The 72,089-nt window shown below is 44.8% G+C and overlaps 2 protein-coding genes across 2 annotated transcripts in view; both read left to right on the plus strand.

The window, feature by feature from the left end:
- Positions 1 to 6,577: 6,577 nt before the first annotated feature.
- On the plus strand, positions 6,578 to 39,873 carry LOC148504753 (nicotinamide N-methyltransferase-like). The gene is made up of 3 exons (XM_088448531.1): positions 6,578 to 6,782; positions 33,198 to 33,405; positions 37,829 to 39,873. The coding sequence occupies exons 1-3, from the start codon at positions 6,632 to 6,634 to the stop codon at positions 38,262 to 38,264; spliced, it is 795 nt and encodes a 264-aa protein (XP_088304657.1). The 5' UTR covers positions 6,578 to 6,631; the 3' UTR covers positions 38,265 to 39,873.
- A 28,245-nt stretch (positions 39,874 to 68,118) lies between these two features.
- Positions 68,119 to 72,089, plus strand: part of LOC148504754 (nicotinamide N-methyltransferase-like) — a 14,357-nt gene continuing 10,386 nt past the window's right edge. Inside the window, exon 1 of the mRNA XM_088448516.1 lies at positions 68,119 to 68,293. Within this exon, the coding sequence (XP_088304642.1) occupies positions 68,143 to 68,293 (151 nt within the window). The 5' untranslated portion in view covers positions 68,119 to 68,142. The remainder of the gene's footprint in view (positions 68,294 to 72,089) is intronic.

A 72,089-nucleotide genomic window follows, 5' to 3' on the forward strand; every position in this document is an offset into this window, starting at 1 on the left:
TGATTCAGAGCCGCTCGTAAGAGGCCGCTCGTTCGCTCCGAGCGATGTTTGCCCAACTGCGCATGCGTACGGATCGTAATACGCATGTGCGAACCAGTCAGTGCGACCGAAAATCGTTTGTTCGCTAAATAGCGAATGCCTGCTATTTGGAGTGACAGAATGAGGCGTATGTGGGTGGTAACAGGGGAAGGTGCTTGAAAACGGGGAGTGGAGATCCGAACGCAGGCGTGCTTAAAGGTCAAAACGGGCGTTTTAAGGAAGTGCATAATTAATACAGCAGCGTCATTGAACACGTTACTGGGTTATTTTATAGCCAGAACTGCTCGCAAGATTGTGGTAGTAATAACCAACCACAAGAATAGCGAGCAGTTCATACGCTGGTCGATGTACTCGATTAATCTAATAAATAGCGGACATGACGTAGGATGCGAGCGGCCAGGGGGCGTATTTTTTCAAAAAACGACCGCAAGTTTTGTTCGCTTGTTCAGACATAGAGGCGTGAACAGACCGCAAAGAGCGAACGGTTCATTTGAATAGCCACCCCTATTTTCTGGCTGAACGACCGCAAATAGCGTCCGGCTCTGAATCAGGCACACTAACGGATAGGATGAATGGATTTTGCAAAGAAGGATTATGGTTTATGACAAAGTATAGACAGATATAATAACCAGAGTTATAATAATGGCTTTGCATAGTTAGACACCTCAACTGCAAGAATTAGTGGCATATCTATAATGTGTGCAGGGTGTGGGGTGCACATGAGTCCATGAGTCAACAGGGCCCCTTGTCTCAACATTTGCCCAGAGAGCAGACACACTGTGCCACCCAGACCCACCACTCCCATGTCACTATTACTGCTACCTAGTCACTGCTACCTTGTGACCATGTCCCATCTTTCCAGTGAAAGATGGCGCTCGGGGATGAAGGTATGGGGGGGACAAGTGCTGCTTGGCCTAACTGCTTCTAACAAAAATCTAGAGCAAGCAACCATAACTATTTGGCCTAGGGCCAAAACTTGAAAAGTGTAATCAAGCTGGTGTCAATGCAAACAGTGAAATGTAAACATAACAGACCAGAGACACTGCAAAATGTATCAGACATACTGAGGCAGGATTGGTTAGAATGTGTACCTGACACTTGACACCAAAGCCGTTACAGGAGAGTTGAATTTCCAGTGCTCTTGGGATTACAGCAGCTGGTTTTGTCCTTGAGACTAGCATACAAGTGTGCCTCTAGGACATGAATAAGACATGGACAGTACAAATAACTTTAGAATTACAGCTGTGATGACAGAACCAAAGCAGAGATGAAAAGTAAGGTAGCAACAATAAGAAAATAAGGCGGCCACTGGCTAAACAATGAGGCATGACAAATAAGATACACAAGAAACAGACTAATACAAAATGGATGGCACAAGGGCATGGGCTGTGACAATAACACAGCAAGTTCATATCAAAAGATACAAAGGGGTATATTTACTAAAGGTCAATTTTAATCGATTTTAAGTCGATGAAAATCGATGTTGTGCTTCTGGGTCTAAATCACACATTTGTTTTTTTAAGTATTAGTAAATGGTATACATTTAAGATGCCGGCGGTCACTATGCCGACTGCCGGCATCTAGACTACAGAATCACGGTGTGGGTTAACTAACATACGCCGGGAGACCGGAGCCCGGCATCCCGATTGAAGGGATGACGGGCGCCGAGCGCGGACAGCAACGGGGGGGGGAGGGTTAGGTTTACAGTTCCCGGGGGGGACTTAGGGTTAGGCACCCCCCCGGAAGGTTAGGGTTAGGCTAGGGGGAGGGAAGGTTAGGGTTAGGCACCCCCGGGGGAAGGTTAGGGTTAGGCCCCCGCCGGTGGATTTAGGTTTAGGCAGCGGGGAAAGGGGGGGTTAGTTTTAGGCACCTAGAGGGGGGATTAGGGTTAGGCACAGGGGGGGTTAGGGTTAGGCACCCGAAAGGAGGGTTAGGGTTAGGGGGCACAGTTAGGTTAGTTCATACTTACCTTTCAGACAATCGGGATTTCCTTCCACGTCGGGCTGGCGCTGCTGGGATTTGAACCGCCAGCCATGTGGCCAGCAGTATTTCATACAGAATGCTTAGTAAATGTGTGATTTAGGGGTCTATTTACTAAGCAGTGTTAGGAGACAGAGTGAAAAGTGATAAGGTGCCAGCCAATCAGCTCCTAACTGCCATCTCACAGGCTGTGTTTGAAAAATAAGAGAAAGGATACCTATTGGCGCTATAGAGATATAGGTCAATCAATGGAGTGTATACAGATTTCACTGGCTACCACTTGGAGGAGCTGACCCTCCTGAATGAAATACGCAATTGCTAAAAAAGAAATATAGTGGAGCGCTGACTGTGACTGGCCCAGTGTGTATAGTGAGAAAGATTAATAGTATTTAAACATACAATTTATTTTCAAAACATATTAAAAACTGTAATTTGGTTATAAATTACATTATTCTCAGTCACAGAAATATACACATAAACATAAAATAATAAAAATATAAAAAGAATTCACAACATGTACAAGTGCAAAGGAAAATGCAGTTAGGTCAACCAGGATTAGTAGATTTAGGACTATAAAAATCTGTTAAATACTATCTAATTGTGTTGGCGGTCAGAAACAAGCAAGTCCAGCAGCCATAGGGTTAATAAGCCTTCAGTAAGTGGCAGAATAGCATAAGCAGTGTCAATATAAGTTTAAAAGTTCAGCAGCCATGAGGTTAATAAGCCTTCAGTAAGTGGCAGAACAGAATAAGCAGTGTCAATATGAAGTTTTCAAGTCTTGCATAAGGTTTCCTAGTGTTGATCAGACACTGGAAATTGACTTAAGATATGTCATGCATGCATTAATACCCAGATAAACTTAGGGCACAGCTTGACAAGCTGTAAGCCACGACCTACAAAGCTACCAGAGCCGCAAACAGCCAAACTAAGGGCCTCATTCAGAGGCGGTCGTAGGATGCAAGCGGTCGTTCTGAAACAGGGCGGCCGCTTGCATCATGAACGGCCGCCTCCATGACGGTTGTTAGGCTGTGGGTTAACACCCACAGCTCTAACGACCGACAACGGTATTAGTCGCGATGTTCAAGACCATCGCGACCATCGGGGCTTACGACGAGACCCTAAGGTAGGGTCTCATCAAACTTAAGCCCCAGGGAGCTTCCTGCTCTGATCGAGCAGGAAGCTCCCCACTGACATCACTGATGATGTCAGTGGGGCCACCCCCAAACGGCAAGCATTCCTACTGGAACGCCTCAGTTTGGCCAGGCACGCCCCCGGCCCGCCCAGAAAACGGGGCGAGCTGTCACTCAACATCGACAGCTCGCCCCGTCTATGACGAGACCCCTGACAACGGATCACCCGTCGATGGAGCCGGCTACGTCATGTACATGCGCTGTGGGGCAACATTGAGTCGGTCGTGGGCGCTCAGCGCTCACGACCAACTCTGAATGAGCTCCTAAGACCCGAGGATCATATACAGCACAAAGACGCGGCTTACCATCATCAGCCACCGACACCACACCTATCGGGGCACTGTGCACAGTGAGTAACTGCCTCCCATTAGTGGAGTCAGTCAAATCCCACATCAGTGCTGTCTATCAGTGGCGTAACTAGGGCACGGCGAGCAGGGTGCATGCCCTGGGCGCCGTGGGACCGGTGGCGCAGGGGGGTGCCGCCGGCCACGGTATCGCCCCGCCCTAGTTAGCCAGTGTTGTGCCGACCGCAGTGAGTGCGGTCAGCACTACACATTTACACAGGACCAGCTCTAGGCTTCCAGTGCTGGCCCTGTGCTGCACAGCCGAGCCCCTTCCCTCCCCCTGAGCGCTTGCCCAATAGCACCAGGAGGAGGGTGGCAGGCGGGCTCATGCTGTACATAACACACACACACATCGCCGCCAGCACTGGCGGTGATGTGTGTGTTAACCAGCAGCCAATGAGAGTCAGACGACTCTCATTGGCTGCTGCTACTGCACACACATCACCGCCGAGCGGCAGCGATGTGTGTGTGAATCAGCAGCCAATGAGAGTCTATCTGACTCCCATTGGCTGCTGCTGCTGCACACACATCACCGCCAGCGCTGGAGGCGATGTGTGTGTTAAACAGCAGCCAATGAGAGTCAGATAGACTCTCATTGACTGCTGTAAGCTGCAGTGCCCACTGCAAGAGCTGGGTCCCTTTGGCCCCTGCAGTGGGTAATGGGAGATACGTCATGACGTCTCTCCCATAATGCAGAGCGCGCCAACCCGGGAGGACTGACATGCGGACGGCGGCGACGGGAGCGTGGATTCAGGTAAGAATTTTTCTTTTATTTATTGTTTCATTTCTGTGTGTATTTATCAGAAGCGGGAAGAGGGGGACCAGTACTGGTTACTGGGGGCACTGCATTGGGGGGGACCACTACTGGGGACTACTACAGGGGAGGATACAGCTGGGGGCACTGCATTGGGGGGACCACTACTGGAGACTACTATAGGGGGGGATACTGTTGGGGGCACTGCATTGGGGGGTTTACTACTGGGGACTACTACAGGGGGGGATACTGCTGGGGGCACTGCATTGGGGGGACCACTACTGTGGACTACTACAGGGGGGGATACTGCTGGGGTCACTGCATTGGGGGGCACTACTGGGGACTACTACTGGGGGGGATACTACTGGGGGCACTGAATTGGGGGAGACCACTACTGGGGACTACTACAGGGGGCACTGCATCAAGGGGGACTCCTACTGGGGCACTCTATAAGAGGCTTACTACTGGGGGCACTGCACAGGGGGGACCACTACTGGGGGCACTGAAAAGGGAGAACCACTACAGGGGGCACTGAAAAGGGAGATCCACTACAGGGGGCACTGCATAAGGGGGATAACTACTGGGGGCCTGCATAAGGGGCACTACTGGGGGCCTGCATAAGGGGGATCACTCCTGGGGGCACTGTATAAAGGGCACTGTATATGGGGGATCACCACTGGGGGGGCTGCATATGGGGGATCACTACTGGGGGCACTGTATAAGGTGAACTAATGGCGGGCTGAATAAAGGGGACTACTAGAGGGGGAACTGTGTAAGGGGCACTGTATATGGGGGATCATTACTGGGGGCCTGTATAAGGGGAACTAATTGGGTTCTGCACAAGGGGGACCACTACTAGGGGTACTGTATAAGGGGCACTACTGGGGGCCTGCATAAGAGGTACTACTGGGGGCCTGCATAAGAGGGACCACTACTGGGTGCATTGTATACTGGGGGTACTGTATAAGGGGTACTACTGGGGGCCTGCATAAGGGGGGGCACTGCATAAGGGGGACTGTATAAGGGGCACTGCATTAAGAAGCAAATGGAAAGAAATGTTCCCAGTGACAAGAGAGGGGTGTGTCATGCTGACACGCCCATTTTCAGTGGCCACGCTCCTTGTGACCATGCCCATTTTTCATCGCGCCCGCCTGCGGCGCGCGCACATAGGGAGGGGTAGGGCACCTTTTTCAAATTCGCCCTGGGCTCCAAATACCCTAGTTACGCCACTGCTGTCTATGTAGGGGACTTACCATCTCCCACGTTGTAAGAGCTGAACATACAGCCCTAAGTTCATCTGGGTACTTATGCAATGCATGACATATCTTAAGTCAATTTCCAGTGTCTGAGCAAAACTAGGAAACCTTATGCAAGACTTGTAAACTTCATATTGACACTGCTTATGCTGTTCTGCCACTTACTGAAGGCTTATTAACCTCATGGCTACTGGACTTGTTTGCTTCCGACTGCCAACACAATTAGATAGTACTTAACAGATTTTTATAGTACTAAATCTACTAATCCTGGTTGACCTAACTGCATTTTCCTTTGCACCTGTACATGTTGTGAATTCTTTTTATATTTTTATTTTTTTATGTTTATGTGTATATTTCTGTGACTGAGTATAATGTAATATATAACCAAATTACAGTTTTTAATATGTTTTGAAAATAAATATATGTTTAAATACCATTAATCTTTCTCACTATACACACTGGGCCAGTCACAGTCAGCGCTCCACTATATTTCTTTTTTAGCAATTGTGTTTGAAAAATGACAGTTGGGAGCTGATTGGCTGGCACCTTATCACTTTTCACTCTGTCTCCTAACACTGCTTAGTAACTAGACCCCTTAGTCCCAGAAACACATCAATGTTGATCGATTTTAAATCAATAAAAAATCTATTAAAATTGACTTTTAGTAAATGTTCCCCAAAGAGCGGCCGGGCACAGGGATACACTAAAATACACTTCAGAACTGTCCAATGTACCAACAGCCCTTTTACTGTATACTTGTCAGAGGTTGGAAAACACGCATAGGATGGAGAGATAATATACAGAAAAATTGAACATGGATAGAACTATAAAACTACAGTATATCACAACAACTGACCTGAAACAATAGCCTACAGGTATGAAATAATTTAACCATGAAGAACATCAGATGATATATACATTGTAGCCCATCCTACTGTGCTGTACATATACTCACGTGTCTGTTGTTATTTAATTTGAAAGGGTCGAACTTCAAAGTACATATGCCAGTAGCAATCCACTAGAGCGTAAGTGAAGCAAGTTTACTCTGTGTTATCCAGAGAAGTGAGCATGGAAACCCCTTACTCCACATCACAAATTTACATCGATGACTTTAATCCAGCAGATTACTTACAGAAATACAATGCTTCAACCCAGGGAAATTTAAGTGGAGAATGGACAGACTTTGCATTACGGAATCTTCATGAAACATTTGCTCCAGGTAAAGCATTGAACTATTTAGGTGCATACACACGTAACAAATTTTTGAACGATTTGTCGATAACGATGTCGTTATCGTTAAATCATTCAAAAAAATCATTCAGTTTATGAGTTATAACGATGAATGATAATAACAAATGCACACTCCCGTATGTAGTTTGCAGTTATCGTTCATCGTCCATTTCAGACTGTCCAACATGACAATTTTCATTAAGGGAAGGAACATTGGGCCTGATTCAGAGCCACTCGTAAGCGGCAGCTCGTTTGCTCCGAGCGATGTTTGCCCAACTGCGCATGCGTACGGATCGTTATACGCATGCGCGAACCAGTCAGTGCGGTCGAAATTCATGTGCTCGCAAAATAGCGAATGCTTGCTAATTTGAGTGACAGAATGGGGCGTATGTGGGTGGTAACAGGGGAAGGTGCTTGAAAATGGGGAGTGAAAATCCGATCGCAGGCGTGCTTAAAGGTCAAAACGGGCGTTTTAAGGGAGTGCATAATTAATCCAGCAGCGTCATTGACCACGTCACTTGTTTTTTTTTAACTCAGAACTGCTCGCAAAATAGTGGTTGAAAAAACCAACCACAAGAATAGCGAGCAGTTCATACGCTGGTCGATGTACTCGATTAATCTAATAAATAGCGGACATGACGTATGGTGCGAGCGGCCAGGGGGCGTATTTTTCAAATTTACGTTCACATGTTTTGCTCGCTCGTTCAGACTTAGAGGCGTGAACAGACCGCAAAGTGCGAACGGTTCATTTGAATAGCCACCCCTGTTTAGAAAACGAACGACCGCAAATAGCGAACGGCTCTGAATGAGGGCCATTATTCATTAATCGTTCAAAAAATCGTTCATTACACTTCAAAAAATCGTTCACTTTTTCAAGGGAATATCTGACAGAAAATCGTTGGTTACAAAATCGTTACTTGTGTATGCACCATTAATAATAACTTACTATTACTCTTACAGCATAATCAGTGTTAAAACTGTATAACCTTGCATTAATGTAGTATATGTGCTGATAGAGAACAAAATATTGCTTTCTTTTTAAATGCAAAACATTGTGTTTAGAATTAATTATTAAATGTACATAATAGCTTTCAGCTCCAAACCAAAAATTATGATTTTAAATACCCTGCAACTGCCATGCAATAATCTACAATATAACCCTGGTATTTGGAGTTACTAGAATATATATATTTTTAGCTATATATGAACGGATTCTCTTATTAATCAGGGTAATCCCACATTTCAGTAATGCTTTGTTCAAATGTTTTTGCTCTAAACTCCATTTAATAATCTTACTTAACTAAATAAATATACATTAAAAAAAACAAAGGAAAGTAGCTCTGCCTCATGCAGGCCTAGCGACAGGGGAGAACTAAGGGTACATCTGACCCGGGCCCCGAGGCTCAGAGGGCCCTGAAGTTCGGAGGGGTAAAATGGGTCTGCGGGGTCTAATTGTAATTTCTAAACTGCTGGGCGAGGAGCGCAAGTGGCCAGCAGCTTCCCATCTTCTTTTCCCAGTCACCTGTCACATCACATGGTCCGGGTGCATATGAATGATGTAGTAACATCATTCTCCTGCCAGCATCAACAAGTAAGAGAGTCTCTCTCTCTCTCTCTCTCTCTCTCTCTCTCTCTCTCTATTTTGTTTATTACATTTGCGGCTGTTTGACAGTTTATTTGGAATCAACTTGTTTGTGGCAGCAGTTTTCATTTATGATGCAGTGACCAGGTTTAACCTTCTCCCCCTATCATGTTGACCACTGGTGTAAGATTGTAATATCTGTATGCCTAGTCAAAGTTCCATCTTGTGACATCTGTGTGACCTAAAATGACATGCATAACAAGTCTGTCCTTGCCAACGCTGTGTGCAAATAATCCTTGTAACCATTTACCTTCCCCTCCTGTTCTGAAAGTGCATAAGAACCTTCATTGTAAGATTGAAACCTGTATACCGTATATACTCGAGTATAAGCTGAGTTTTTCAGCACATTTTTTGTGCTGAAAAAGCACCCCCTCGGCTTATACTCGAGTCATGCCCGCATGGTACGCTGCTGAGTAGCGTACCATGCGGGCCGCGGTGCAGACTGTGTCACTGTGACACTGCCTGCACCGCGTGTGTAGCGCTGACCGGACAGAGTTCGGTCAGCACTACACACTGCTAAACACACAGCCGCCGGAGCCGGCAGCTGCGTGTTTGGTGTAATCAGCAGCCGCTGAGAGTCTGTTAGACTCTCAGCGGCTACTGCTGCTCCCACTGCGGGAGCCATCTTCCGGCTCCCGCAGTGGGTAATGGGAGAGACGTCGTCATGACGACGTCTCTCCCATTATGCAAAGTGGCGGAGGAGCCTGTAGCAGCGTCGGGACCAGGAGCGGGGTTACAGGTAAGTGTATTTTTTTTTTATATTTCTTTCTACTGGGGGGGTACTACCAGGAGGGGATATCGCTACTGGGGGCACTACCAGAGGGGGGGGATTAATAATGGGGGAACTACCAGGGGGGGATGTTGCTACTGGGGGCACTACCAGGGAGGGGGGGAATACTGGGGGCACTACCAGGGGGGATGTTGCTACTGGGGGCACTACCAGGGGGGGTTAATACTGGGGGCACTACCAGGGGGGGATATTGCTACTGGGGGCACTACCAGAGGGGGGGATTAATACTGGGGGCACTACCAGGGGGGGATGTTGCTACTGTGGGCACTACCAGGGGGGGTTAATACTGGGGGCACTACCAGGAGGGGATATTGCTACTGGGGGCACTACCAGGGGGGGATATTACTACTGGGGGCACTACCAGGGGGGGATTACTACTGGGGGCACTACCAGGGGGGGATTACTACTGGGGACAGTACCAGAGGGGGGATTACTACCAGTAGCTGCTGCATTTCCCACCCTAGGCTTATACTCGAGTCAATAAGTTTTCCCAGTTTTTTGTGGTAAAATTAGGTACCTCGGCTTATATTCGGGTCGACTTATACTCGAGTATATACGGTATATTTAAAAAATATAATGATATATTTTCTGCTCTGCTTTTAGAATATATATATATATATATATATAAATATATATATATATATATATATATATATATATATATATATACGCACCCACACTCTCTCTCTTCTCCCCCCAGGTGGCTGACAGATTGTATATGTATATATATTAATTGTGTTTTGGGGATAATTGTATTTGACAGAGGAATATCTGCTTGGTCGGGGGGGCCTCAAAGGTATAATTGTACCGGGCCCCAAGATTTCTGTTGCCGGCCCTGGCCCCATGTAAATTAGCTTCTTTGACATCTGTTTCTCAAACATTAAATATGTAATATCACATTCTGAAGCATTACATAAGTTATTCCATATATCATCTTTTACTTAGGAAGCTCTACATTTGCAGATTACAGATTATTTATGGTCTCTTTCCAATCATTACAGTTTATGGTTTAACTGAATAAAGAGTCATTTCATGTCAGTTCACCAAGGCAATGACAGCCACCGACTCAGATTTTCAGGAAACTTTGTACACTTGATACTACCACATAGCAACAAACCCATGTAAAGTTTTTATTCTCTAGCCTTCATAGTTATTGAGATGTAGGGGGTTACATTTTCAAGAAATTGCTGGATAATGCCACTCCTGATGCTCCGTTTTTATGTGAGGTGTATGTGGAAAAACATTATTATCTCATTGCCTAATCCACGTATCACTTTGAAATTTTGGCCGTTTGTCAATCAGAATATGGAGATTCCAGAAGAAAAATGTTTTATCAACCTTGCCTGACCCTGAGAGTCGACTCATTATACATCCTTTACTTCATACTTAATTATTTTTTTGGTGCAGAAAAAAAAGGTAGGTTCAATACTCATTATCAACCTAAGGCAAAGGAGTTATCATGTCCCTTGTTTTAAAAAAAAATGAACCTTAAAATGTACTTTAAAAGCCTATGAAAGAAAAATATTTAATGGATTTTAATTAAAAATCTCACTTTAAAAATTAAAATTACCATTAGGTATAATTTTGCCCGCCAGGGGAGTATTTTAATTTGTACATTTCTATGTACTGTATATGTGCAGATTTCTTTTTACACATAGGGGGGTATTCTATTTGTCCATGATTACACGTCTTTGTGTGAAATACTGCCATTTTACAGTGAAAAAACCGTATTCAATTAGTCGCAATAATTTATTGGTGGTAATTTTACCTCAAGTTTCACTTCACCTACAATGAGCAGGGGCAAAGTTTGGGAAAATCCCTATTTTAATGTTAAAATATCAGGATTTGGTTTAGTATCCCTGGAACATCCCCCCACCTCTGATGTGTTATTAGGCACCTTGATGTTTTTAATTAATTTTAATTGGCCAATAATGACATGTAATTTTTGGGTTAAAAGAGTGCAGTGATGGAATTTTGGGTTCAAGCTATGGGACAGGTATATTGGGGTGCTTTATGAGTGAAACAAGTGCTTTTAGTCTTGCAGGTGGGAGTAGTCGATCTCTTTGCATGTTTTTATTAAAGTCCCCTAAAATGACCCAAATATATACTTATATCCTTTTTTATGTACCCGGAATTTAATGAGAGCACTTATTTTGCAGAAAAAATACACTTCCATACTTTTCTGGGTACAGGCTGATTTCCCCATTTTCACCAAAATTCAGATGGCCGGAAAGCCGTGTGTCTAAATACTGATACTGGACTAAAGACAGGCATCAAAATCCTGATGCCCGTCTATATCCCTACGCCGGAATCTAGACAGACAGCTTCCCAAATGAAGGTAAGCCGGGCAGTGTTAGCACTCATCCGCGGGGGGTGGGTGTGTAGGTTTAGGGACCACCGGGGAGACTTAGGGTTAGGCACAACCCCAGAAGGATTAAGTTTAGGGTGAAGGGAGGGGGGTTAGATTTAGGCGCCCCTGGGGGTAGGTTAGGGTTAGGTTTAGGGTGCAGGGAGGGGAGGATTAGGGTTAGGGTGCAGGGAGGAGAGGTTAAGGCTAGGCACCACTGGGGGGAGGTTAGGGTTAGGCACCACTAAGGGATGGTTAGGGGAGGGAGAGGGGAGGGTTAGGGTATTTACCAGCCCCAGTTGGGATCTTCAGCGTTCGGGTTTGCGTCATTGGGATTTAGTCAGACGGCTTAGCGGCCATCAGCATTTCAAACCCAATCCCACTTTTCACAGCAAGAAGTTTTGCGCAAATCCGGTTTTTGTGAATTTTGGAATTGAATACGTGCAAAAATGGGAGCGAGCATACCCACAAGAAGCATATAGAATAGAACTAATCACCTATTTACAGGGGCGTAACAAGAGGTATGGGGGCCCAATTGCAAAATTATCTCCTCCCACCCTGTAATACTTACCACCTCCTGAGCCCGGCAATCCACTCCATCTCTCCTCACTGAATCAGGGAGTAGGCCTGGCCATGGTCCGGGGATGTCATCATAGCCACGTCTTCTCCCAGCTTCTAAGAGAGCCAATGTCATTTTTAATCAGGTGCCGGTCACGAGCCAATTGGAACCAGTAGCGAGTTCCTATTGGGTCACGACCGGCTCCTGATTAAAAATGACATTAGCGCTCTACTTGGCAGGATGCAGGGGATTGTTTGCTGGGCCGGCGGGCCCCCTAAGCAGCCGAGCCCCATAGCAAGCGCACCCCTTGCACCCTCTATAGTAATGCCAATGCCTATTTAGTTTGTTCAAAAAATAACAGAGACTGCATGCTATGACACGGCTCTCAATGCCCATCAACTGAAAACGTACTGTGATCCTGAAGATGAAGTTTCTTACAGTCAGTGGGTATCTACTGACAGACCATAGATGGTGAGATGCACTACAACATTTGATGAATATTTAGAAATTTTGATCGAAAAATCAAAAAATGTGTCCCCCATTCATTTATTGCTAAGGCACAATCAAAGTTTTTAAAAGAAATGAGGGCCAACCTTGAACTTGACACAGCTATTGTTCTCCTGGACTTTAGTGAAAACTATTCTTACGTAATTCAGAATGAAGTTCAAGGGTATCATTGCACGAATAATGGTTGTACACTGCACCCAGCTAATTTTCCCCAGTCTGATGACCTGTTCATCACAAGTGTGTCTTGTCTGATGATTTGGAGCATGATGTAGCATTTGTGCACGAAACACAGAAAGTAATTATTCATTACATCAAGGAAAACATTCCTGCTGTCAAAAATTTGTGTTACATCAGAGATGGGTGTGCCGGGCAGTATAAGAATTGCAAAAACTTTCTCAAATTGTGCTGCCATGATCGAGACTTCACTTTGAAAGCATCATGGGCATTTTTTGCAACCAGCCACGTTAAATCTCCTTGTGATGGCATTGGTGGAACAATTAAGCCTCTGGTTGCCAGAGAGCCTATAAAACTAACAGGTGATCTTATAAATTTCTGCAGGTCAAGAGCTGCAAATATAAAGTTAAGGCTAATATCAAAAGAAACTCTTTCCAAAACACACAAGCAGCTGCAAGACCGATTTTCCCATGCAAAAACAGTACCTAGTACAAGATGGTTTCATCACTTCACCCCTATATCTGAAGTTTTCACAGGAACAAAGCGAGAGTTCAAATAAAAACTTCAGTTCTACTTTCTAGTGTTCACTCTAGGTCTGGCGGCAGGCAGGGCGCCAGACCAAGAGCAAGGGCACTTCTGCGCGTGCCTTCAGCGCGCACCCCAAAAAGGGGTGTGGCCAATGAAAAGGGGGTGTGTCTTAACGACACGTCCCCTTTTTGTCACTCTTGGGGGACAGTGCGGCCCGCAAGTGGAGGACAGAACCCGCAGGCTGTTTCAGAGAGGGTGCCGCACTGGAAGGCAGGGTGCTTTCTGCCCTTCAGAAATAGGGCAGGCACGGCGCCACGCTGAAACAGCCTAGCGGGAACACTATTTTTCAATCAGAACAATCCAACACCAGTCAATATGTCACAAATTTTTACCAATTCATACATAGCATGTTTACAATAATTGTTTTTTTAAAAAGATGAGGAATGTGATGTTGAAGTTAAGTTCATGAACACCTATGTCACTGGCCTCTACAGAAGAAAGGAGTAATCTGTTACGTTCCTATGTGCAATATAAATTCCCCTGTCAGCCCTCCTATCACAAAGGGTACTGGAAGGATGTATTACTTCCCTGAAAAGGAAGTTAATTATGTACAATGGCAGTACAGTCTCAACTTCAGTTAGACATTAGGCATCTCTGTTAAAAAAAAAAGTAAGATTAATAAACTGATGTATTTAAAAAGGCTTTTAGTGGGTATGCTCGCTCCCGTTTTCGCACCTATTCAATTCCAAAATTGGAAAAAACAGGATTTGTGTGAAAACTCTTTCTGATAAATAGGGAAATCAGCCTGTATCCCAAAAAATGCCAAATTAACATAGGATAACAGTATAGAAGTGTATTAGAGGTCATATTAAAATAGATTTGGGGTACTTAAGTTGAGTCAAATGACTATTATATGCATTTAAAAAAAATTATAAAAGCTATTTTTTTCAGCAAAATAAGTGCTCTCATTAAATTCAGGGTACAAAAAAATGGGTATACAACATATATATTTGGGTAATTTTAGGGGACTTTAAATAAAAAAGTACAAAAAGACTGACTACTCCCACCTGAAAGACAAAAAACTATTGTTTCACTCATAAAGCACCCCAATATACCTGCCCCATACTTTGAACCCAAAAATTCCATTGCTTCGCACTCTGTCACCCCAAAAAAGACATGTCATTATTGGGCTATTAAAAATAATTAAAAACTTCAAAGTGCCTAATTAGTCATCGGGGGAGCTTTGGAGTCCCAGGGGTTCTGAATCAAATCCCAACATTTTTACCTTAATATAGATATTTTCCTCAGGGTACTGTAGGTGAAGTGAAATTTGCGGTAAAATTATTCCCGAAAATTTATTGTGGCTAATTGAATAGGGATTTTTCGCAGTAAAATAGCAGTTTTTCACATGAAAACGGGTAATCGTGGGCTAATTGAATACCCCCCTATGTGTAATAAAATATCTGCACATATATATATATATATATATATATATATATATATATATATTAGGGGTGTGCACCGGCCACTTTTCGTGATTTGTGTTTTGGTTTTGGATCTGGATCTTTCTTCGTGTTTTGGATCTGGATTGGTTTTGCCAAAACCACCCTTCCGTGTTTTGGGTTCTGGGTTTTGTGTTTTGGATCTGTATTTTTTTTTAAAAAAGCATAAAAACAGCTAAAATAACAGAATGTGTTGGTTTTTCTGCTCCTGTGCTATTATTAACCTCAATAACCTTAATTTCCACTCATTTCCAGTCTATTCTGAACACCTCACACCTCACAATAGTGTTTTTATGTCCAAAAGGTTGCACCGAGGTAGCTGGATGACTATGCTAAGCGACACGAGTGGGCGGCACAAACACGTGACCCATCTAGGTGTGATACTGCAGTGGCAGATAGGATAGCAGATTGAAAAACTAGGCCCCAAACTGTACATAATGCAAAGAAAAAAAAGAGGTGCAAGATGGAATTGTCCTTGGGCCCTCCCACCCACCCTTATGTTGTATAAACAGGACATGCACACTTTAACAAAGCAATCATTTCAGCGCCAGGGTCTGCCACACAACTGTGGCTGAAATGATTGGTTCGTTTGGGCCCCCACAAAACAAGCTGGCAATTAATCTGTCCCTGCACAAACTGGCTCTACGGAGGTAAGATGTCGTCCTCATCCTCCTCATCCACCGATTCCTCACCCTCTTCAGTGTTGTGTACATCCTCATCCTCACAGAGTATTAACTCGTCCCCACTGGAATCCACCACCACAGGTCCCTCTGTACGTTCTGGAGGCTGGTCTCCCTGGAAGAGTTGATAATTCATTTTTATGAACATCATCTTCTCCACATTTTGTGGAAGCAACCTCCTATGCCTTTCGCTGACAAGGTTCCCGGCTGCACTAAACACTCTTTCGGAGTACACACTGGAGGGGGGGCAACTCAGGTAAAATAGAGCCAGTTTGTACAGGGGCCTCCAAATTGCCTCTTTTTCCTGCCAGTACAGGTATGGACTGTCTGACATGCCTATTTGGATGCTGTCACCGATGTAATCCTCCACCATTCTGTCAATGGTGATAGTATCATATGTAGTGACAGTAGACATGTCAGAAATTGTTGCCAGGTCCTTCAGTCCGGACCAGATGTCCAAACTTGGTCCTGCCTGCCCTGCATCACCGCCAGCGGGTTGCTTAGGATAGCTAAGTTTTTTCCTGGCAGCCCCAGTTGCGGGAGAAAATGAAGAAGGAGCTGTTGACGTGTCACGTTCCGCTTCAGCTGACAGTGTGTTCACCAGCAGGTCTTTGCACCTCTGCAGGCTTGTGTCGGCCGGAAAAAGAGAAACCACATAGGCTTTAAACCTAGGATCGAGCACGGTGGCCAAAATGTAGTGGTCTGATTTCAACAGATTGACCACCCTGGAATCCTGGCAAAGCGAATAAAGGGCTTCATCCACAAATCCCACAATGCTGAGCGGAATCGCTCCATCTTAGCTCCTCCTTCACTTTCTCCAGCTGCTTCTGCAAAAGCCTGATGAGGGGAATGAGCTGACTCAAGCTGGCAGTGTCTGAACTGACTTCACGTGTGGCAAGTTCGAAGGGCTGGAGAACCTTGCACAACACGGAAATCATTCTCCACTGCGCTTGAGTCAGGTGCATACCCCCTCCTTTGCCTATGTCATAGGTGGATGTATAGGCTTGAATGCCCTTTTGCTGCTCCTCCATCCTCTAAAGCATATAGAGGGTTGAGTTCCACTGTGTCACAACCTCTTGCTTCAGGTGATGGCAGAGCAGGTTCAAGAGTGTTTGCTGGCGCTCCAGTCTTCAGCACGCAGTCGCTGAATGGTGAAAGTGGCCAGAAATTTTTCGGGCCACCCAAAGCGTCTCCTGCACGCCCCTGTCGCTTTTCAGAAAATTCTGCACCACCAAGTTTATTGTGTGAGCAAAACATGGGACGTGCTGGAATTTGCCCAGATGTAATGCCCGCACAATATTGGTGGCGTTGTCAGATATCACAAATCCCCAGGAGAGTCTAAGTGGGGTAAGCCACTGGGTGATGATTTCCCTCAGTTTCTCTAAGAGGTTGTCGGCGGTGTGCCTCTTACTGAAACCGGTGATACACAGCATAGCCTGCCTTGGAACGAGCTGGCGTTTCTGAGATGCTGCTACTGGTGACGCTGCTGCTGTTGCTGCGTAAGGTGATACATCTACCCAGTGGGCTGTCACAGTCATATAGTCCTTAGTCTGCCCTGTTCCACTTGTCCACATGTCCGTGGTTAAGTGGACATTGGGTACAACGGCATTTTTCAGGACACTGAGGACACTTTTTCTGACGTTTCTGTACAGTCTCCGTATTGCCTGCTTAGTGAAGTGAAATCTAGATGGGATTTGGAACCGGGGGCACACTACCTCCATCAATTGTCTAAATCCCACTGCACTAATGGCGGATACCGGACGCACATCTAACACCAACATAGCAGTCAAGGCCTCAGTTATACGTTTTGCTTCAGGATGACTGCTGTCGTACTTCATCCTCCTCGCTAAGGACTGTTGGAGGGTCAATTGTTTAGTAAAAGTAGTGGTGTTCCTACTTCCTCTCTGGGATGATGAACGACTCCCAGCAGCAGCAACAGCAGCAGCGGCAGCAGTAGGCGTAGCAATGCAGGATCCTCCGGAGGAATCCCGGAGAGGAGAGTCAGTCATGCCAGTGACATGGCCTGCAGGACTACTTCCGATCCTGACTAAGGAGAAAATTGACGAGGAGGGAGTTGACGGTGTGGTTTGCAGGCGCTTGGATACAACAGGACAATGGGATTTAGGTGTCCCTGGACTGCTTACGGTCTTAGCCAAAGTTTCTGAACTTGACAGTAACTTTTTATGAACGTGCTGCAGGTGCCATATAAGGGAGGATGTTCCTAGGTGGTTAACGTCCCTACCCCTACTTATTCCTCCTTTACATATGGTACATATGGCAAGACAGTTGTTGTCCAGATTTGGATAGAAATATTGCCAGACCAAAGAGGTGGAAGGTTTGGTCTTCTGCCCAGGCATGACCGTGATGGGCTTTTTCATCCCACGGACAACAACTGTCTCCCCCGGAGCCTGATTTAAACAAACCACATCACCATCAGAATCCTCCTCGCCAACTTCCTCCTCAGCGCCAGCTACACCAGTATCCTCATCCTGTTGTACTTCAACAGTGACATCTTCAATTTGCATATCAGCAAGTGGACTGTGGGTGCTCCTTTCAGTACTTGCAGGGGGCGTGCAAATGGTGGAAAGAGCCACCTCTTCCCGTCCAGTGCTGGGAAGGTCAGGCATCGCAACCTCCACCACACTTGGACTCTCCTTGGGGATTTGTGATATCTTCTTAGAACGCACAGTTCTTCGCTGTGCTTTTGCCAGCTTAACTCGTTTGATTTTTTTAGTGGGAGGAGGGCTTCCATCGTCATGTGAAGCTGAACCACTAGTCATGAGCATAGGGAAAGACCTTAGCCATTCCTTGCCACTCCGTGTCGTAAATGGCATATTGGCAAGTTTACGTTTCTCTTCAGATGATTTAAATGTTTTTTTCAAAGTCATTTTCCTGAACTTTGTCATTTGGGATTGTATGTGCCCTCTACTATGACATTGGGCATCGGCCTTGGCAGACGACGTTGATGGCATGTTATTGTCTATGTCATGACTAGTGGCAGCAGCTTCAGCACTAGGAGGAAGTGGTTCTTGATCTTTCCCTATTTTATTTTTATCGTAGAAAGTTTGGTCCTCCATTTATGTTATATTGATATATACGTGCGGCTAAGGCGCACACAAACACATAAAATAATTTTTCATTTTTGTTGGAGACTAGTGCACTTTGTGGGTTACACCACCCTTTAAGAAATGAGCCAGCCGGCCCTTTACTTATGGGACACAGGCGCACGCTTGGCGCTGCTCCTTTGTTGATGCACGTGCAGCCACAGTGCACACAATTCACAAACACAGAAAATAGTTTTTTATTTTGTTTGGAGTGTACTTTGGGGTTACAGCACCCTTTAACGGACAAGCCAGCCGGCCTTTTACTTATGACACAGGCGCACGCTTGGCACTACTTTGTTGATGCACGTGCGGCTACTGCGCACACAATTCACAAACACAGAAAATTTTTTTTTTTTATTTTGTTTGGAGTGCCCTTTGGGGGTTACAGCACCCTTTAGCGGTCAATCCAGCCGGCCCTTTATTTATGGGACACAGGCGCACGCTTGGCACTACTTTGTTGATGCACGTGCGGCTACTGCGCACACAATTCACAAACAAAAAAATATATTTTTTAATTTTGTTTTGAGTGCCCTTTGGGGGTTACAGCACCCTTTAACGGACAAGCCAGCTGGCCTTTTACTTATGGGACACAGGCGCACGCTTGGCATTACTTTGTTGATGCACATGCGGCTACTGCGCGCACAATTCACAAACACAAAAAAATATATTTTTTATTTTGCTTGGAGTGCCCTTTGGAGGTTACAGCACCCTTTAACGGACAAGCCAACCGGCCTTTTACTTATGGGACACAGGCGCACGCTTGGCACTACTTTGTTGATGCACATGCGGCTACTGCGCACACAATTCACAAACACAGAAAATATTTTTTTATTTTGTTTGGAGTGTACTTTGGGGGTTACAGCACCCTTTAGCGGACAAGCCAGCCGGCCCTTTACTTATGACACAGGCGCACGCTTGGCACTACTTTGTTGATGCACGTGCGGCTACTGCGCACACAATTGCCGGCCCTTTATTTATGGGACACAGGCACACGCTTGGCACTACTTTGTTGATGCACGTGCGGCTACTGCGCACAAAATTCACAAACACAAAAAAATATATTTTTTTATTTTGTTTGGAGTGTCCATTGGGGGTTACAGCACCCTTTAACGGACAAGCCAGCCGGCCTTTTACTTATGGGACACAGGCGCACGCTTGGCGCTGCTCCTTTGTTGATGCACGTGCAGCCACAGTGCACACAATTCACAAACACAGAAAAAATATTATTTTTTTTAGCACTTGGGGGGAGCACCCCTGATGGACAGAGCACCCCCTGGACAACACTACAGCACCCCTTTAGGACTGGGACACTGCACAGGACTATGGAGTGGACACAGCCCCTTAGGACAACTGACTGCACAACACAGTCCAGCCAGCCCCTATGGAATTTGAAGTAGTGGACACAGCCCCTATGGACAACAGCAGCACAGCGCAGCACAGCACAGCACAGCACAACACTACACTGCACTACACTACACTACAACACTACACTACACAGCCCAGCCAGCCCTAACTCCCACCCTCCCTCTTCACTGTCCACAGCTGAGTGAGAAAATGGCGTAGACGCGGGTACCTTATATAGGATCCAAAACCCGCGAGACCCGGAAGGCGGGATGATGACGTTTTGCCTCGATTTCAGATCCGAGGCAGGCGGGAAAAGTCGAGCCTGACTCGGATCGGGGGGGCTCGGGGGGGTTCGGATTTCAGAAATCCGAACCCGCTCACCCCTAATATATATATATATATATATATATATATATATATATATATATATAGAAGTATACAAATGAAAATACTCCCCTGGTGGGCAAATTTAACCCTAATGTTAATTTTCATTTTTAAAGAGAGATTTTTAATTAAACATTAAAATAGCGTTCAAGTAAAAAAAAAAAGGGTAACTCCTCTGCCTTTGGTTGATAATGCGTATTGAACCTATCTTTTTTTGGGCAGTATGAAGAAAAGGAATGTATAATGGCTCTCAGCGTCAGGCAAGGTTGATAAAACATTTTTTTCTGGAATTTCCATATTCTGATTGACAAAAGGCCAAAATTTCATAGTGATACATGGAGTAGGCACTGAGATAGGAATGTTTTTCCACATACACCTCACATAAAAACGGAGCATTATGAGTGGCATTTCCCAGCAATTTTTTTAAACAATTTTTCATCCTATATCTCAAAGACTATGAGGGCTAGAGAATAAAAATTTTACATGGGTTTGTTGCTATGTGGTAGTATTAAGTCTACAAAGTTTCATGAAAATCTGAGATGGATGATGTCATAATACAATTTTTCTGGGCAATTTGACATGGAATAGCCCTAAAATGTTATTAAGCATATTTAACAAACGCAGAAAAAAATCGTGTCATTTAAAAAATTGCAAATAGAAATGTAAGCATACCTATATACATACAACAATTATATACATAGGGGTAAATTTACTAAAGTGAGAGTTTTTATAAGTGGAGATGTTGCCAATAGCAATGAATCGGATTCTAGCTTTTATGTTCTAGAAGGTGCTAGTTAAATGTTAAGTAGAATCTGATTGGTTGCTATGGGCAGCATTTCCACTTCTAAAAACTTTCACTTTAGTAAATTGACCCCATCCAGTACAAATAGTGTACTCTAGGGCATTATATATATATATTTAATTAGTTATTATTACCAATGAATACATAAGTTGTAGGTGGGTTATAGCAAATATTCCTAAACATGTTACCATAGCCAATCTATTTATTCGCAGCGGTGGGATCATAATTGTTTTTTTTTTATAAAAAACTTAAGTGAAGGAGGGAGTACTTTGAGAGAGGAACCCAATTTCACCAGATACCAGAACTCAACGCTTATATTAGTAAAAAAGTCACACAGTGATTACAATTTCTGTTCACCTACCCTGTTATTTTATTTTGGCGATGATGGGGGCAAAGTACAAAAAGCTCAAGAAGGAAGAGCTGGTGGTGCGGTGTGTGCAGAAAAGTCCAGTCTGGATGGACCATTCTAAAAAGATACAGAGCATCAGGATGTCAGCGAGTCGGTACTGAAAGAGTGTGCATCGGCTGGGGCTACTGGGATGTACCCTGTACTGAAGTTTTATTTAAAGCGGAAAGTAATAGCGTAAAGTTGCACTCTGATGTGAACTCTGTTATCAGTGTGAGGCCCATGGAAACTGCCTCAAATTTGCATCTTATCCATCGGTTCTTGGAGCTGGCCAGAGCTGAGACACTGGCAGAGAGAGAGAGTTCCATGGCAGAGAAGTGTTCTGCAAAACACCAAGCTGAGGGAAAGAATGCATCGGCTGGGGCTACTGCAGTAGTCTGTGATGTACCCTGTACCATACATGCCTACTCTCCCGGGAATCGCGGGAGGCTCCCGATTTTATGGTTAACCCCCCGCACCCCCGGAAGAGTAGGCATATCTCCAGCATCCCTCTCACTTCCTAGTGAGGTGGGCAGAATGAGGAGATTTTACCTGGCATTTTCGGGTCCGTAAGGAAGGGACGGGACTAAATGGTGCAAATTGTGTCATTTAGCCCCGCCCCCTCCCCACGGACCCGCGAATCTCGGGGGTTTTCTGTAAAGGGGGCGGGGCTTAATGTTGTCTAGCGTCTGGCCCCGCCCCCCATAGAGGAGAGCAGCTGGTACCCTCCTGCTGCTCCCGGAAATCTCCTCAATAATGTACTGTAGTGGATTGTTACTTACTGCGGAAAGTAATAGTGTAATGTCGGACTCTGATGTGGACTCTATTTTCAAATGGGTGAGGTCTATGGAATATGCCTCAAAGGTGGATTGATATCTACAGTCGGCTCTTAAGTATGTAAAAGAGCTGGACCCTGAGATGGTGCTGCAGCTTGTACAGCAGTTCAATGACATGGAGGCTGCTGAACGCAACACAGCTATGGACAGAGAAGCTGCTAAAAGCAAAGCAGCTATGTACAAAGAAGCTGCTGAATGCAAAGCAGCTATGGACAGAGAAGCTGATGAATGCAAAGCAGCTATGGACAGAGAAGCTGATGAATGCAAAGCAGCTATGGACAGAGAAGCTGATGAATGCAAAGCAGCTATGGACAGAGAAGCTGATGAATGCAAAGCAGATATGGACAGAGAAGCTGATGAATGCAAAGCAGCTATGGACAGAGAAGCTGATGAATGCAAAGCAGATATGGACAGAGAAGCTGATGAACGCAAAGCAGATATGGACAGAGAAGCTGATGAATGCAAAGCAGCTATGGACAGAGAAGCTGATGAACGCAAAGCAGCTATGGACAGAGAAGCTGATGAACGCAAAGCAGCTATGGACAGAGAAGCTGATGAACGCAAAGCAGATATGGACAGAGAAGCTGATGAACGCAAAGCAGATATGGACAGAGAAGCTGATGAACGCAAAGCAGCTATGGACAGAGAAGCTGATGAATGCAAAGCAGCTATGGACAGAGAAGCTGATGAATGCAAAGCAGCTATGGACAGAGAAGCTGATGAACGCAAAGCAGCTATGGACAGAGAAGCTGATGAATGCAAAGCAGCTATGGACAGAGAAGCTGATGAATGCAAAGCAGCTATGGACAGAGAAGCTGATGAATGCAAAGCAGCTATGGACAGAGAAGCTGATGAATGCAAAGCAGCTATGGACAGAGAAGCTGATGAACGCAAAGCAGATATGGACAGAGAAGCTGATGAATGCAAAGCAGCTATGGACAGAGAAGCTGATGAACGCAAAGCAGCTATGGACAGAGAAGCTGATGAATGCAAAGCAGCTATGGACAGAGAAGCTGATGAACGCAAAGCAGATATGGACAGAGAAGCTGATGAATGCAAAGCAGCTATGGACAGAGAAGCTGATGAATGCAAAGCAGCTATGGACAGAGAAGCTGATGAATGCAAAGCAGCTATGGACTATAGCAAATGCTAGCTCCCATGCCTATCTTAAAGGCAGATGTGTAGCAGTGAAGCCCATTTCGTATTGCAATGGGTATATTAACAAATTGTACTGTTTAAATTGTATTTAATATCTATGTATTTTCTGTAGGAAAAATTTATTTTCTAACAGGATCACAAATGGCCAGTCTGTAAGTAACTGCTTACTTACAAACTGAGGAGGTATGTGGCTGGATTGAACAGCACCCCATAATGCCACCAGAATTGCGCGTTTAGATAGCCGCTATTCTAGTGTCTATCAAAGGGGGGCAGGTGTGATGATGGTGACCCTCTCATGCCTAATATTATGATCTGCAAGGATGACTAATGTATCATAATAACTGCTAAGGAGGTATGTCATCTGGAACGAGTAGCCAAACACTTGCATCTACAAATTGTTTATTCTGTTTTGATATACTGATCAAAGGCAAGGATATTCCCTGCTGAGAGGCCCACGTAAGCTGGTAACTCAAAAGGCTCGGAGACAGGAAGTCTACGTTCTACCTTAGAGATGCCCAGCAATCTGTGAATACCCCCAGGGGGTCAGGGACATCAGGGACATTTTATTGTAGCAAGGTGTGACATGAGCTCTCAGCTGTGCTAGTTTAACCAGGAGGCCAAAACTCCCTAGATCTTCTGTCCCCCCACCATACTATCAAACCAGAGATGGGGAAGCTTTCCCTACGTGAAAGGGGACAGGGTCTAACCAGTATATTAGCTGAGTCCAGTGATCAGCCTTTGTTCATTCTGCATGAGGCTATCGAAGGATACAGATGTTCCCTAAATCATCACTGGGAAGGCCTAATCCCAAAACCATTTAATCCAACATAATCCAATGGTTTGTTTCTCACTTTTATTATTTTATTTGCTTTTATGAAAATTGTAAGTAACGGTGTGATTCCTTTTTAACATTATTATATTCTTTGCAACGTTTTGTACATAAGCTTTGGAGATATTCTTGAATTAAACATTAATTCTAGTTCTGGATCTTTGTTTTTGTGACCCAAGGCCTCATATGGCTCATGTTACTGTACCTTTTTTTTACTAAGTGAACATAATTGTATGGCAGGTAAGGGCAGAGACTTACCCTGTATTTAATACTAAAGCTCCTCTTTGCTGGTGGCAGTTACCAGGTTTAGTTAACCACACATGCTAAAATAACCTGTAAAAGTCACACAGGGGAGAGGGTTAGGTTTAGGGACTCCCTTGTGGACTTAGGGTTAGGCACCCCCCCGGGAGGGTTAGGGTTAGTCTAGGGGAAGGGGGGGTTAGAGTCAGCATCAGACACCACTGGGGAGGATAGATTTACGGTGCTGGGAGGGGGGTTAGGTTTAGGCAACCTTGGGGGTAGGCTAGGGTTAGGCACTAGGGGGGAGTTAGGGTTAGGAACCCCTAAGGGAGTGTTAAGGTTAGGTGGGAGAGAAGGGAGGGTTAGGGGTCTTACTCACCTCAGTTGGGATCTTCATGTGCCGGCCTTCTGGCATCGGTATTTCATCCGCTGGGCTTAGGTCCGATGGTAATTCATACCGTTTCCATATACATGTTGAATACACTGCCTTGTCTGAAAGCATTATACATATACAGTATCAAATAGGTGTGACCACACAAGTTTACATTCTGCTTACGGGGCATGCCAGGGGGATATAAGACATTAGGACTACAGCTAATAATAATGACTTCTAATGCACAGATCAAAAAATAGCTTCAAGTAGTAGATCATTATTTTAAAACCTAGATGCTGTATTACCAGTGACTAAAAGCATTCAAGCACAAATCTTTAAAACTGGAGAGTTAGATAATTGCTGTTATAGGATTGGTCAGAGGGAATATATGCAGGGGCATATCTATAATGGGTGCAGGGTGTGTGGTACACGGGCCCCGGGGGGCCCACACTGCACACCCTGTACTCATATTACTTAAAACTCACCTCTCTGAGGTCCCGCGCTGGGTGTCAGTTCTGTACAAAAAGTCACAGTAGGCTCCTTGCACATTCTAGTGCCCAGAGTCCACTGATGTTCAGGTGGCTGGCCAACCACATTAGTCGACTGCCAGCCGACGGGAAGAGAGTAGGGGGCCCTGGATGGGGAATGCACACAGGCCCCCGCCTCTCTAAAGACGCCCCTGAATATATGATTTGTTTATATACTTTAAAGCACATCTGTATAGTTTACACCATGTGATTAAATGAACCTTTCTGTAGGGTAAATATGTTATCCCACAAGGTTGTTTCTTGTTTCAATAATAACTTTCTCTCTGCATTTGGGCTCCCACTACCTATTATAGTCTTGTACAGTGTTTCCTATGCAACTGAGCACTTTGTTGGTTTAGAGCAGTACATTTTGGCAAATGACGCATACATCTCAGGCTGTAAAAGCATTTTATAATACCATTGATTCTGAGTTGTATGTGTCTTGGTTGCTTCTTACTTGGATGGGCGTATGTAGGTGGCATCATGGCATCGCATGTAGAATACATTTACTGTGGGCATGTACACAGAGTAACATCCTATTCTGAGGTGAGCATATGAGGTGATCCATCAAGTTCAGATGGATCTCCTGCACCTACTGTAGGCTAAGGCTGATGATAATGCTCATACTAGTGATGGCGGCCATGCTTACATGTGAAGGGCTGGGTTGGTATGGTTGCATAGATTCGTCCAACTCTGAATACCAGCCGATGTTCACATGAGCCTTCCAATCATAGGAAGTGGATAGACTTGTAATTGCATTAAGCTTGAATCAGAATCATATATTGTAAATGGTTCTTCATTCTGTATTTAAAAAAAATCTGTTGTGAATTAGGGGGGACCAGCTCTACTGGATTCATTCAGATACACAATTGAAAGTTTGGCCAAGCTATGGGTTGACTTGAAGAGAGCTTTATACCAGTTGCAGAATTAGTTTGGACCCCCAGGCACTTGCAGCCTACTTCTAAGAGAATTTTCCTGTCAAATCTTGTCACTCTGAAGGTATAGGGTAGGTACTGTAAGTAACTCTATACAAAGACGTCTTTACAGTACATGCACCTAATATTTGTCCTTCAAACCTTTTTGACTAAACCCAACTTGATCCTGTTCACGTGGCCCATGAGAGGGATGTTATCTTTAGTTGATCTATATTTTACAGTTTCTTGTACCTTATGCTCACCTTCAAGACCATGTTCACCTTCTGGACAAAGAATTTTACAGGTACCTGCAAAATAGACATTAGGGGCCGATTCAGGAGTGGACATTGCATCTTTTGTGACTTTATACATCTGATACTTTATATAAATGGAGATGCAATGTCCTATCTTGGTGTATATCCATGTGTATAAACGTGCAAGGACTGCCTGTAGATGCTGTAATGGGATGTGGTTGAAATACTGACTGCCGGGAAGCCATCTGTATAAGTCCCAGCATCTAAATCCCAACTCAAGACTAAAGACATGTGTTGAAATGCTGAGGCCTGTCTAGATCCCAATGTCGGAATCTCGACAGACGGCTTGCAAATGAAGGTAAGCCAGCCTGTCTTAGCACTAAGCCGCGGGGGGGTTAGGATTAGGCTTAGGCACCCCCGGGGGGACTTAGTGTTAGGCCCCCCAGGGAAGGTTAGGGTTAGGCTGCGGGGAGGGGTCATTAGGTTTAGGCACCACTGTGGGGAGGTTAAGGACAGGCACCCCTGGGAAGGGTTGAGTTAGGCACCACCGGGGGGAGGGTTAGGGTTAGGCACCCCCGGGGAGGGTTAGAGTTAGGCATTGCCGGGGGAAGGGTTAGGGTTAGGCAACCCCCGTAGAGGTTAGAGTTAGGCACCACCAAGGGAGGGTTAGTGTTAGGGGGTAGGGTTAGTGTACTTACCTGCTCCTATTGGGATGTTTCATGATCAGGCTTCTGGCATCCGTATTTCACCCAGCAGCTATTCAGTCATTGGGATCTCTTGCCCAACCCGCTGTCCTCGGTCACACCATTGAAATTTCAAGCAGCCCTATGGCAGGTGCAGATTTTTTTCATCTGAGTATGGCCTCTCTCTGTGTACAGCTCCTCTGCGCGCACACTCTGTGTACAGCTCCTCTGTGTGCACACTCTTTGTACAGCTCTTCTGTGCATATACAGAAATGCCCAGCTATTTTGTTGCTCATGGCGTGGCGTGCAGGCTTCTGAATCGCGCCATGGACTTCTGGCGTGGCGTGCAGGCCTCTGAGTCGCGCCATGGACTTGTGGTGTACCGTGGTATTCTTCAATGAAGGATACGCTACGGCATGTAATACAGTGCTTAAGCGCTGGGTGGCGAGTGCTCCACCGTTGTAATTTGTACTGAATGCCTTGTACTGAATGCCATACTGTTAAACTTACAGTAAATTGGATGGATATCACATTCACAGCATTTACATGTTCGCACAACCAATATTTTTAATGTCACATAATGTACATACAGTACAGTACTGTACCGTACAGTAAGATCTTATAACAGGATGCAAATCACTGCACATACAGTACTGTACATAACGGTACATACATTTCTATATACCGTATATACCGTACTGAACAGTAGAGAAGTTGCCCGAGTTGTTATCACGGTATAACCGATACTGTAGATTAATGAGATACATTCACAGCTTTCACTGAGATGGGATGAATTACAGTATGACAATTTTTTTTTAATTAAAAACAGCAGCGGGAGGAGTGCACAAGGATGAGGTCGCTCTGTGCAGTTCACTGTAGCTGGCGCGTGGGCTAGTGGTTAGGTGATCACTTTTGGAAGAATTATGGTCCCGGGCTCGATCCCTGGAAAAAAATATACCGTATATTGTATATTTTTTTTATTGGCACTGTCTGCTCTGGACACTATAGTGAAACTACTGTAGTAGTGTTGTACTGTAATACTGTAGTGTTGTTGTTTAAAAGGCTGCTTAAAAGTAAGACATTACAAACTGATTGTGTGTTTAATAGTGCAAAACTTTTGTCAATGTCTGCGCTGTGGTGGCTGTCTGCTTCGAGGGGTTGCAATGGGATTTCATGCGCATGCCCAGTGGAGGGGTTACAATGGGATCTGTGGTGCCAAGCCATACGCCATGTAGCGCTATGCCATGGCGTATGCAAGATCATCACTGCGCATGCGCAGTTGTCTGTATTACTACAGTACTGTATGGTATGCTGTTGAATTTTCACCCTTGCGCCACTCTGCGCTGTCCACGACTTGTACACAATAGTCATTTCATGACTTCAGAAACCGCTACAGTATAAACTGACTGTGTTCTGTATTATAAACGAGCTGTGCGACTAAAGCGGAAAACGCAAACATGCAACAACGTAGATGCGGTCTCAGCCTTACACACTATAGCAAAGTCTCTTGGACTGTATCTGAGAGTGGTTTCTGTCTGTGAGAGAGCTCTCTGTGTTCAAAGCTGACTGTGCGTTTGAAATGCAAAATAGCGTTGCATCGCAAACTTGTGACAATGGTGATGCTGTTCCAACCTTGCACACTATAGTGATTTCTCATGTCCAGTAAGTATGGTAGTAGTGGGATCTGTATGAGAGAGAGCTCTCTGTATTACACGGTTGGTGCTATGGTGGCTGTCAGCCATCTGCGATGGATTAGAAATGGAGGGGGTACAATGGGATCTGTGGTGCCAAGCTATACGCCATGTAGCGCTATGGTTTAAACGCAGAGTCAGTTTGTAATACAGAGCCCACTCTCTTTAACAGAGCCCACTACCAGTTGATGGTCATAAAATATCACTATAATGTCCAGTTTGTAAAGTAATGAAACCACTACAATGTCTAAGTCTGGGACAGTGCCGACAGTATTTACATTTGCACAAGTATGATTTCAACTGCACAGTCAGTGGGTAATACAGAGCTTAATGATTTCAAACTTTATTAGACATTCTTTTACTGCTTTATTATACCGTACATTCCTGATTCCATGTGGAAAACGCTGTAATACTGTATAGTGTACTGAATCACCGCTTCTATCAACCAATCATCGGGCGGGGATACAGAACATACCGTACGGTACATTGCAAATCACACGCATGCACTATGTAGTTTAGGAAAAGTGACACCTGGTGGGCAAAAAGTTGTATTACACGTAATGAAATCAGACGCATGCGCTATGTAGTTTAGGAAAAGTGACATCTGGTGGGCAAAAAGTTGTATTACACGTAATGACTTTTTTCCAGCGTTACGCTATGCTACATTACTAAACTTTCTTTGTGGTGCGACTCATGGCGTGGTATGTGGCGCGCCATGCGTGGCGTGAGAGATAACGCTGTGATGCCACATGATACCTGGGCACATCGGTACTCTGCGTACAGCTCCTCTGTGCATACACTCTGCGTACAGCTCTTCTGTGCATATACTCTGTGTATAACACATGCGCTGTAGGAGATATTAGTGATTATTGCACATGTGCAACTCTGTAAAAATCGCGTCCTTTCTCTGTGGGGGAATTGTTCAATTTGGCTAGCAAGGCCCTAAATGTATTTGTAGCTCCTTCCCGAGAATCAACTCTTCTGCATCTCTACCAGCATCAAGTTGATAAGTACAACAGATACAGTTTAGCAGCAACATTGGAAAAACCACTACCCCTGTCAATAAATCACGAATACTGTATCTAAAACGCTGCTAGTGAGCTTTTTTAAGACTGTGTTGAAGCTCCAATTCTCCTTGTCACAGGAAGCAACCATGGAGCAAACTTCAGGCAAATGTAGCTATGTGAGGTTTGCCATCAAGACTTTTCACTATAAACATCTTGCTACTAGATATATGTCACCTACATTTTGGCATTTGGCTTGTGAACTGTAGTGTGATAATGCTCGACATGCGAGCAGTGGCGTAACTAGGGTATTTGGAGCCCAGGGCAAATTTAAAAACGGAGCCCCCCCCCCACTAACATACCGATATGTGCGCGCGCCTAAGGCGCGCAAGGAAAAAATGGGCGTGGTCACTTAAAAATGGGGCGTGTCAACATGACACACCCCTTTATTTTCACGCTGAACATTCCTATCCATATGCACCTTAACCCCAGTAGTACCCCTTATACAGTACCCCCAGTATGCAGTTGTGGTCCTTCTTATGCAGGCCCATAGTAGTGCCCCTTATATAGTATCCCCAGTAGTGGTCCCGCTTATACAGCCCCCAATTAATTCCCCTTACTCAGTACCCCCAGTAGTGGCCCCCCAAATGCAGTGCCCCACGTAGTGTTCCCCCTTATGCAGTGCCCCCAGTAGCAGTCCCCACAATGCAGTGCACCCAGTAGCAGTATCCCCTTATGCAGTGCCCTTTATATGGTGCCCCCAGTAGTAGTCCCCCCCCATGCAGTGCCCTTTATATAGTGACCCAGCAGTAGTCCCGCCCCATGCAGTTTTTCCAGTAGTGGTCCCCTTATGCAGGCACCCTGTAGTGATCCCCCCTATCCAGTGCCCCCTGCAGTGGCCCTTCCTATTATTTCCCCCAGTAGTGGTCCCCCGAGTGCAGTGCCTCTAGTAGGCCCCTTTTATAATGCCCCCAGTGGTAGTTCCCCCCCAAGTAGTAGTCCCCAGTAGAGTAGGTCCTCCCAATGGTGCCCCCAGTAGTAGCCACTCCTCCCCCAGTAGAGGTCCCCCCAGTAGTAGCCACCCCTCCCCCAGTAGAGGTCCCCCCAGTAATAGCCACCCCCCTCCCCCATTGTGCAGATAGGTTAAAAAAATATATATATTTATATATATATATAAAAATATACTTACCTGAATCTCTGCTTCTGGTCCTGGTCCTGCTCTCGACGCCGCTCCCGCCCGGGTGGGCGCGCTCAGCATTATGGGACAGACGTCATGACGTCAGTCCCATTACCCACTGCAGTGGGTGCTGCAGCAGTCAATGAGAGTCTATCTGACTCTCATTGGCTGCTGTTTAACACACGCATCGCCGCCAGTGCTGGCGGCGATGCGTGTGTTATGCACAGCCTGAGCCCGCCTCCTGGCGCTATAGGGCAAGTGCTCAGGGGGAGGGAACGGGCTCAGGCGTGCAGCACAGGACCAGCGCTGGAAGCCTAGTGCCGGTCCTGTGTAAATGTGTAGCGCTGACCGCAGTGACTACACTGACTAACTAGGGCGGGCGGGCCGGTACCGTGGCCGGCGGCGCCCCCCCACGCTGCCTGTCCAATGGCGCCCAGGGCATGAACCCCGCCCGCCCTGCCCTAGTTACGCCACTGCATGCGAGTTCCAGAGGCCGGTGCTTTTGCAATTGCCTGGTCTAATTTGTGCATGGAAAAATGGCTTAAGCACAGGGAAACCTCCTTATACTTTTGAACAGGTAACTTAATCAGTTTAGGATATGTCATAGATCCTATCAAGGCCGGGTTTAGGGGTAGTCTGAATAGGCTGCAGCCTATGAGCTCTCACCACCAAGCAGTAAAACCATATGCAATTTCGCTATTGCCTTCAAAAATTACATTATTCTGCCAGGATCTCATGGCAGCATTTGTTTCAGATTGGCGCTGCTATGACTTTTGATTGCTCTATTCTGGATATTAAGGCTTTTGGCAGATGGAAGTAGGAGTGGCTTGAAAAATCATGTGTTGACTTCCTACGCAAAGTTTTTGGCAACTCATTAACATTGATTGGGGGCCCTTGAGAAATTTTACCAGATTTTTTCATACCATGAGAACCTGATTACCTATATAGGTTTTTCAGACATACTTCTCCCTTATTCTCTCCTCTTATAAATTTTCCACTATGCTTTTCCACTATGTTGGGGTCTAATTTACTGCTGAGGGTCTTCCAATCTTAGCAAGTTGTTTCTTCAGGTGTTGGTTTTGTTGTATTTAATTTTAGGTATGGCAGTAGTGCCGTGGCTTGAGGTTAATTCTTGCTGTGGCTGGAAAGAGCAGCTTGTCAGTGGCATACTGGTGCAATAATACCCCCTTCCTCTAAGTGCATGGCCGATACCACTCAGCCAGTAGTTGTGATATGAAGGAGAAGTTGGGCACCTCGAAAAGGCTGTTGTCTCCCCCTTTAAATACCTTTTCTCAAACTGTACTGTATGTGATAGCTGCATCTAGGTAACAACTGGTCCTTCCAACTGTAACTTATTTTTATCAAATGCATGTGATAGTTGCATTGAGATCTGAATAGTTAGTTCTGATTCTGGTCTCTCTTTCTTTGCCATTATAGTTTGTAATTGTTATCAATAAAGATAACCTGAAGCTCAGACTGTTTTAGCAAGTTAATTTAACTACAGTATGTTCAAGATGATGAAAGCCTCTTTGATGCTAGAAGGCACTCACAGGACTTCAATAAACTTATCTAAATATTAGACATTTCAGAGATAATAAGCTTCAATAAAGAGTGTGGTGCCTCCAAAAGGTTGCTGTGGTACCCAAACATATATTGGAGTGCAACTGGGCATGAAATTGATTGGAATATATACACATACATACTGGATAGAGCAGGGAAATCAGAGGAGCACTGTTTTAAATGTTGTACATTACTACAATGCAGATTCAGTGAGAATTTTACCAATAAATACTTTTTAATCTATCAATAAGCCTTTAGCAGAAATAGTAGACCAGCAAGTGGGAACAATGTGATTCTAACACATACTGTATGAGTAATTGTAGATATAGTATGAAGCTTTTGGTTTCTTTTTTTCTTACCACACTTCTAAGTTGCAAATATATGAAAATAAATTGTGTTTTATTCCTAAGGTCGTGTTGAAGGAGATTTACTAATTGATATTGGTGCCGGGCCAACAATTTACCACCTCCTCTCTGCTTGTGAAGTGTTCAACAACATAATCACCTCTGATTTTCTTGAGCAAAACTGCATAGAACTGCAGAAGTGGCTGAGGAAGGACCCTGATGCCTTTGACTGGACTCCACTTGTCAAATTTGTGTGTGAGCTGGAAAATAATAGGTAATTTATGGGACTGATAATAATACAGAAAGCAGAAAGCCAATTCTTGCTGCCTGATAATTGAGGGCCATATAGAGTCCTATACTAACAGATATGCCTAATACCATTAATTGCAGATAAATGCACTCATCTATCAGGTACAGAAGGTAACATCTAGATTATGGTTGGTTTGTGATCCACACCCAAATAGGTCTTATAATATGCTTTATATTTGCTAGATAAACACAGATTTTTTTAAAAAGGTGATGTCCATCTTCAGCTTAATGTAAAAATCATTAAATAAACATCTTACTTAAATCTAATTATCAAAAGAAAAAATAAGCCCATGTGCCTGTAATCATTTTTAATTTTGTCTTTTCACAGGCTGACATATAGTTATTCATTCATCTCTATAGACTGATGAAATTTTTACGCACGCAGGAGCTTAGAGACATCAGTGAGGAGATGGGGAACTAGAACACATTCTAATGTTACCTGTCTCTGCTCTGTCACCCATCGTGCTAAGCTTTCATGTGTACTGTCACTCCATTACTCCACCGAGATCAATGACCACTATGTGAAATTTCCATCCGTTCCACTGCCAGAAAAGGGAACAAGGTGGAGATTAAAATGATAATGGCACATGGCCTTAGATTATATTCATACAAGAGTTATTTGCTGGTGTGATGGAATACATACAATATACATTGTACATACAATATACTGGCGGTCAAAAGACCGACAGTGGCATCCCGATGTTCAAAATCCTGACAGGGGCCGGTAAGTAGCCTAACCTCCCCCCTAACCCTAACCCCTAACTTTCCCCTGGTGGTGCCTAACCATAACATCCCCCCCGGTGGTGCAACCCCCACGGAGGTCCATCAACCTAACCCCCCCATCCCTGGCCTAACCCTAACTCTAACTCGCATGCCGACATCAGAATGTCGGCGGTTGGGATGCTGACATCGGTATCTCTTTGGTATGGCTGCATCAGTATTCTGACTGGTGTCGGGATTCTGGTGTCGGTATGCTAGCATGGATGTTTTTCTTTATTATTTTTTATTAATTACAGTACTAGGAGGAATAGGTCTTTGTGAGAATGGTTTTGGGGTGCAGCTGATGGGGGCACACCACCGTACACAGAATAGCAATTTAAGCTGCATCACTTGTCTGGATACACACTTCTTGAAATAAACACTATGATTTTTTAAATTCAATTAGAAAAGACTACAGGTTTTGTGTTTTAGACATCAGGAAAAAAAAAAATTTACATTTTTTGCTAATTTTTTTTTTTTTATATATATAACTGGGAAAAAACTCGTTTTGGGTTGCAGCAGCCTCAGACACTGTAGAGGATTATTTGGACAGAAACAATATGTATTATATAAATAGATTTCCTTGTTTGCTTGCACTGGGTGTGTGGTCAGTGTGTGTGACTGTGACTGACATCCAATAAACACACATACACTGACAATGATGCCTGCAGTAACAGTAACCCTTCCCTACTCCACTTTAACCTAGTCCTACACAGACTCCTACTCCAGCTCTAATGGCCCTTATTTCCCTTGATGGTGTACTTTAGATCTTTAGATTACAATACTCCAGCCCACAGTCCCATACCCCCCCGCTCCACTCTCCTGTGTTACTGGCACCTAGTCACGAGGTAGGAACTTTTGTATGCAATCCAAAACACGCGAGATCAGACCCTGGTAAGGTAATGTTTTGGTATACGAACTTGGTGGGAAAAGTAGAATCGGGACTTGGAATCACTCGGATCCCCTAAGTTTGGGTGTGTTCGGTTTCCAGGGAAACCAAACTGCTCATCTCTAGTTATATGTTGTCTTGCTTTTGAAATTCTCCTGGCAAAATATTCCCCCCATGTTTACTTCCTGTTTATAAATTCCTGTGTAAATGTAATTATGCTTTTAAATTTGCAAATGTAATAAACCCTCACTTATACCCCATTCACACAGAATTTTCCCAAATACCCGGATTTTACCAAGCATTTGAGTGTCGTGTCATTTTGCCCATAGGAGGGGGGTTTCTGGTTGCCTGGAAATCCCCCTTCTCAATATCACAAATGAAATAATTAGCACCACCTGTGGGTTTTTTAACATGTGTCAGTCAGTAGTAAATACACCAGTGCACCATCTAGGAGATCTGGAAAACATGCACTGTTAGGGGTGCACTGCTTTAGACCATCAATAGGGTTACTTATTAATCATACCATATAATAATACACTATCCAGTGCATGACGAGACCAATATGTACATATATGTCCCGGGCAGTGCTAGGTTCTTCTGCTGCACCCCCAGACTTGCTCCAGTGCTCTGGAATGGAGCCCACATCTGAAATAAAAACATTCAGCTCAGACAGGATGGCCCTACTGCCGTATTTAATGGCTTACTGTGATCACTGGTCCTAACCCTAAGTCCCCCGCCCGGGAGCCCTAAACCTTTCCCCGCCCCCCCATGCGGCTGTCCGCTGTGGCGCCCGGCATCCGCTCTATCGGGATGCCGGGCGCCGGTATTCCGACGTCGGTCAAATGACAGGCGTCTAGATTTAGACGCCTGTCATTCGTCCCTAGTCGAGATAACAATGTCTGGAAGCCGGCGGTCGGCATTCCATCCGCCGGCTTCCTGACCGTATACTTCTAGAAGTAACCCCCACTAATCACCAACTAAAATAAAATTCTTAAACAGTTGAAAAAAGTAACTTACCCCTGATTATTTAACATCCAGCACTTCAGATCCATTAACAGAAACTGTTACTGGTACAAAGACAATATGCAATTATTTACCGTGATAATAATAGATAGAAACATAAGTGAAGTGTATGTACTCTTGATTGGCTGAACAGTGAATATTAAAATATATTTTAGTAATATGGGACATCATCACTATTTTGCTGTTCGAAACAACAGTAATTGTCCAAAATGGATGATAACAGCACACTACTGGTGAGTCAGCAGCTTAACATATGATAACCAAACCACTTATTGTATACTAAGTAATAAACACATGGAGATTTGATTGGATGAAAATGAACATTATTGTTTCTTGAATAAATTGGAAATAAGACCTGTAAAGAAAGGTGGCCCAGAAGCATTGATCTGCAAGCTGCACTGTACACATGAATATCAGAATTAGTTTTATGCAAGTACATCTCACACTTGGCTAATATGATTATCATCCCTGCCCCCTGTAACTTGTCCCTTGTCCTTGAAGATTAGCGATACACTTTAAAGTACTTTGCAGGCAAGTTGTTAGTTTTCAGCACCAGTTCTCACACTATCTCATAATGAAATGTCAAATGACATAGGGGGACTGATTCAGAGATGGACGCTAAAGCCGTTGTGACTGCAACTTTTTGCAAAGTCGCAGCCACGATAATATGCAAATACTAGTTTCTGCCTTCCACTTGTGTACTAGTGTGTGCCAGACAGTGCAAGCCCTGACATACCCACTTTCAATATGAACTCTGCAAGTGGTTCCAAACACTCTACCATTGGCACACTATTGCGTGCACCAGGATGTAGCCGGGATGCTGGCTGTCAGAATCCCAATGTCAGAAGCCCGACCTGGGACTAAAGGTAAGCGTTGAAATCCCGACATCTGGCAACCCAAACGAAGGTAAGTGGGGCCCTGTATGGTGTTAGCCGCGGTGTTATGGCTGGCACAGTGTTTCCTTCTGAAATTCAACTAACCATGGCCTCTGTGATTCTCCCTCTGTGTTTAGGAATGCAGCCACAATCACTGACACGCATGCGACACTCGCATATCATGCCCATTAGACAGTTTTTGTAAGCATTCACTTCAGGCCACCTCCCAGATACTGCCCAGGGACACTCATGGTTTTTCTTCGCCAGTTCTAATGCCAGCGGCTCTGTACATAATAGCGGTTTCTGCGTACACACAGGGGAACACATTTGCCGTAGGGGTTTAAAGAACTTTTTGCGCATGTGCAGTAGCAAATAGTCACTCAACTGCGAAAATATCTGGATTTTGTCCACCTCTGATTCAGGCCCAGGGTGAGGTAGAGGTGTTCAGATATACTATCTTATTGACCAGAGGTTCCCAAACTCGGTCCTCAAGAACCCTAACAGACCAGATTTTACAAATATCTATGCTTTACCACAGGTGACTTAATTAGTACCACAGTAAATTTGATTTAACCATCTGTGCTCAACCATGGCTATCTCCAAAACCTGAACTGTTGAGGACCGCGTTTGGGAACCTAGTTTATAGACAATAGTAATCACAATAAATGTGATATAAGTTAAAAACTGGACCATAGCTACCAGAGAAGACTTCAGATTTTATCTGGACCCTGAAATAAAAAAAGTTAAGAACCTGTATTTTAAATGTAGATAGTTCTGAAGTCTGCTATAGGTAATAATAGAATTGGAGAAGGAAACATCTCTAATGCTGACTTTCTTAACAGTGATAACTGGGAGGAAAAGGAAGAAAAGCTGCGGAGAAAAGTGACAAGAGTTCTACATTGTGATGTACTGAAGAAGAACCCATATGATCCTGTTGTTTTGCCAGAAGCTGATTGCCTGATTAGCTGTCTATGCTTAGAAGGACCTTCCAAAGACCTGGAAGCCTTCTGCAACATCCTGAAGAATTGTAAGGACTTGCTCAAGCCAGGAGGTCACATTATTCTTCTGAATGTTCTTAACTGCACATTCTACCATGTTGGTCAGAAAAAGTTTTCCTATTTGTCCATAACTAGGGAGGACTTGGAGAGAGTAATGAAAGAGGCTGGTTATGAAATTGAGGAAATAAAGGTAATTCCACGTAATGATAAGTCAAAGATAAACATCAGTGATCAGGACAGTTTTTACTTTGTCCATGCCCGTAAACCATGTAACCAGTAAGCTTAGGAAACACTTGTGGTCAATATTAGACTGATGATTTTTCAGCTGTGCTTCTCCATAGTATGAAATTGCTGAGTTAATATATTAATTTCATTCATGACATACAAAACAGTCAAGTCACAGGGCCTTACGTTCAAACTGAATCTCCAATGTTTCTGGGTCTGCACCTGCTCTGGACCCACTCTGCACATGTGCAGAACGAATGTGCAGAACGATTATGCTCGCAAACCCCATAACATTCTACGGCATTTGGGGGCAGAGCGGGGGCATGGCTGGGCACCGTTTCCACTGTGTTATGTTTTCTGGGAGGGATGAGGCAGGATCCTTGTCTGCAGATTCCTAGCCTCTGAAGCGGCCAGCACCCGGTCAGGCTGAGGGAAGCTTCAGTTCCCACAGCCTGACTAAAGGAGCAACAATCAGTCTTGAAGGTTGCGATGGTGCTTGCTAGTGCAGCAAGGAGGTGTCTGACACCTGCTCCTGCATTTGCATTAAGATAAACGGAATTGTACAGCCTCTTGTGTGCTCTGCAATTGTGTTCATATCAGGCCCACAGTTCAAAATCTTTGGTTACAGCACATTGCCATTGATATACACATGCAAACATGCCTGTGTAATGTAAACACATACATACAAACTGGAAAAGACATAACACATAGTTAAGTTAAATGTTCCAGTTATAGATTTAGCTCTGATTGTTCTTCTCCTTTCAATTCACCGACTTAATGGGCTTTCAGTTTCAGCTCTTGGGAGCAGATTTCTCAGAATCTGATGTCACTATCTATAATACCTGTAAGTAGTGCTATCTATTTCTGCAATGTTCAGAAAAAAATTATTGATATAATCTGGTTGGTTGCTATGAGCAACACCTCCAACTTTTCTTTTCAGATTTGAGTCAATTTTGTTTAAAGCGAGGTACTTGCCTCACTCATGGCAGATATGTCAATGGAGGCCAGCATTGGCGGATATTACCAAGGTGTTGCAGGCTGAAGCCCACCCAGTAATATCCACTACTCCCCTGTGAGCCCCAATCTCCCAGTATGTGAATTAGCAGTGGTGTCCCATTGGAATTGCTTTCTGTTAATCATACTTCAGACAGGCAGTCCCTGGGGTAGGTGTGTCCTCCCTATGGGTCTGCCATTGGCAGAGAGAATGCTCCCAATGGGAAGCCTCTTCTGCTATTATTATGGTAGCCTTATTCGGGCTCGAGGGGCTACAGCCAATGCAGCAACTAGCCAATGCTGTTTTTTCTGTGCATGCACAAGGTTTGATTTTTTTATCCTCTTCTTTTTTGCTCATGGGCAATGGATGTGGGCTGTACCTTGTGCATGCCATGCCGAGGCATTGGGATGCAGCCAGTGCAGCCCTCCCCCCCCACAGTACAAAGGTAGGTACCGCCACTGGTGTCCAGTATTTACTTTAACAAAAAAATAGTAATACATTGAATTATATCCTCTGTGGTTTATGGATGTGTAATCCACAAGTCCACCTGCACAATATATATAAATATGTTCTTTCCTCTCACAAGAGGCCACTAAGGTACTAATTCACAACTGCTTTTGGCCTGCCAATGACAAGACTGTGTTTCATCATGTAATCAATCATGAATAAATCTGTGTGACTAATAAAAACATCTTGTCTTTCCTTATATGCTGACACTCTAGGCCTGATTCAGAGATGTACGCTAATGCTGCATCTGCTGCATATTTGTACACAGCGGCTGTGTGAAAATATACAAAACTATGCAAATGCATTGAGGTGCCAACCAGCGGCTTTGCCTACAAAGATGCAGCCTGGTCACAGATTAGTTGATTTTCATACAACAAAGTAACCCTATGATCGTTTATAATGGGCGATGGGACTGAGGCGACGGAGCCATATCCACTGCATACAGGATCACAGTCATAGTCTGTGACACACGCCCTGAAAATGGTCACGACAGTCCTGCATTCAAGATTGACCCCCCCCACTGACGCCCACAAACGATCAAAGTAGGGGTGTGCACCGGCCACTTTTCGTGTTTTGTGTTTTGGTTTTGGATCTGGATCTTTCTTCGTGTTTTGGATCTGGATTGGTTTTGCCAAAACCACCCTTCCGTGTTTTGGGTTCTGGGTTTTGTGTTTTGGATCTGTATTTTTTTTTAAAAAAGCATAAAAACAGCTAAAATCACAGAATTTGTTGGTTTCTCTGCTCCTATGCTATTATTAACCTCAATAACCTTAATTTCCACTCATTTCCAGTCTATTCTGAACACCTCACACCTCACAATAGTGTTTTCATGTCCAAAAGGTTGCACCGAGGTAGCTGGATGACTATGCTAAGTGACACGAGTGGGCGGCACAAACACGTGACCCATCTAGGAGTGACACTGCAGTGGCAGACAGGATGGCAGTTAGAAAAACTAGGCCCCAAACTGTACATAATACAAAGAAAAAAAAGAAGTGCAAGATGGAATTGTCCTTGGGCCCTCCCACCCACCCTTATGTTGTATAAACAGGACATGCACACTTTAACAAATCAATCATTTCAGCGCCAGGGTCTGCCACACAACTGTGGCTGAAATGATTGGTTCGTTTGGGCCCCCACAAAACAAGCTGGCAATTAATGTGTCCCTGCACAAACTGGCTCTACGGAGGCAAGATGTCATCCTCATCCTCCTCATCCACCGATTCCTCACCCTCTTCAGTGTGTACATCCTCATCCTCACAGAGTATTAATTCGTCCCTGCTGGAACCACAGGTCCCTCTGTACGTTCTGGAGGCTGGTCTCCCTGGAAGAGTTGATAATTCATTTTATGAACATCATCTTCTCCACATTTTGTGGAAGCAACCTCCTACGCCTTTCGCTGACAAGGTTCCCGGCTGCACTAAACACTCTTTCGGAGTACACACTGGAGGGGGGGCAACTCAGGTAAAATAGAGCCAGTTTGTACAGGGACCTCCAAATTGCTTCTTTTTCCTGCCAGTACAGGTACGGACTGTCTGACATGCCTACTTGGATGCTGTCACCGATGTAATCCTTTAACAGACAGACGCACGCTTGTCGCTGCTGCTTTGAGGATTCAAGTGCGGCTACAGCCCACACAATTCACAAAGACAGAAAAAAAAAAAGAATATTTTTATTGTTTGTGGAGCACACTTTGAGGGTTACACCACCCTTTAACAGACAGACGCACGCTTGTCGCTGCTGCTTTGAGGATGCAAGTGCGGCTACAGCCCACACAATTCACAAAGACAGAAAAAAGAAGAAGAATATTTTAATTGTTTGTGTAGAACACTTTGAGGTGTCACCACCCTTTAACAGACAGACGCACGCTTGTCGCTGCTGCTTTAAGGATGCAGGTGCGGCTACAGCCCACACAATTCACATAGACAGAAAAAAAAAGAACAATATTTTAATTGTTTCTGTAGCACACTTTGAGGGTGTCACCACCCTTTAACAGACAGACGCACGCTTGTCGCTGCTGCTTTGAGGATGCAAGTGTGGCTACATTGCACACAAGTCACAAACACATTAAAAAAATAGTTTTTTATTTTTTGGAACACTTTGAGAGTTACACGACCCTTTAACAGACAGACGCACGCTTGTCGCTGCTGCTTTAAGGATGCAGGTGTGGCTACAGCCCACACATTTCACAAAGACCAAAAAAAAAAGAACAATATTTTAATTGTTTGTGTAGCACACTTTGAGGGTGTCACCACCCTTTAACAGACAGACGCACGCTTGTCGCTGCTGCTTTAAGGATGCAGGTGCGGCTACAGCCCACACAATTCACATAGACAGAAAAAAAAAGAACAATATTTTAATTGTTTCTGTAGCACACTTTGAGGGTGTCACCACCCTTTAACAGACAGACGCACGCTTGTCGCTGCTGCTTTGAGGATGCAAGTGTGGCTACATCGCACACAAGTCACAAACACATTAAAAAAATAGTTTTTTATTTTTTGGAACACTTTGAGAGTTACACCACCCTTTAACAGACAGACGCACGCTTGTCGCTGCTGCTTTAAGGATGCAGGTGTGGCTACAGCCCACACATTTCACAAAGACCAAAAAAAAAAGAACAATATTTTAATTGTTTGTGTAGCACACTTTGAGGGTGTCACCACCCTTTAACAGACAGACGCACGCTTGTCGCTGCTGCTTTGAGGATGCAAGTGTGGCTACATCGCACACAAGTCACAAACACATTAAAAAAATAGTTTTTTATTTTTTGGAACACTTTGAGAGTTACACCACCCTTTAACAGACAGACGCACGCTTGTCGCTGCTGCTTTAAGGATGCAGGTGCGGCTACAGCCCACACATTTCACAAAGACCGAAAAAAAAAGAACAATATTTTAATTGTTTGTGTAGAACACTTTGAGGGTGTCACCACCCTTTAACAGACAGACGCACGCTTGTCGCTGCTGCTTTAAGGATGCAGGTGCGGCTACAGCCCACACAATTCACAAAGACAGAAAAAAGAACAATATTTTAATTGTTTGTGTAGCACACTTTGAGGGTGTCACCACCCTTTAACAGACAGACGCACGCTTGTCGCTGCTGCTTTAATGATGCAGGTGCGGCTACAGCCCACACAATTCACAAAGACAGAAAAAAGAACAATATTTTAATTGTTTGTGAAGCACACTTTGAGGGTGTCACCACCCTTTAACAGACAGACGCACGCTTGTCGCTGCTGCTTTAAGGATGCAGGTGTGGCTACAGCCCACACATTTCACAAAGACCAAAAAAAAAAGAACAATATTTTAATTGTTTGTGTAGCACACTTTGAGGGTGTCACCACCCTTTAACAGACAGACGCATGCTTGTCGCTGCTGCTTTGAGGATGCAAGTGTGGCTACATCGCACACAAGTCACAAACACATTAAAAAAATAGTTTTTTATTTTTTGGAACACTTTGAGAGTTACACCACCCTTTAACAGACAGACGCACGCTTGTCGCTGCTGCTTTGAGGATGCAAGTGCGGCTACAGCCCACACAATTCACAAAGACAGAAAAAAGAAGAAGAATATTTTAATTGTTTGTGTAGAACACTTTGAGGTGTCACCACCCTTTAACAGACAGACGCACGCTTGTCGCTGCTGCTTTAAGGATGCAGGTGCGGCTACAGCCCACACATTTCACAAAGACCGAAAAAAAAAAGAACAATATTTTAATTGTTTGTGTAGAACACTTTGAGGTGTCATCACCCTTTAACAGACAGACGCACGCTTGTCGCTGCTGCTTTAAGGATGCAGGTGCGGCTACAGCCCACACAATTCACATAGACAGAAAAAAAAAGAACAATATTTTAATTGTTTCTGTAGCACACTTTGAGGGTGTCACCACCCTTTAACAGACAGACGCACGCTTGTCGCTGCTGCTTTGAGGATGCAAGTGTGGCTACATCGCACACAAGTCCCAAACACATTAAAAAAATAGTTTTTTATTTTTTGGAACACTTTGAGAGTTACACCACCCTTTAACAGACAGACGCACGCTTGTCGCTGCTGCTTTAAGGATGCAGGTGCGGCTACAGCCCACACATTTCACAAAGACCGAAAAAAAAAGAACAATATTTTAATTGTTTGTGTAGAACACTTTGAGGGTGTCACCACCCTTTAACAGACAGACGCACGCTTGTCGCTGCTGCTTTAAGGATGCAGGTGCGGCTACAGCCCACACATTTCACAAAGACCAAAAAAAAAAGAACAATATTTTAATTGTTTGTGTAGCACACTTTGAGGGTGTCACCACCCTTTAACAGACAGACGCACGCTTGTCGCTGCTGCTTTAAGGATGCAGGTGCGGCTACAGCCCACACAATTCACAAAGACAGAAAAAAAAAGAACAATATTTTAATTGTTTGTGTAGCACACTTTGAGGGTGTCACCACCCTTTAACAGACAGACGCACGCTTGTCGCTGCTGCTTTGAGGATGCAGGTGGAATCTAGACGGGATTTGGAACCGAGGACACACTACCTCCATCAATTGTCTAAATCCCACTGCACTAATGTCGGATACCGGACGCACGTCTAACACCAACATAGCAGTCAAGGCCTCAGTTATACGTTTTGCTTCAGGATGACTGCTGTCGTACTTCATCCTCATCGCTAGGGACTGTTGGAGGGTCAATTGTTTAGTAAAAGTAGTGATGTTCCTACTTCCTCTCTGGGATGATGAACAACTCCCAGCAGCAGCAACAGCACTAGGAGGAAGAGGTTCTTGATCTTTCCCTATTTTATTTTTATCGGAGAGAGTTTGGTCCTCCATTTATGTTATATTGATATATATACGTGCGGCTAAAGCGCACACAAACACAGAAAATATTATTTTATTTTTGCTGGAGAGTAGTGCACTTTGTGGGTTACACCACCCTTTAAGAAATGAGCCAGCCGGCTCTTTACTTATGGGACATAGGCGCACGCTTGGCGCTGCTCCTTTGTTGATGCACGTGCAGCCACAGTGCACACAATTCACAAACACAGAAAATAATTTTTTTTTGGTTTGGACTGGAGTGTACTTTCGGGGGTTACAGCACCCTTAACGGTCAAGCCAGCCGGCCCTTTACTTATGACACAGGCGCACGCTTGGCACTACTTTGTTGATGCACGTGCGGCTACTGCGCACACAATTCACAAACACAGAAAATAATTTTTTTTTAGGTTTGGACTGGAGTGTACTTTCGGGGGTTACAGCACCCTTAACGGTCAAGCCAGCTGGCCCTTTACTTATGACACAGGCGCACGCTTGGCACTACTTTGTTGATGCACGTGCGGCTACTGCGCACACAATTCACAAACACAGAAAATAATTTTTTTTTTGGTTTGGACTGGAGTGTACTTTCGGGGGTTACAGCACCCTTAACGGTCAAGCCAGCCGGCCCTTTACTTATGACACAGGCGCACGCTTGGCACTACTTTGTTGATGCACGTGCGGCTACTGCGCACACAATTCACAAACACAGAAAATAATTTTTTTTTAGGTTTGGACTGGAGTGTACTTTCGGGGGTTACAGCACCCTTAACGGTCAAGCCAGCCGGCCCTTTACTTATGACACAGGCGCACGCTTGGCACTACTTTGTTGATGCACGTGCGGCTACTGCGCACACAATTCACAAACACAGAAAATAATTTTTTTTTAGGTTTGGACTGGAGTGTACTTTTGGGGGTTACAGCACCCTTAACGGTCAAGCCAGCCGGCCCTTTACTTATGACACAGGCGCACGCTTGGCACTACTTTGTTGATGCACGTGCGGCTACTGCGCACACAATTCACAAACACAGAAAATAATTTTTTTTTTGGTTTGGACTGGAGTGTACTTTCGGGGGTTACAGCACCCTTAACGGTCAAGCCAGCCGGCCCTTTACTTATGACACAGGCGCACGCTTGGCACTACTTTGTTGATGCACGTGCGGCTACTGCGCACACAATTCACAAACACAGAAAATAATTTTTTTTTGGTTTGGACTGGAGTGTACTTTCGGGGGTTACAGCACCCTTTAACGGTCAAGCCAGCCGGCCCTTTACTTATGACACAGGCGCACGCTTGGCACTACTTTGTTGATGCACGTGCGGCTACTGCGCACACAATTCACAAACACAGAAAATAATTTTTTTTTAGGTTTGGACTGGAGTGTACTTTCGGGGGTTACAGCACCCTTAACGGTCAGGCCAGCCGGCCCTTTACTTATGACACAGGCGCACGCTTGGCACTACTTTGTTGATGCACGTGCGGCTACTGCGCACACAATTCACAAACACAGAAAATAATTTTTTTTTTGGTTTGGACTGGAGTGTACTTTCGGGGGTTACAGCACCCTTAACGGTCAAGCCAGCCGGCCCTTTACTTATGACACAGGTGCACGCTTGGCACTACTTTGTTGATGCACGTGCGGCTACTGCGCACACAATTCACAAACACAGAAAATAATTTTTTTTTGGTTTGGACTGGAGTGTACTTTCGGGGGTTACAGCACCCTTTAACGGTCAAGCCAGCCGGCCCTTTACTTATGACACAGGCGCACGCTTGGCACTACTTTGTTGATGCACGTGCGGCTACTGCGCACACAATTCACAAACACAGAAAATATATTATTTTTTTAGCACTTGGGGGGAGCACCCCTGATGGACAGAGCACCCCCTGGACAACACTACAGCACTCCTTTAGGACTGGGACACTGCACAGGACTTTGGAGTGGACACAGCCCCTATGGAGAACTGACTGCACAACACAGTCCAGCCAGCCCCTATGGACTTTGAAGTAGTGGACACAGCCCCTATTAACAACAGCAGCACAGCACAACACAGCCAGCCCCTATGGACTTTGAAGTAGTGGACAACAGCAGCACTACACTACACTACACTACACAGCCCTAACTCCCACCCTCCCTCTTCACTGTCCACAGCCGAGTGAGAAAATGGCGCCGACGCGGGTACCTTATATAGGATCCAAAACCCGCGAGACTCGGAAGGCGGGATGATGACGTTTTGCCTCGATTTCAGATCCGAGTCAGGCGGGAAAAGTCGAGCCTGATTCGGATCGGACTCGGATCAGGGGGGCTCGGGGGGGTTCGGATTTCAGAAATCCGAACCCGCTCACCCCTAGATCAAAGTAATGAACAATCATTTGAAGAGTAAAACAAATTGGATAAAGATCCTCACGCAAAGCATCTGAAGCATATAAAGACTTCGGTAGAATATAAATATTAATAATATTCACTCTGCCTAACCACAAAAAAAATGTGCTTCTATAACAGCATAAAGAAGACACTATGGTACTGTTTCTGGTGTCTGGCATATCCCACTTTCCCACTAGGGGGTGCTAAACAAACATATTTGGTGACATAGGGCCAGATGTACTAAGCTCTTAAAAGTGATAAAGTGGAGAGTGATAAACCATCAACCAATCAGCTCCCAACTGTAATTTTTCAAACACTGCCTGTAACATGACAGTTAGGAGCTGAGTGGCTGCTGGTTTATCACACTCCACTTTATCACTTTCCAGATCTTAGTACATCTCCCCCATAGAGATACTGAACCACCATGAACTAGTCCTCTGCAAAGGAGAGCTTAACAGGCCAGGGGCGGGATGTACTAAGCATCGCTTCCGCAATGCAGTACATCTCCCCTGACATTGGGTACATGCCACAGTTCATTACCGCGGTATGTACCCAAAATTTTGCAAAGGAGAGCTCTCCTGATAAGAGCTGTCCTTTGCGATGCTGCCGGGTAGAGGGACTTCCGGATTTAACATCCAGAAGTCCCTCTGGCATCCTTCAGAGCATAAGTTGATATAAGCATAAGGGATCCGATCGGATCTCTCCCAGCCATAAGTGTCCCGATAAGGAGGCCATAGGTGGCGTTACCCATTGGGGCAAAGCACTGGAATGCATCGCATTCCAGGTGCTTAGTACATTCGGGGAATGCGGTAAAACCACATTTTCACTGCATTTTACCTTTAATACATCGCGCCCTGGATGAGATAATGTTATGGTTTTGCTAATTAGGTAAACTAGAAAATAAATAAAAATAACAATAGATTGGGATTAGTCTCAGAATTCTCAATTATAAACCAATGAAAAAAACACATCTGGTGCAGAACAAAATGGTCTTTACTACAAAGAGTTCACTGCCCTGATAGTTTTGGACTCCATAAGGTAGGGTTTAAAAACTTATAATTTTAGGATTCTGATGTGTGACCTGTTTCTTTTTATTACTGTGGCCATGTGATGGTAGTAGAGCACATGAGGTGAACAAGGAACTATGAATTGAAGTGGTACATACTGTAGTACACAATCAATGTAAAGAAGACTTCAAGGAAACGACTGCTTAAAGTTTCAGCAAAGATGTCAATCTCTATTAACAGTTCCTGACACTCTATTTGTACATACTGGATACCTGGTAGTTTAAGTGCTGAAATGGTTTTCAAGTATTATAAATGTGTTAGATATGATTACAGTGGCATACCTGCCTAATGATAAAAGCACAGGTCTGATGAGTGCCCAATGATGAGAGCACAGGTCTGATGAGTGCCCAATGATGAGAGCACATGTGTGATGAGAGCCCAATGATGAGAGCCCAATGATGAGAGCACAGGTCTGATGAGAGCCCAATGATGAGAGCACAGGTCTGATGAGTGCCCAATGATGAGAGCACATGTGTGATGAGAGCCCAATGATGAGAGCCCAATGATGAGAGCACAGGTCTGAAGAGAGCCCAATGATGAGAGCACAGGTCTGATGAGTGCCCAATGATGAGAGCACATGTGTGATGAGAGCCCAATGATGAGAGCCCAATGATGAGAGCACAGGTCTGATGAAAGCCCAATGATGAGAGCACAGGTCTGATGAGTGCCCAATGATGAGAGCACATGTGTGATGAGAGCCCAATGATGAGAGCCCAATGATGAGAGCACAGGTCTGATGAGAGCCCAATGATGAGAGCACAGGTCTGATGACTGTCTTGAGAAAAGTTTTGGAAAAAAAAGGTGGAATGCAGCAAAACTCTCATTTACTGGCCAAAAAGAGTGCAACGGAGTAATAGAGGAAAGGCAAATCAATTGTATAAAAATAGCCTTATGCTTATCTTGGACTGCAAGGCTGTAGCCCCCCCAGCAAAATCCACAACCTCAGTTTAGTCAGTGCAGACCGTGACTGCACTGGCTATACTGTGACTGGCAGTGGCTTCCTATTGGAAGCGCCACCTACCAGTTACATATACAACAGGCAGCCCCAGGGGGAGGTGTCTCCTCTCCCTGGGACTGCCAGTCCGGGCTGCTATTAGCAGAGAGGAGGAAGATGCTACTCTGCCTTTCTGTAAGTCCTAACCGGCTCCTTGGGGCTACAGACAATGCAGCCTTTTGGAAGCGGGTGACATGCACATGCGCGGCTTCCTGCTGCTAGTGCGCATGTGCCGGTCCCTGCGCCTGACAGATCAATTGCACAGGCGCCGGGACCCGGCCAGGAGCCAGTGAGTGACCCTGACGTTTTCAGCGGTGGCAGCCCCCCTCATCAAAGAGAGTAGGAGCCGTCGCTGCTGTCAGTGTTAGCTCCCTCTAGTGATATTGAACTCTTCTTTGAGAACAACCATGGCACTAATATGTGTTTGTTTGTTTTATTGTTGTTTGTTTAGGGAACATTTTCTATAGTGAAGCATGATGTAATAGATCAAATTCACAATGCAGATTCACAATTGGGGCAATAAAATGTGGGCACTAAAATAAAGATACAATAGACTAAAATCACAATAAGAACATAAAATAAAAGAGAAAAAAAATTGGTATAGTAGTATAGAAGGACAGACCTGAATCCAAAATAACCCCCGCACAACCTCAGCTAAGGACATGTGGACTGCTTTGCAGGGAGCATACCAGTATAGCGGTTTTATGATGAGAATAAGCTTAAGCAGTGTATTATATAATACAAAGATACATGGATGCAGAAGTATGAATGACTGTATAGACAGGATGATGTCTATGTCTCAATGTCTGTTGGTGTTAAGATAGAAGATGAAGAAATTGCAACAACCATGCTTCAGAATCTAACACCTGAATTTGACTAAGCAAACAGTGCAAAGTTGACAACAGACACAGTGAGAGCAACGCAATTGCAGTTCCAGCAATGTATGTCCTGTGTATCTAGCACTGAGGTAACTACATTACAAGCAAAGAGTGAAAAGTTTAGAAAATATATATTCAAGTTCGTGTTATAATTGTCACAAGATAGGTCACAAGGCAATTAATTGCAAACAGAGAAAAGTGCATCCAGTGCAGAGACAGAAATGTGATGACAACGATCATTCTGCCCTGAGTGTAAAAGATAACCATAGAAAAGAGTCATGGTATATTGATTCAGGTGTAACAATACATTTCAGATGCAATGAGGAGTGGTTCACTAAGATAATTGAGTCTGATCCTATCACAATCAAAGGAATATGCAATCAATTACTGATAGCCAGTAAATTTGGAACAATTCGCAGATATATGAAATGTATTCTATGTACCAGAAATGGGAATAAATCTTATTGCAATTACTATCCTACAGCAGAGAGGTCACAGAGTTCAACTTGCAAGATTAAGGTGCATTGCGAGAAACAGAAGTGGGACAATCATAACCAAAGGCACAAGATGCAAACATTTGTATGACCTTGATACACAACACTGCTACGCAATGATGACAAGTGAGTCACAGTCATTGGAACTCTGGCACGGAAAGTTTGGTTTCCTTGGATATGACAGTGTTTAAAAGATGGAATGGAATGGTCACAGGAATGTAGTTGACTAACACAAAAAAAATGTTTTTAAAAACTGTATATTTGGAAAACAAAGTCAACCAATAGATCTAAAGCACCATTTGAATTAGTTCATTCAGATGTGTGTGTAATTTAAGTCTATTAGTGGAAATAGATACTTTGTAACATTTATTGATGACTGATGACACATATCCTTTATAAAGGAGAAATCTGTAGTAGCAAAGAAGATTGGAGATTATAAGAACCTCACAGAGAATAAAATAGGCTGCAGTCTCAAAATTCTGAGATTTTATAATGGAGGAGAGTATCTCAACAATGAGGTGGAGCAACTCTTGACACAATATGGAATAGAGCATCAGTTGACCATTGTTTATAGTGAGTCAACAAGCAAACTGTGCACTAGTGGAGAAAGCATGGTGTATGCTGAAAGACGCAAACTTAGAGAAACAGTTTTGGGGTATACAGTAAGTCATGTCCACAGCAGTCCATTTGAAGAACTGTTTACCAACAGTTGCCCTGAAACACATAACACCAATTGAGGCCTGGTCAAACAGAAAGCCAAATGTAAAGCATCTGAGAATATTTGGAAGCACTGCTTATAGTCAAAGACTGACTGGTGTAAATGAAAGTATACTATAGGAAAATAGCCTTTTTTTCACGAAACAGGAGTACAAAGTGTGAATTTAAAGTATTGAGTTATCAGACTGTTGCTAAGGACTATGTTATTAAAAAAGTGGACTTTTTTGACGCTCCAAAAATAAAGGGCAAACCCAATTTGCTTGCTTTTATGATGTTCTTTTCAATGACTCACATCACTTTTCTTACAGGTGATGCAAGGAAGCTTAATTTGAAAGTTTGTGTAACATGGAGAAGCTTGTTAATAGTGGAGTGTGCTACTGTTCAATCTCCAACAAAATGGTTCCCCTAGGGATGCTTCATTCCCTAACCAAGATGGCCACTTAAAGTGTATCTGTGCATGTGCGCCGCCATCTCGCCACTGTCTATGAGCGACATGGTGGAGATCATACATTCTCCTCTTAGCTCCAGAGACTGGCAGAATTACCCTGTAGCATCCGCTGTTCCAGAACCCTGCACCGTTACTCTGAGAGAGGAGAGTCACCAACTGGTAAGCTCTCTGTGCCCCAGTTCTGCTACAGGCTCCGCTCCATTGCTGAACATCCACTTCTACAAATAAACCACAGAGCCTGGTTAAGATACTTGTGTGGTCATTACCTACACAATTTGACCGCTAGTGTGTACAGTACTCTGTCTATCTACAAAGCTGGACACACATTCCCAACACTACCTAAGTGGGAAAGGTGGTGATGGCTCCACCCCTAAATTTCCCTTTTGATTCTCCATAGAACTATAGTGGTATTTTATGCAGAAATATTTTTGAGATTTTGTGGCAATTATATTGCCTTCCATTTGCACAGAATAGGGATATCCTTGTGTGATACCCCACCAAAGTACTGTATACTGTCTTTTGTGGGTGAAAATAAATGGTTAAATGTGCAGAGGCTATTCTATAATGGACTTTGAGCCTAGCAAGTTGCGTGAGGACACGCATTATTCTAGCAGGGAAGAATGTGATACCCCACCAAAGTACTGTATACTGTCTTTTGGGGGTGATATCCAAATGTAATAAGAACCCTGTGCACATATATGTATCCCCAACCTCTTATACTAATGTGGTGATTAACATGCAAAGGTACTGAGGAGGGGGTTGCTGTGTGTATTATATTCCTGCTTGATTTAGGGGGACTGACAGCCACCCTATACACCTATATAATTGGTGGCAGTGGACACTAGTGCAGCTACTGCAGGAGCCAGCATGCAGATGGAAAGTTCTGGAAGCCCATGTGCTGGCTGGACAGTGCCCTGCAACCACCCAGCAGGAAACATCCTGGCACTGGGATAGAGGAGATAAATAGGAGCACTCACTGACAGTTGGGGAGTCCAGTAGAAGTGAGCTGAGGAGTGGAGCTGCACTGCTGGAGTGCTGCTGACAGAGTTGCTGCATCTTATCAGGAGCTGTGTAAGGGGAGCATCGGCAGCCATTAGAGGGCGGAGTAAAGCCAGTGAGTGAGTGATCCACCTTCCCCCTGTGAGGATTAGAGGCTGGGGCGTGTCTGGGTGGAGCTGAAGTCTGATGACAGTGGTCAGAGGTGGGCCTATGGGAGTGGCTCAGTGAGAGGAGAAAGCCCGAGGCACTAGCTGAGACTGAGGAGAGGGGCTTGGCTTGCAGAGAGTGACAGCAGGAGCAGGAGCTGTCACTGCTAAGTTGATGAAACGCTGCCTAAGGAGAGAGAGAGACTGTGAGCAGTGAATATTACTGTCTGAGATTCACTGCCTCCATTCTGCAGCAACTGCTAGTGTCATAGGACTGATTGTACACACACCAAACTGACAGGTGCAGTGACTGAGATAGTGATTGCCCCAGGGAGCAGGGACTGAGAGGTAACCCTTCAGGAAAAAGCACTGTGTTCAGCTATTGCCCTACTAATCAAAGGACACACAAAGTTGTGAAGACTATTTAATAGCAGGAAAGAACTATTCTGCAGAGCAGCACAGGCAGCAGGCACCCACCCACTGTGAGCAAAATAAATACATTGCTTTATTAGAGATTATAACAATACAGCTTTACCTATAGAACATAAGAAGTAACTGGGAAAAGGTCCGGATTATGAGACTCTAAGGAAAGATACAATTCATTCTCATTAATATTTCAGTATCACCTTCACAAAAGTATTTAGTGAGTAAAACTGATATCAGGACTGCTACACACAGGAAAACCTTTCAGGGAGTTTGTAAATAACTACAGCTGAGGCTCTTCCTTTCTTTAAATTATCTACTACATCGAATGTGCACCAATGACAGTAGTTTGGCCAATAAGTGTAGAGTCTAAGAGTGAATCCATTTAGTCCGGACTAAAGTTTAATATATAGAAGTGTACTAAGTTAGATAAATATCAAATTACACATAGGAACAAATAGTTAACAAATGAATTAGACGTAGTGCAAACTGCTTATGCAAATTGTAATTGTATGGTTACCAATGTAATATTACTGTAAATGTTGCATTCGTAAGGTGTTAACCCTTTTTTAACTTACAGCTCCAGTTCCGGAATTCCTGTATAATAAAACGTTATGCTGTAAAGCGACACTTAATTTTATTGATGTATATTGCTTGACTCTAGATTCATTGCTAGAAATTTGTATTCTGGAAAAATTGTACTATTCTGTGTTAGGAAATAAATTCACCTTTCTGCCCAGTAGCAAAAGTCTAACCAACCCGAAGGAGTATATACATAGTTCAGGTGTCACATTTGGCGTCCACGAACAGGATCAAAACAGTTTGAATGCAGTAAGATGTCGGAACCCCAGCCTACTACATCAGCTCAAAACCAAGGAGATGGACCCAGCCAAGGAATTCCACCCATGACGAATGCCTCACCGATAACAATGCCGTACTATTTTGGAGCCCCATGGTTGCCAACGTACTCCGGGAATACACGTACACTGGGTACAAGCACCTTCAAGGAATTCAAGGACAAAATACAGAAAGTTGAGATATTAATGTGGCAGTCGAAAGGTCCTGCAAGACGTGAAGTTCAAGCGTTGTCTGACAGAGAGCGGAAAACAGTTGAGGACATCTTTAAAAAATTAGTGGGCATCTTCAATTCACGAACTATCGCTGAACTTAAGGGTCGTCTCTATGCCAGGAAACAAAAACCCCAAGAGTCCCTGAGGGAGTTTGCTCTGGGTCTGCAGGAGGCCATGCGGGCAGTCCAAGCTCTAGACCCGCAAGAAGTTCAACAAGAAGATGAGACGTTAATTAGTCTGTTCACTGAGGATGTGGAAACATGATCATCAGGGCTGTTCATTTTCAGAGTTCAAGGAGACGATGTTGCAAATTCTTGGACTCAATCAGAGTGACGACACTGAATTTTCGGAACAGATAGAAGACGGGGACATTGAAGAGGGCAATCAATACACAGGGCTTGACCCCCTGACACCCAAGGGAGCAATCACCCAGCAGGCGCAGGTACAGTCTGCTCATGATCCGATCGGGGCCCTTGATAACAAGATCACCGAATTGGCACAAAATCTTTCAGAAATGGGAAGGGAGCTAAGAGAACTCCGACAAGATCAGGCTGGAGACAAGCGTAGAGCCTGGCTTCAAGATCGGCGTGGAAGAGACCGGCCACACTGGGACATCCCACGAGAATCAGGTTGACGTTCAACAGATCAGTTTGATGCTCAAGGAAGGCCTATATGTAGGCGGTGTCAAGAAAGCGGTCATATAGAATGAAATTGCCAACACGGATCTTTAAACGATGAAACCCCGAGGCGAGGGACAGACCCTCGGGAAGAGACACACCAATAGGTCCATCGTCACAGGAGTGGTGGCCTCAGTATGTCGGTGAGTGTCCCCATCTGAAAATTTGGGTCAATGGCGTGGAGGTGCCAGCTCTTTTAGATACTGGGTCTCAGGTGACCACAATACAACTCCCCGAGTTCTTAAGACATTGAGATGAGCGAGAAATTGTAACACCACCAGCTACCTGGTTGCACCTTCTGGCCAGCAATGGACAACAAATTCAGTTCCGTGGATATTGGGAGGCTGACTTGGAAATTGGCAAGGCGAAGCTCACAGGGCAAGGGTGCCTTGTAACCATGGTGCAGAATGAATATCTACCCCCGATGATCCTCGGAATGAATGTTCTAAAAAATTGTCCCGATGAATTGGTGGAGGCTCTCAGAATGCAAATGAGGACTGCTGCCCCAAAGGAGCAAAGGGCCCTGCACCAAATGGTGCGACTGCTTGAAGGGCAGAAAAAATTCACCAATGCTCGGGGAGAAGTAGGCAAAGCTAGGATTGCTGATCGTCGGCCTTAACTGTTACGACCAAATGCGGAACATGTGATTTGGTGCAAGGCCAGGATTGGACCAGGTGGGCGGGACTATGAGGCTATTATTGAATCCTGTGACTCTGATGGACATTATCCATTCGCAGTGGCTAGGACCCTGGCGAAAGTGAAGCGTGGAAAAGTACCAATCCGCATACTAAACCCACACAATTACCCAATAAGACTTTTCAAAAATTGCCCGGTGGCAAAGATTATCCAAGTCGACTTTCAAGATGTGCTTGGAGAAAAGGTATCGGTGGTTCAACAAAATACATTGACCGGGCAGTCGGTTGTAGCTGACAATGAGATTCCATGGTGGAACGGGATGCAGATTGGTGATTCAGACACTCCTGAAGTAAAACGTGAGGGAGTGCTCCAAGTGGTGTGGAAGAATGAAGAGGCCTTCAGTCAACATCCCTCCGATTTTGGGAAAGCAGAAGGTGTTCATCACCATATCCCCACCGGGACTAATCCTCCAATTAAGGAAAGACATCAGCCTCTACCACCAGCCATGTACCAACCTGTGAGAAATATGCTAAGTGAGATGAAAGAAGCCGCTGTGATCCATGAAAGCCACAGTCCGTGGGCAGCACCAGTGGTCATTGTTAGGAAGAAAGATGGCAGTCTCCGGTTCTGCATTGATTATAGAAAGCTGAATGCAGTGACACACAAAGACGCCTATCCCTTACCACGGATTGAAGAACCCTTAACAGCATTAAAGACGGCCACCTACTTCTCCACTCTAGATTTAACAAGTGGGTACTGGCAGATTCCGATGGCACCAGAGGATAGGGAGAAGACTGCCTTCACTACCCCAATGGGTCTCTTTGAGTTTGACCGAATGCCATTTGGGCTTTGCAATGCCCCTGCCACCTTTCAACGGCTCATGGAACATTGCCTTGGTCATCGTAACTTTGAGATGGTCCTTCTGTACCTGGATGATGTCATCATCTTTTCCAAAAACTATGAAGAGCACCTGGAACACCTGAATGAGGTGTTTGCACAACTGGTGAAGTGCGAATTACAACTGAAGCCATCAAAGTGCCACCTGCTTAAGCCCAGAGTGCAGTACTTAGGCCACATAGTCAGTGCTGATGGAGTGAAACCTGATCCAGAGAAGATCCAGATAGTGCGGGATTGGCCCATACCTAAGACAGTGAAGGAAGTCCGTAGGTTTCTGGGATTCGTCGGTTACTACAGACGATTTATTGAAAATTTTGCAAGAGTGGCTGCCCCATTGCATGAGCTCCTGCGAGGCAGGGCTGGCAAGGAGAGACAGAGGACTTCCCTGGTCGCATGGGTAGAGGAGCAACAAAACCCCTTCAAGCAACTGAAGTTGTCACTGATTGATGCTCCACTCCTGGCTTATCCAGATTATGAAAAACCTTTCAGGGTCTACACCGATGCTAGCCACCGTGGACTGGGAGCCGTGTTGTCACAGATGCAAGACGGGCATGAGAAGGTGATAGCTTATGCCAGCCGAGGCCTGCGAAAATCGGAACGGAATAGTGAAAATTACAGCACCTTTAAACTTGAGCTCCTTGCCCTGATTTGGGCCGTCATGGAAAAGTTTAAGAATTACTTGGCTGCCAACCCTTTTGTTATCGTTACTGACAACAGTCCTCTGGCTCATTTATCCACCGCACACCTAGAAGCACTTGAACAGAGATGGATGTCCCGCCTGTCAAATTTCCATTACACTGTGATCTACCGAAGCGGAAAGTCAAATGGCAATGCTGATGCCTTATCCCGCCTACCTACCGCCGACATGGCAGAGGAGGACAAAGATTGGTCTGAGGATGTTGAGACTCCCTTGTTCAAGCCACCAAAAGACAGAAAGAGTTGTCACATCGGATCCTGTTACTGCCACCACCAATCCTAAAGTCACTAGATCTCAGCCCGAAACAATCGAGTTTGATTGGGAAAAAGTACAAAAGGAGAGCCATGTGTTGCAAGAGCTGATGAGCCTCCTTAGAACCAAATGTAGATTGAATAAGCTGCAGAGAGCGGATGCTGACCCAGAGTTAATAAAACTACTAAGACATCGAGACCGTATAACACTCAAACAAGTACTCATAGTCCGAACCAGTCTTGATCCTGGAACACACCAAAATTTAACTCAAATCGTTGTACCAAAACAACAAGCCGACTTTCTACTCACGTCTTATCACAACCAATCCGGACACTTCGGGATACAGAAAACAGAAGCTGTGTTACGGAAAAGATACTTTTGGTTTGGTATGAGAACTGACATTGAACAGTGGTGCAGAAACTGCATGGCCTGCAGCCTGAGGCTAGTCAAAAAGATCCGCTACATCCAATAAAGAGTTGTCGTCCATTGGAGATTGTCGCTTTGGATCATGTCAAACTTGAGCCCAGCACCAGCGGAGTACAGTATGCCCTGACGATCACCGACCATTATAGCAAGTTCTTAGTAGTTGTTCCGGTGCGTGATCTGACAGCAAAGACCACAGCAGAGGTGTTTCTAAGGAACTTTGGGCCTGATTCAGACCCACTCGCGAGCGGCTGTCCGCTTGCAAGTGGGTCGATGGTGTGCACTGAGCATGCGCACGATGGAGGGAGCTCTGTCGTGCGCATGCGCGAGAAGCGACGAGCGAAGGACTTTCCTTCGCTCGTTGTGTCTGATCAAAGGGGGCGTGCTGTCAATGTTGATTGACAGCACGCCCCCTTTGGTGGGCGTGCCTCCCAGATGGGGGCATTCCCAAGGGAACGCCTACAGTCAGAAGCCGGCCCACTGACATCACTAGTGATGTCAGTGGGAGTGATTTTGGCTCTGATAGAGCCAAAATCACTCCAGGGCTTGTGGTCGAAAAACCCGACCACAGGCTTCTGGTCATACTGGCGATGGTCGCGATGGTCAAGACCATCGCGACCATCATCCTGCACGCTCGTATGTGCTGTGGGTGGTGACCCACAGCTATACGAGCGTCCAGGAGGACGCTCCATTCTTATGGAGGACAGCCCTCATTCAGAGCGAGCGCTCTGCTCAGAGTGTCCAGCTCTGAATGAGGGCCTTTGTCCGCCCCTATGGATACCCCGATTGGATCTTGACAGACCAAGGCCCAGCATTTCAGTCACAGCTGTTCCTTGAACTCTGTTCTCTGTATGGGTGTAAGAAGACCAGAACGACTGCCTATCATCCCCAATGTAACGGCTTATGTGAGAGAGCAAACCATACTATAATTGGAATGCTGAGAAGTCTTTCAGTGGAAAAGCGCTCCCAGTGGCCTACCATCTTGCCCGAGCTTGTATACCTATACAACAATACTGAACACTGCTCCACGGGATTCACACCATTCTACCTGATGTTTGGACGGCAAGGAAAACTGCCTAAAGACTTAGGGCCTGATTCAGACCCACTCGCGAGCGGCTGTCCGCTCGCAAGTGGGTCGATGTTATGGACTGAGCATGCGCACGACGGAGGGAGCTCCGTCGTGCGCATGCGCCAGACGCGACAAGCGAAGGAAAGTCCTTCGCTCGTTGTGTCCGATCAAAGGGGGCGTGCTGTCAATGTTGATTGACAGCACGCCCCCTTTGGGGGGCGTGCCGGGGGCGTGCCTCCCTGACGGGGGCGTTCCCACGGGAACGCCTCCCGTCTGAAGCCGGCCCACTGACATCACTAGTGATGTCAGTGGGAGTGATTTTGGCTCTGATAGAGCCAAAATCACTCCGGAGCTTGCGGTTGAAAACCTCAACCGCAGGCTCCGGCTCGCAATTTCGATGGTCGCGATGGTCTCGACCATCGCCACCATCACAATGCACGCTCGTATAGCCTGTGGGTGGTGACCCACAGCTATACGAGCGTCCAGGAGGACGCTCCATGAAAATGGAGCCCGGCCCTCATTCAAAGCGTGCGCTCTGCTCAGAGCGTACGGCTCTGAATGAGGGCCTTAGAGTTGACTCCCGAATTGGACGAACCTGTAACTACTCATACCGATTGGGTTCACGAGCATCAGCACAGAATAGAGACGGCCCGCGAGATTGTTGAGAAAAGAATGGAGACCGTGCAACAACGCCAAGGGAAAAGCTATAATGCAGACATCCGAGCTACACCTCTTCGGATGGGCGATAAAGTATGGAGGAGGAAAACCCACCGTTCCAGCAAATTGGATGCCATGTGGGAGAATGTCCCTTATACAGTTGTCAGTGTTCCCGTTGATGGCCTGTATGCCTACCAAATTCAGAGAGAAAGTGATCAACAACATAGCACGGTACCACGTGACCAGTTGAAACTATGTACTACTGAAGTTCCTCCAATACGGCTAGAGGGCTTCCCTATCATGGAGAGGCAGAGATTCCCTGTGGTTAACCCTTTGAATGACCCGGTAGATCTATTAACTTTCATGTCTTGGCCTGTTGCCACTGGGGCAGTACATAATGTTGAGCAGGTATATTCTTTGCCTATGTTTTGTGAAGGTGAAAACACCGATGTTCATGCTCCTGATCTCTTAGAAGAGGAAACACCAGAGTTGGCACTGAGAAGGTCAGAGCGAAGCAATAAAGGTGTTTTACCTCTACGGTACAGAGTGTAAACTAATATCTCATGTATGTATGTATTGCTTAAGTGAAAAATGGTTAAATGTGCAGAGGCTATTCTATAATGGACTTTGAGCCTTGCAAGTTGCGTGAGGACACGCATTATTCTAGCAGGGAAGAATGTGATACCCCACCAAAGTACTGTATACTGTCTTTTGGGGGTGATATCCAAATGTAATAAGAACCCTGTGCACATATATGTATCCCCAACCTCTTATACTAATGTGGTGATTAACATGGAAAGGTACTGAGGAGGGGGTTGCTGTGTGTATTATATTCCTGCTTGATTTAGGGGGACTGACAGCCACCCTATACACCTATATAATTGGTGGCAGTGGACACTAGTGCAGCTACTGCAGGAGTCAGCACGCAGATGGAAAGTTCTGGAAGCCCACGTGCTGGCTGGACAGTGCCCTGCAACCACCCAGCAGGAAACATCCTGGCACTGGGACAGAGGAGATAAATAGTAGCATTCACTGACAGTTGGGGAGTCCAGTAGAAGTGAGCTGAGGAGTGGAGCTGCACTGCTGGAGTGCTGCTGACAGAGTTGCTGCATCTTATCAGGAGCTGTGTAAGGGGAGCATCGGCAGCCATTAGAGGGGCGGAGTAAAGCCAGTGAGTGATCCACCTTCCCCCTGTGAGCAGGGCCGTCTTGAGGGCCACATGGGCCTGGAGCTGAAAATGAACAAGGGCCTATTATGAGAAGCAGAGGAGGTGTGACCAGTGTCATGTGGGCATGTACACTGCTATACTCTCAGCCCCAATGACTCCCTAAATATGTAAAATAAAAAAATGCTTCATTTTGTGAGGTAAATAAAAATACAATTTTACTACTTATGATTAATGGATTTGCGGGTGGAGAGGAGATGCCAGTCAACATCGTGTTGTCATGATAATGGGCCTATTTTTATGTGGAGGCCTGGAGCTGTAGCTCCATCCGCCCCATTGTTAATCTGGCCCTGCCTGTGAGGATTAGAGGCTGGGGCATGTCTGGGTGGAGCCGAAGTCCGAAGACAGTGGTTGGAGGTGGGCCTATGGGAGTGGCTCAGTGAGAGGAGAAAGCCCGAGGCACTAGCTGAGACTGAGGAGAGGGGCTTGGCTTGCAGAGAGTGACAGCAGGAGCAGGAGCTGTCACTGCTAAGTTGATGAAACGCTGCCTAAGGAGAGAGAGAGACTGTGAGCAGTATTACTGTCTGAGATTCACTGCCTCCATTCTGCAGCAACTGCTAGTGTCATAGGACTGATTGTACACACACCAAACTGACAGGTGCAGTGACTGAGATAGTGATTGCCCCAGGGTGCAGGGACTGAGAGGTAACCCTTCAGGAAAAAGCACTGTGTTCAGCTATTGCCCTACTAATCAAAGGACACACAAAGTTGTGAAGACTATTTAATAGCAGGAAAGAACTATTCTGCAGAGCAGCACAGGCAGCAGGCACCCACCCACTGTGAGCAAAATAAATACATTGCTTTATTAGAGATTATAACAATACAGCTTTACCTATAGAACATAAGAAGTAACTGGGAAAAGGTCCGGATTATGAGACTCTAAGGAAAGATACAATTCATTCTCATTAATATTTCAGTATCACCTTCACAAAAGTATTTAGTGAGTAAAACTGATATCAGGACTGCTACACACAGGAAAACCTTTCAGGGAGTTTGTAAATAACTACAGCTGAGGCTCTTCCTTTCTTTAAATTATCTACTACATCGAATGTGCACCAACGACAGTAGTTTGGCCATTAAGTGTAGAGTCTAAGAGTGAATCCATTTAGTCCGGACTAAAGTTTAATATATAGAAGTGTACTAAGTTAGATAAATATCAAATTTAACATAGGAAAAAATAGTTAACAAATGAATTAGACGTAGTGCAAACTGCTTATGCAAATTGTAATTGTATGGTTACCAATGTAATATTACTGTAAATGTTGCATTCGTAAGGTGTTAACCCTTTTTTAACTTACAGCTCCAGTTCCGGAGTTCCTGTATAATAAAACGTTATGCTGTAAAGCGACACTTAATTTTATTGATGTATATTGCTTGACTCTAGATTCATTGCTAGAAGTTTGTATTCAGGAAAAATTGTACTATTCTGTGTTAGGAAATAAATTCACCTTTCTGCCCAGTAGCAAAAGTCTAACCAACCCGAAGGAGTATATACACAGTTCAGGTGTCACGGCAGCCATGTGCAGCCCATCTGAATGTATAAGTCAGTGGATTTTTTGATAGTAACAGAAAAAACAGAAATCAGTCAGAATCCAGGATTTGCTTCATCAAGGGCCATCCTCAGCAGATTGGATAGAGAAAAACATCATACACAAAAGCTGATATTTTAACTACAACATCTCCAATCCAAATACCCTTCAAAAATTGTCAAGAAAGAAAAACTCGGAGCATGGGATCCAGAGCTAAATTGAAGAGCAAAGCTTATAAGGGACAACCATGTCTTCTACCCTGAGACATTATAAGCGTATCAGCAGCGGTACTTTTAATCAAGAAGGATGAAGAGGGAGGGTATAAAAAAATTTAATGAGTGTAGCTGGCCAAACTCCCATAGAGACATAGGGCTTCATTCAGAGGCGGCCGTACGGTCTTCGACCGCACGGCCGCCTCGATGTTTGTCCAGTGCACATGCGCACGAGGGAGCCGGCTCCTTCGTGCGCATGCGTGAGACCCGCTACGACCGACAGCGCCGGTCGTAGCGGGTCTCTTTTCCAAAGGGGGCGAGCTGTCGATGTTGATTGACAGCTCTCCCCATTTGGAAGGCGGGCCGGGGGGGTGGCAGCCCAAACGGAGGTGTTCCCATGGGAACGACTGCCATTTGGGGGAGGCCCCACTGACATCACTAGTGACTGACAGAGCCAGAAGCTCTCTGGGGCTTACGACAAGTGAGACCCTACCCTAGGATCTCGACGTAAGCCCCGATGGTCGCAATGGTCTATGACCATTGCGACCATCACCCTAGCGGTCGTTAGAGCTGTGGCTGTAAACCCACAGCCTAACGGCCGAAACAGAGGCGGCCGGTCAGGATGCAAGCGGCCGCCCAATTTCTGAGCGACCGCTTGCATCATCCGACCGCCTCTGAATGAGGGCCATAATCTCATACAGGTAGGGCCAAAGACCTTAGTGAAGACCTTAGTATAGGCAAGGCTTAGCAGCATGGTAAAGGAGTCTGGACAAAGGTTAGCAATAGCCTCTGCTACAATAGCGATTAACAGAATGTCTGCCTCTGAGGATGACCAGCTGATGTTCCATGATCAGGGAACACAGAAAAGCCTGTAATCTATCTGCCATGATATTGGCTATCAATTTAAAATTGACATTAGGTAAAATATTTGGGTGATAAGAAGATGACATGGTCAGGCCTTTATTTGGTTTAGGCTAAATGTGGTAAATACCTAATTTAACAGGGAAACAAATGATGCTAGAGTGCTCTTTCCTGAGCACCTCCTATATATCATTTTGTGCTCTGTAATAGAACCAACCTCATCTTAATTTTCTTCAAATAGGATGAATTCTTATTGTGCTTAACAGGGGTCTTTAAAGAATAATTGGCTAGCATAGGTAATTTGTGTGACCTGTGTGTAAATGTTGTCATGCCACCCCTACAGTCTGATGTGCAGCACCTGACAGATGAGTAGCAGGCCAAAAATCCCCCACATTCCCTCACTTAAGGGGGATTCCAAGTGTTAATGTCTAACCGGGTCGGCCTATGGGATATGGCAACAGCAGCCAGAAGGGTGGACACACAAATGAAATAGACACAAAATAAGAAAGAAAAAACAATCTAACTTACATCAATGCATTTTCTCAATATTTCCCAACCACATAAGTAGAAAGGTGAGTCCTGGTGTGTAACCAGGGCCGTTCCTGAAAAATGCATTTGAGCAGCATAAGGATCATCAATTATGTACGTTTGCCTATTATCAGTGACCTTTAGCTTGGCCGGATAAAGTATGGTGAGATGTCTACCAGCAATTTAAACACAAGGAATAAATTATTACATTTCTTGGCTACAGTGACAGAAAAGTCTCAGAAAAAATAATTTTACATTCATCAATAACCAATTGTTTAATTTTCTATGTGGTCAATATTTTTTCTTTGATTCAATAGTCTAAAACCTTGGCTATGAGAGGGCAAGGTCTGCCATTACCCCATAACACTACTGAACCAAATCAGTCAAGAGAAGATTGGAACTGGTCCAGTTCATTATCTATTTGAGGCATTAGTTGATCAAATTTTTCATCAATATTAGACACAAGCTGTTCTAATATTTAATTTATATTGTAATCATATACAAAGCATAATTGTAATGGCAGCATTATATATTATGGTATCCTTCACCTGGGAAGCATGCACCTCTAATGTTGGGTGGCATGGGTAACGGGGCTTGGGTAATGGTGGACATTGGAATTTAGGGATTATGAGTCGAACTGAGCCCCGACTCGTTTCTTCCCACCAACTTCGTATCCCAAAACTAGGCAAAACATCATTAACCCAGTGCCGGATCTCACATCTTTTGGATTAAATATAAAAGCCCCTCCCTTGTGATTGGGTGCCATTTCACACAGGAGTACAGAGGGAGAGAGAGCGGACAGTGGGCTGCAGCACTGTGAGGCACTGTCACTTCACTTCCAGGTGCTAAAAACGCCATTAGGAGCACTGTGCTAAAGGGGCAAAAAAATTAAAAGATTTATGGAGCAAAGTTAGTATTATTTGGTAATATGAATAAGAAGGTACAAGGTAATATCATAATTTTGATTTTAATAATCAACCAATTGTTTTCCCCTCTTCCACTACTTAAATAATTACATACATACCCCATATACATTTCCTTGAACTTCCCGGGCATCTGAGCTAGACCCTTCATACTCACACTCTCTGGTGCACCTTTATAAATGTGCTAGAGGGGTGTGTCACCCAATTAGGAAGGAGAGAGAAAGAAGGGGTAGTATGGCCAGCTTCTCTTGCAAGCCCTCTCAGGAATTCTTAGACATTGTATTCTTTTATGGCATTTTCTCTTCTTAGTGGCTTCAAAACAGTCTCAATGTAAATGTTTTTAAATTAATCCATCGATCAATTGATCATTCTTTTTTACCTGACTTCTACTCCATACTCCACCTCCTTTTCTCTATACTGCCCTCAGGCCTCTGACCTAGTTCCCTCATACTTACACTCTCTGATGTACCTCATACATGAACTACAGGAGTGTGTTACCCATTTAGGAAGGATGGAGGTGGTATGACCATCTTCTATTGCAATCCTTTTCAGGATTCCTTGGCTATTAACATTGTATTCTTTGAAGGCCTTTTCTCTTCTTAGTTGCTGCAAAACAGCTCTTGCAAGGCCATGTCTCAAGTTTATTTTTTTAATTAATCAATTAATCAATCAATCGATCAATCTTTTCTTACCTGCCTTCAACTACATACTCCACCTTGATGCAAATGTACTGCCCTTGTACCTCTGTCTTATCTAGTTCTTGATTAAGGAAAACATTCTTTCTATGGGGTAGTATTGTTTATTAAACTGCCACCCTGTCTGCCACTGCTTTGTGGTAATGTTTCATAGATGTGCTTTATTCTTTTAAACTGCCATGTGTTTGTACCACTGCCGTTGGTGAACAATATTGTGAGCTGTGATGTGGTCAAAATTGACTGAAAATGACTGGGAATTAATGTTATTGAGGTTAATAATACTGTACTAAAAATAGGCCCATATTATATGACTTTAGCTGTATGTATCAATTTTTTTTTTTAAATCCACATCCAAATCCAAATTCAGAACAAGTGAAACCAAAATACAATGATGAATTAGAACAAAAACCAAGACCAAAACACGAGGACCCGCACACATCTCTATTGCCAATTCAAATTGCATGCACCATATGAGTTTTTAGGGTTTTTAATGCACATGCTGTAACAAAAAGTCACTGAACTCTGTGAACAAATAAGACTAGAAGAAAATGGAAGGCACAAGGGGACGGGCTGTGAGAGGGCCGTAACTAGGGGTGTGCGAGCGGTGCGACAGCACAGAGCACTGCGCTCTGTGGGCAGCTCTGCCGCTCACTTACAGCTGCTGCAACTGGCTAGCATGGTGCCTGTAACAGCCCCCAGCTGCCAGAATCTCTGTAGCAGTGCCACCTGGAGCGTACTTATGACACTACAGACGGTCACAATGCTGCCCCTACAGCAGCCAGGAGCATCCTGAGGATGCTCCAGGTATTGCTGTAGTCACCCACTCGGCGCCAGGTTCAGGCCTCGTCCCCTTCGTGTGATGTCATGCAGAGGGGCGTTGCCTGCAATGGGCACTGGGAGCACTTGGCTGTGACAATAATACAGCAAGCTTGGATCAAAAGATACAAAGTGAGGGCACAAGGGCACACTAGCATATACTTCAGAACTCTCCAATGCACTAACAGTCCTTTTATACTTGTCAGAGGTGGGAAAACACACATAGGGCCTGATTCAGCACGGGTCGCTATTCTGCTTATACACACACAATGCGGTTGCTAATATCAGCGGTGATATGTAGATGTTGCATTCACATTGCGATCACAGCCTGACATAAGGACGTCCACTTCCCCTTGCTGACATCTGTATACTAGGGCAACATAGAGAAACAAACGGTAACATCGGACCCATACGCACAATTAAGGCAGGTCAGACCTACTGCACACGTTATGAGTCCTCAGGCTGCGTCTGGTATTGCAGTGGCTAATTTATGCATGCCCATGCAACGACATTGAGACGCAATGGCACGCCTGCGTTCGCCCGACCACCCCCCCTGTCACCACCCACAAATGGCACTTCCTGTCAATCACTCTGCCAATGGTCTGCGTATCCTCTGCTATCGTAGTCCCAATCGCAGTGTCTGGTTCGTGCACGCTCACTGTGATGTGTACGCATGTGCAGTGAAAATTAATCATCCGATTGCGTGCCTATAAGCAATCACGAACCTTGCTGAATCTGGCCCATAGAATGGAGAGATAATATACAGAAGAATGGAACATGGACAAACTATAAAACTACAGTATATCACAACACCTGAACTGATACAATAGCCTACAGGTATGAAATTATTTAACTGTGAAGAACATCAGATCTTATTATTATTACCAGTTATTTATATAGCACACACATATTCCGCAGCGCTTTACAGAGAATATTTGGCCATTCACATCAGTCCCTGCCCCAGTGGAGCTTACACTCTATGGCCCTCATTCAGAGCCACTCGCTAGCGGCAGTACGCTCGTTCCGAGCGATGTTCGCACATCTGCGCATGCGTACGGTTTTTAGTACGCATGCGCGAACCAGTCAGTGCGGCCGAAAATCGTTGGTACGCAATATAGCGAGGGCCTGCTATTTTGAGTGACAGAATGAGGCGTATGTGGGTGGTAACAGGGGAAGGTGCTTGAAAACGGGGAGTGGAGATCCGAACGCAGGCGTGCTTAAAGGTCAAAACGGGCGTTTTAAGGGAGTGCATAATTAATACAGCAGCGTCATTGACCACGTCACTTGGTTTTTTTTAACTCAGAACTGCTCGCAAAATAGCGGTTGAAAACACCAACCACAAGAATAGCGAGCAGTTCATACGCTGTACGATGTACTCGATTAATCTAATAAAAAGCGGACATGACGTATGGTGCTTGCGGCCAGGGGGCGTTTTTATCAAATAAACGAGCGTATGTTTTGCTCGCTCGTTCAGACTTAGAGGTGGGAACAGACTGCAATTTGCGAACGGATCATTTGAATAGCCACCCCTTGTTTTTGAACGAACGACCACAAATAGCGAACGGCTCTGAATCAGGCCCTATATTCCCTATCACATACACACTAGGGTTATTTTTTATTGGGAGCCAATTAACCTACCAATATAATTTTGGAGTGTGGGAGGAAACCGGAGTACTTGGAGTAAACCCACGCAAGCACAGGGAGAATATACAAACTCTGCACAGTTAGGGCCGTGGTGGTAATCAAACACATGACCTCAGTGCTGTGAGCCAATAATGCTAACCATTACACCTTCTGTGCTGCCCAATAATTGTAACCCATCCTACATATACACACGTGTTTGTTATTTAATTTGAATGGTGCAAAGTACATATGCCAGTAGCAATCCACCAGAGCCTTATTGAAGCTAGTGTACTCTGTGTTATTCCTAGACGTTAGCATGGAAACCCCTTACTCCACATCGCAAACTTACATCGATGATTTTAATCCTGCAGATTACTTACAGACATACTATGTTCCCGGGCAGGGAACTTTAACTGGAGAATGGACAGACTTTGCATTACTGAATCTTCATGAAACATTTGCTCCAGGTAAAGCATTTATCTACTAATAATAACTACTACACTTACTGCATAATCAGTGTTAAAAGTGTGTAACCTTGCATTAATGTATTAAACAAACTGAAAAAGAACAACATTTATTGCTTTCTGAAAAAATGCAAATAAAATGATGCTTAATAATAATACATAATAGGTTTCAGCTACAAATCCGAAAAAAAAATTCTAAACAGATTAGTACTGTATCTCAATAATTAGTTATTCTTTAATTAGGTTTAATGTTATAGAAACATTTTTATTTAAGGATTTAAACTACCCTGCAACTTCCATGCAATAATCTACAAAATAACCCAGATATTTGGAGTTACTGGAATATATATTTTTTAGTTATGTGATGTATGAACTGATTCTCTTATTAATCAAGGTATTCCAACATTTGAGTAATGTTTGGTTCAAAGGTTTTTGCTCTAAACTCCATTAAATAATCTTACTTCACTAAATGAATATTCCTTAAAAAAATAAGGAAAGTAACTATGCACCATGTAAATTAGCTCCTGTGACATCTGTTTCTCTAATCTCTAATGTAGTATCTCATTCTGAAGCATTACGTAAGGTACTATGGGCCTGATTCAGAGCCGGACGCAATTAGCGCTCGCTCGTCCTGAAAATAGGAGTGGCTATTCAAATGAACCGTTCGCTCTTTGCGGTCTGTTCACGTCTCTAGGTCTGAACGAGCGAACAAAACTTGCGGTCGTTTTTTGGGAAACTATGCCCCCTGGCCGCTCGCATCCTACGTCATGTCCGCTATTTATTAGATTAATCGAGTACATCGACCAGGGTATGAGCTGCTCGCTATTCTTGTGGTTGGTTTTTGCTACCACAATTTTGCGAGCAGTTCTGGCTTAAAAAAAACCCAGTGACGTGGTCAATGATGCTGCAGTTTTAAATATGCACACCCATAAAACGCCCGTTTTGACCATTAAGCACGCCTGCGATCGGATCTTCACTCCCCGATTTCAAGCACCTTCCCCTGTTACCACCCACATACGCCTCATCCTGTCACTCAAATTAGCAGGCATTCGCTATTTTGCGAGCACATGAATTTCGGCCGCACTGACTGGTTCGTGCATGCGTATAACGATCCATACGCATGCGCAGTTGGGAAAACATCGCTCGGAGCGAACGAGCTGCCGCTTACGAGTGGCTCTGAATCAGGCCCTATATTCCATATATTCCATTGTTGTCGGCGAGGTGTGTTTGGTTTAGCACTGCAGCCAATAAGAGTCAGAAGGACTCTCATGGGCTGCTGCACCCTGGGCCCAAGCCGGGCTGGAGCTCACTCATGAGCTCCACTTTCCAGTTCCCACTGTGGGTGAAGGGAGTGACGTCATGACATGTCTCCTTGCACTGCATAAAATGACACTGTATAAGGGACACACTTCTGTGGGCACTGTATATGGGGCACTACTGGGGCACTGCATAAGGGGCACTACTGGGGGTACTGTACAAGGGGCACTGCTGGGGGTACTGTACAAGGGGCATTACTGTGGGCACTTTATAATGGGCACTGCTGGGGCACTGCATAAGGGGCACTACTGGGGCATTGCATAAGGGGCACTACGGGGGTACTGCATAAGGGGCACTACTGGGAGCACTGTTTAAGGGGCACGACTGGGGCACACCATAAGGGGCACTACTGGGGGCCCTGTATAAGGGGCACTACTGGGGCACTGCATAAGGGGCACTACTACAGGGGACACTGGATAAGGGGCACTACTATAGGGTTCATTGCATAAGGGGCACTGCAACTGGGGGAATTGCATAAGGGGCACTACTACTAAGGGTATTTCACAAGGGGCACTACTACTGGGGTCATTGCATAAGGGGCACTACTACTGCGGGCATTAAGGTGCATATGGAATGGAAAGGAATGTTCCCAGATTGACAAAAAACAGTGGTATGTCATGTTGACATGCCCCCATTTTTCCGTGACCATGCCCACTTTTCGGTGCATACACCTTTTGCTCCAAATACCCTAGTTACGCCACTACACCATAGCCTCAGTTTACCTGGGGCTATCCAGTTCATATCTGCTCCAGCCGATACTGCTCTGATCTCCTGTTGAATGTATAAGCTCTAAGCCCTTACTGCCCTGAGTTTTAGACCTGGAGGCATCCCAGTAAGGGTGAGAGCATCTCTCTCTATGGGAAAAGGGTAGTTGTTATAGGCAGAAGACCTCTGTAGTGTTGCACTATGGGTCTTATATAATCATTCTGGTGTTTCATAACAAAGCCCAGGGAAAAAACCTCCTTGTACTTTTTGTGCAGGTGACTTCATAAGTTTAGGATATGCAACAGATCTTATCAATGCCAGGTTTAGGGGTAGGCTAAAAAGGCTGCAGCCTATGTTCTCACCACCAAGCAGTAGAACCATATGCTATTTTGCTGTTGCATGCAAAAATTACATTATTGTCCCAGCAGCTCTTATCAGTATTATTTTTCCTATTGGCACTGCTATGACTGTGCGCTCTGCATCTTGCTCTATCCTAGATATTAAGGGGGACTTGGGGGCCTTGATAAATTTTAGCAGTTTTTTTTTCTTACCCTGAGAACCTATAGGTATTTCAGATTTTTCTTCCTCTACTTTATTCTCTCCTCTAATACATTTTAGGGATGCCCACCATTTCCACCATGATGGTGTCTAATTTTCTGCTGTGGGTTTCCTAGCAACATGTTTCAGGTTTTGGTTTTGTTGAATTTAATCTTAGGTATGGTGACAGTGCTGTGGCTTGGGGTTGATTATTGCTGTGGCGGGAAAGAGCAGCTGGTCAGTATTACCCCCTCCTCTAAGTGCATGGCTGATAACACTCAACCAGTAGGCATGATATGAAGAAGTTAAAACCATGATTACAGGCATCTCAAAAGGCCTGTTGCCTCCCCTTTTAAATACCATTTCTCAAACTGTACTGTATGTGGTAGCTGCATTGGCTCTAGGTAACAACTGGTGCCACCCTGTGTAACTTATTTTAATCCAAAGCATGTGATAGTTGCATAGAGATCTGAATCCCCAATAGTTAGCTCTGATTCTGGATGCTCTTATTTTGCCACTATAGTTTGTAATTGCTATGAATAAAGATGACCCAAATCTCAGAACATTTTAGCATATAAGTTTAAACTTGCTTTAACTACAGTATGTTCAAGATGATGAAAGCCTCTTTGATGCTAGAAGGCACTCACAGGACTTCAATACACATATACATATTGAACATTTCAGAGATAACAAGCTTCAGTAACAAGTGTGGTGCCTCCAACAGTGGTGGTTAGGGGCGGACAAGAAGGGCTGTTGCCAGGGACACTGTGGCCTATGGGCATGGACGAAGTCACCCACCACCATAGTTATGAACTGCATCCGCTGTCATATACTCAAGCTGTGTGCTGTATTGTTCCCTCCCAATTGGAGTCCCAGTCTCCCAGAATGCCAGGACTGGGCGTGACAATCATCGTGTATGGCATTCCGGGAGCATCTGCAGCAGAGAAAGAGGACGGAGGAGCAGCAGCAAGGAGGAGAGACCCGCCTGCCTTCAAGTTAAGGTAAGAATTACTGCTCCCCCCTGGCAAATGGCCTTCTCCCCTTGGCACACGGTGCCCCCCCCGTGCAGATTAGCTGCCCCACAATTAGTATTTACTTTTTCTGCCCACACCCCCAAACAGGCCATGCCCCATGAGCTTAGAGCGTCAAAGGAAAATTTTGCCTTGAGCTCCACAATGTCTAGAACAAGCCCTGGACTCCAAAAGGTTGCTATGGAGCCGAAAAGTGATATTGCAGTGCA

This window comes from Taudactylus pleione, unplaced genomic scaffold (assembly GCF_031769625.1).
Source record: "Taudactylus pleione unplaced genomic scaffold, aTauple2 ptg000457l, whole genome shotgun sequence".
NCBI lineage: Eukaryota > Metazoa > Chordata > Amphibia > Anura > Myobatrachidae > Taudactylus > Taudactylus pleione.

What these genes read in the sequence shown, in the direction of transcription:
- LOC148504753 (XM_088448531.1), top strand. Translation starts at nt 6,632, where the DNA reads ATGGAAACCCCTTACTCCACATCACAAATTTACATCGATGACTTTAAT. An exon ending in TCATGAAACATTTGCTCCAG is followed by an intron (nt 6,783 to 33,197) that starts GTAAAGCATTGA and finishes TTTATTCCTAAG; the next exon opens with GTCGTGTTGAAGGAGATTTA. An exon ending in TGTGAGCTGGAAAATAATAG is followed by an intron (nt 33,406 to 37,828) that starts GTAATTTATGGG and finishes CTTTCTTAACAG; the next exon opens with TGATAACTGGGAGGAAAAGG.